The 72,089-nt window shown below is 37.6% G+C and overlaps 1 long non-coding RNA gene across 1 annotated transcript; it reads right to left on the reverse strand.

The window, feature by feature from the left end:
* Positions 1-17,261: 17,261 nt before the first annotated feature.
* LOC114676153 (uncharacterized) lies at positions 17,262-60,134 on the reverse strand. Its single transcript, XR_003727004.2, has 3 exons — positions 60,102-60,134; positions 18,357-18,420; positions 17,262-17,315 (listed from the first exon to the last, which is right to left on the reverse strand). It is a non-coding gene; the product is annotated as an uncharacterized LOC114676153 (long non-coding RNA).
* Between the last annotated feature and the right edge of the window lie 11,955 nt (positions 60,135-72,089).

The raw sequence follows: 72,089 nt of genomic DNA on the forward strand, positions 1-72,089 counted from the left end.
TGTAGTATTTATAACATGAAAATAAATGATATAAATTAAAATATATGACAATAGCACAAAAGATGGGAGAGAAATAATAAAAGTATACTATTGTAAAGCTTTTATAATATTCATGAAGATATATATGGTAGACAAATATGGACTATAATACGTTGATGTGTACTATGGAATCTAAAGGAACACTCCCCACTGAAAAACAGAAATATTATTAATTGCCAATCATGAAAATAAAATAGAATCATTAAAATAATAATTCAAAAGAAAATGGGAAAAGAAGAAAATAATACAGTTAGGGGAAACAAAACATAGAGCAAGATGGTAGAGTTAAACCCAACCATATAAACAATCAAATTAACTATGCATTCTAATTAAAGGTCTGTATTAGTCAGGCTTCCCTGACTAATATAGGACATATATATCCTATTATATATCCTATATACATATTATCTATACATATCCTATATATATCCTATTAGTTCTGCTATATTAGATAAATAGATAGATAGATAGACAGATAGATAGATAGATATTAGTTCTGTCCCTCTAGGGGCAGTTAATATATATACATATGTAATATAATATATGTATATATACATATGTAATGTAATATAATATATATATGTGTGTGTTATATATATTATAAAGGGGAGTTTATTAAATATTAACTTACGTGATCACGAGGCCCCACAATAGGCTGTCTGCAAGCTTGAGGAGCAAGGAGAGCCAGTCTGAGTTCCAAAATTGAACAACTTGGAGTCTGATGTTTGAGGGCAGGAAGCATCCAGCACAGAAGAAAGATGTAGGCTGGGATGCTAGGCCAGTCTTGATTTTTCACGTTTTTCTGCCTGCTTTATATTTGCTGGCAGCTGATTGGATTGCACCCACCAGATTAAGGGTGGGTCTGCCTTCCTCAGCCCATTGGGTCAAATGTTAATCTCCTTTGGCAACACTCTCACAGACACACTCAGGAACAATGTTTTGCATCCTTCAATCCAATCAAGTTGACACTCAGTATTAACCATCACAAGGTCTGAACATTCTAATTAAAAGGCAGAAATTGTCAGACTTGTTGCCAAAGAAAAGCCATTTATATTCTGTCTACAAAAAAGACACTGATCAATTAAAATAAAATGATGAGAAAATATATAGCATTAGAATACCCATCAAAGGAAAACTGAAGTGGCTATGTTAATGTCAGACTAAGCAGACTTTAGAATTTAAAATATTTCCGGGAATAAAGAAGAATAATAATAAAGTGTCATTTTCTAAAGAAGATATAGCAAACTCAAATGAACATGCACTTAAAAGCAGAGCTTGAGCATACATGAAGCAGAAATTAATAAAGCCTAAAAGGAAAAGATAGACAAATCTGTAATTATAGTTGAAGAGTTCAAGACTGTTTTTTTCAGAAGTTAGTAGAACAAATTGAATTTAAAATGTTTTATACTTCATTTTGGATAGTTAATATTGTTGTGCTTTCCAAAAATTGACAAGTGGTAACTAATTAAATTTAAGATACTCTGTATAGCAAAAGAAAAAATCAGTGGCATAAACACACAACATACTGAGTAAGAGAAAATATTTGTGAACTATACATCCAATAAAAGCCTAGTGTCCAGAATCTATTAGGAACTTAATTCATCAAGCAAAAAACCCAAATAATCCCGTTAAGAAATAGGCAAAAAACATGAGCAGACACTTTTCAAAAGAATACATACAAGTGGCCAACAAGCACATTAAAAAATGCTCAACATCACTAATCATCAGAGAAATGCAAATAAAAATCACAATGAGATACCATCTTACAATTATAATGGCTTTTGTTTAAAAGTCAAAACATAACGGACATTAGCAGGGCTGTGGAGAAAAAGGAATGCATATCACTGTTGCTAGAAATGTAAATTAGTTCATCCACTGTGGAGAGCAGTTTGAAGATATCTCAAAGAGCTAAGAGTCGAACTACCATTCAACCCAGCAATCTCACTACTGGCTATATACCCAAAGGAAAATCATTTCACAAAAAGGACATATGCAAGCTTATGTTCATCGTAGTACTATTCACAATAGCAAAGACATAGAATCAAGCCAGGTGCCTATCAGTTGTGAATTGGATAATGAAAATGTGGTACAGATACACCATGTAATGCTATGCAGTCATAAAGACAAATGAAATTATATCCTTTGCAGCAACATAGTTGCAACTGCAGGCCATTATCCTAAGTGAGGTAACAGAAACAGAAAACAAATATCATATGTCCTTATTTATAAATGAGAACTAAACATTGGGTACACATGACATAAAGATGCAAACAATAGATACTGGGGAATAAAAGATGGGGGAGAGAAGGAGTGGAACAAGGGTTGAAAAACTGCCTGTTGGGTACTGTGCTCACTTCCTGGATGAGGGATCAATCATACTCCAAACATCAGGCAATATACCTTTGTAACAAACCTGCACATGGACCCCTGCTACCAGGAAGTGGGAGAATCCTTGGTCTTTAGTCATCTTGGGTGAAAGATTTCAGCCAAGAGACAATTTAGCCAAAACGAATGTATTGAAGAGAAAAGGAGAGCAGAAAGGTTATTTAGAGAGACATTACCCTCTGAAAGATGAGGCAGAGCAGGCTACTGAAACAGAATAACCCAGCAGCCCCCGAGGGTTCTGCATTGGGTTTTCATGATAGTGGATTTTTTTCTTGAAGTTCCCAACTCTGTCTTAAGTCTTCAACTTTGTTTTTGGTCTAGTTTTCGCACTTCTGCCTTAAGTCCCCTCCTTTTTCTCACCTAGTTCCCACGCCAAGCTTGTGCGATCCTCCCTTACTATTAGTTGGTACACATGCATGGTTCCAGTGTTAGATGTGAATTCTACCTAATGGCTGCATTGCTCATTACCGCCACCACAGGATGATTGTATAGAGGTCAAATCTATACTTATTTCACCTGTGTATCTCTTAGGAATTTCTCCTTTGTCCTCTTTCTTTATCAGCATGCAGCTACATTCTGACAGATCGACTACAGAGTGAGCAATTACTGGGCATCTTAAGGGGTGTTCCTTCCTGCATAGGTATTTCGTCTGCTCTCTGCTCAAAGCTAGCATGCATGTTTCTGGTGATCTCTGAGGCGTGAGATTTTCCAGACCCCGTTTTTCTCAGGGGCTCATGTCTAGGTATCCAATCCACCTACTCTAACACCCCCAGAATTTAAAATGAAAGTTGAAAAAGAAAAAAGAATTAACTTACAAATTACAAAACAATTATGGTTATAGAAAATAAATGATATTACCCTTGAAAATGTGAAAGTAAAAATGACAAAAACTGAAGGTGAAAGGAGAAGAGGAGAAACTGTGGGACACTAGCTATCCGACTGCATTTGCCATTACCCCTTCATTTATGCCCCATGTTTCATTCATACTGAATTCTCTGAATGGCCTCTTTGCACAAGCACTGATTGGAATGTACTCTCTCATTAGTCTTCATTCTCTTCAGAAGCAACTAAAGACAGTGCCCATCCAAATACTAACAAATGGGAAAATCTATAGATAAAGGATTTCAAGTATACCAGGACCATTAAACATGATTAAATCCTTCATTGTGAGATAGAGAATCAAGGTATGTTTACCTAAAACCATTAAATATTTACAAAACTTCCCTTGTTCAAATTCCTTGTCTAGTATTTCAAAATTTGGGCCGGGCGCGGTGGCTCACGCCTGTAATCCCAGCACTTTGGGAGGCCGAGACGGGCAGATCACGAGGTCAGGAGATCGAGACCATCCTGGCTAACACGGTGAAACGCCGTCTCTACTAAAAAATGCAAAAAAAAATCTAGCCAGGCGAGGTGGTGGGCACCTGTAGTCCCAGTTACTCAAGAGACTGGGGCAGGAGAATGGCGTGAACCCGGGAGGCGGAGCTTGCAGTGAGCTGAGATCCGGCCACTGCACTCCAGCCTGGGAGACAGAGCGAGACTGTCTCAAAAAAAAAAAAAAAATTTGTCCCCAAATTATTTGATACTTCTCTCTTCAAAGTTGAATCTACTTCTTCTGTGAATGTAGGCTGGACTTGGTGGCTAGTCAACAAAGTATTTTGGAAGTAATGCTAAGTAACTTCCAAGGATAGTCATAGGATGTGACTTCCAAAATCAATTCTTCATAGAAAGACCCAAAGTCACAAAAGGCTTCAAAGTATACCTCAGTGTGATGGTTAATATTGAGTGTCAGCTTGATTGGATTGAAGAATGCAAAGTATTGTTCCTGGGTGTGTCTGTGACCGTGTTACCAAAGGTGGTTAACATTTGAGTCAGTGGACTGGGAAAGGTAGACCCACTCTCAATTTGGGTGGAAACAATCTAATCAACTGCCAGCGTGGCCACAATAAAAGCAGGCAGAAGAACGTGAAAAGACTAGAGTGCTTTAGTTTTCCAGCCTACATCTTTCTCCTATGCTAGATGCTTCCTGCCCTCAAACATTGGACTCCAAGTTCTTCAGCTCTGGGACTCGGATTGGCTTGCAGACAGCCTATTGTGGGAGGTTGCCTTGTGATTCTGAGAATCAATACTCCTTAATAAACTCCCGTTCATATATACAACTATCCTATTAGTTCTGTGCCTCTAGAGAACCCTGACTAATACACTCGGCGATATTGTGGGTCTGGCTCCAGACTACTGCAATGAAACAAATTACTGCAATCAAGTGAGTCACATGAATTGTTTGGTTTCCCAGTGCATAAAGTTATATTTACACTATACTGTAGTATATTAAAAGTGCAATAGCATTATGTCTAAAACAGCAATGTACATACCCTAAATGAAAACACTTTATTGCTAAAAAAAAAAGCTAAAAATAATCTAAAAATATTAGTTTTCAATTTCACTTGAATTCTTACTACACAGTAAGAATATTAAAGACTTGAACAATACTATCAACTAGCTGTACCCAATTAATATTTATAGGATATTTCACTCAACTATAAGATAATTCACATTTTTAAAAATCGGCTTTTCTTAGTTCCACTTTGATGTTAATAGAATCACCCAGCTTTCTTATGCTTACTGTTCAAATGGCTTAACTTTTTTTATCCTTTGACTTTCAGCTATCTAGTTCTTTATATTTAAAGTGCAACTATTTTAGACGGCACATAGCTCTCACTTTTTAATATAATCTTATGATCTTCACCTCTTTGAAGGTGTGTGTATCTTATTTTTGTTTAATATAATTAATATTATGATTGGCATTTGCCTAATTTTTTTCTCTTTGTTTCCTATTTGTCCCATCTGTTCTTAATTCATCTTTCTATTTTCCTTCTTTCTTTTTGAGTTAACTATTTTTAAGTATTCTACTTAATCCATTTATTAGCATTTTAGCTCTAGAAGTTTGTATTTTGTTAGAGGTTTCTGCTGTGATTACAATATAAATCTATAACATTTAACAGTTCACTTAAATGTAACATATATGTATACACTTAAATGTAATACATATACACACACACATATACATAGGTGAGTACATAGGTTCTATCTTTTTTGTACATATGGGGATGGGTCTTATGGGAGAACAAACATTGAGTTAACTCTTTTCTCACCCAAGTTTTCTTTGAGAAACCAAACTTAAAAGTATTAAGCCATACAAATAATTACTTGGCTCTCATAACTGAAGAGTTCATTCAGTCATGGCTGGATTCAAGCGTTTGTATGATGTCATCACATCCTGAACTTGGTCACTCCTTCTATGTCTTAGCTTTGATTTTCATTTGTCTGCTTCAGACTCAGGCATATGTACAGCTGCATCACCATCATATATATATGATAAATAATAAAACCTATGTACTCACCCAATAGGTTCATCTTGGTCGCTACCCAGAAAAGTTGATGCACTGATAGCAGCAGGTTTTTGCAATAAGAAATTTAAAAAATGCAGAGCCAGCTAAGTGCAAGAACAGGAGTTTTATTATTACTCAAATCAGCCTCCCTGAAAATTCAGAGGCTAGAGTTTTTGAAGGATAGTTTGGCAAGCAGGGGGCTAGGGAATGGAGAATGCTGATCGTTTGTGCTGGAGAAGAAATCATGGGAAGTCAGAGCCTGTTTTCTTGTGCTGAGTCACTTCCTGAGTGGGTGCTACAAGACCAGATGAGCCAGTTCAACTGTCTGGGTGCTGTCAGCTGGTCCATCAGAAAGTAGGGTCTGAAAAATACTTCAAATACCAATCTTAGGTTATACAATTGTGATATTATCTATAGGAGCAATTGGGGAGTTTAGGAATCTTGTGACCTCTGGCTGCATGACTCCCTGTGCCATTTATAATCTTGTGGCTAATTTGCTAGTTTTACAAAGGTGGTCATGTCTACAAGCAAGGAAGGGGTTTGTTTCAGAAAGGGGCTGTTATCATCTTTGTTTCTTTTGCTTGTTTAAAATAATGTCAACTTTTATTTTACATTCGTGGGTACATGTGGAGGCTTGTTACATAGGTATATTGTATGATGCTGAAGTTTGGGATACAATTGCACCTGTCATCCAGGAAGTGAACATAGTACCTAATAGTTAGCTTTTCAATCCTTCCGCACTTCCTCTTCTAGTTGTCTTCAGTGTCTGTTGTTGCCATCTTTATGTACATGAGTACCTAGTGTTTAGCTCCCACTTATAAGTGAGAACATGCAGTATTTTGTTTTCTGTTCCTGTGTTAATTAACAGGATAATGGCCTTCAGCTACATCCATATTGCTGCTAAGGACATTATTTCTTTCTGTTTATGGCTGTTTAGTATTCCACCATGTATATGTACAACATTTTATTTTTCTTATCTACCATTGATGGGCACCTAGATTGATTCCATGCCTTTGCTATTGTGAATAGTGCTATGATGAACATACAAGTGCTAGTGTCTTTTGGGTAGAGTGATTTATTTTCTTTTGGATATGCACTCAGAAATGGGATTGGTAAGTCAAATGGTATTTCTGTTTTAAGTTCTTTGAGAAATTTCCAAACTGCTCTCCACAGTGGCTGAACTAATTTATATTCCCACCAACAGGGTTTAAGCATTCCTTTTTCTCCGCATCCTCATCAGCATCTGTTGTTTTTTCTACTTTTTAATGATAGCCATTCTGACAGGTACGAGATGGTATTTCATTTTGGTTTTGACTTGCATTTGTCTGGTGATTAGAGATGTTGAGCATTTCCTCATGTTTGTTGGTCACTTGTATGTCTTCTTTTGAGAAGTGTCTGTTCTTGTCCTTTGCCCACTTTTTAATGCGGTTGTTTTTTGCTTTTTCAATTGATTAAGATTCTTATAGATTCTGGATATTATGCATTTATCAGATGCTTAGTTTGTGAATATTTTCTCTCTTTCTGTAGCTTGTCTATTTATTCTGTTGATCTTTTCTTTTGTTCTGCAGAAATTCTTTAGTTTAATTAGTTCCCATTTGTCAATTTTGGGGTTTATTACCATTTTTTTGAAGACTTACCATAAATTCTTTCCCAAGGCTGACATCCAGAATGGTATTTCCTGTGTTTTCTTTCAGGATTCTTACAGTTTGAGGTTTTACGTTTAAATCTTTAATTCATCATGAGTTAATTTTAGCTAGCAAAGATGGTCTTATGTAGATGAAATCTCACAAGTAGCAGCCCTTAGAGAGAATGGATGGTAAATTTTCTTTCAGACTTTTAAAGGCGTCAGACTCTTATTTAATGTTTCCTAGATCTGGACAAGAGGACTGGCTACATTAAGGAAAATTCTCTACAGATGCAAATCTCCTCCACAAAAGACAGCTTTGCAAGGCAACTTCTGTTTGCTGGCCCCTTGATAGCCATCTCAAAATATGTCAAAGAATTATATTTTGGAGTGAAATATGTTTATTTCCTTCACATCTACTTATTAATTTTGTGGTACTATTCTCCAAGTTTCTCTTTTACTATTAGGAAGCAGGTTTTTCTCATTTTACAGAGAGGGGCAGGACCTAGTCACCCTTAGATGCATGGGTAAATCATGATACAATCCTGTTTGGTCAATATGTTCTATTTCTATTGTTTTTGGTTCAGGGTTGGGGATGTGACACAAATCAGACAAAGCGGAGGTCATCTCCGTACATTTTTGACATGCCTGTGAAACAGAAGCTCTTCTGTGACTGGCAATGCAGCTGTACATGTACCTGAGCCTGAAGCAGAAAAATGAAAATCAAAGCCAGGACTTAGAAGGGGTGACCAAGTTCAGGTCCCAATGACATCATACAAGGTCTTGAATCCAGCCACGACTTAATGAATTTTTCAGTTACAAAAGCCAAGAAATTAGTTGTATGTCTTCATAATTTTAAGTTCAGTTTCTCAAAGAAAACTTGGTGAGAAAAAACTAGCACAATGCCTGTTCTCCCATACCACCTGTCCCCAACCCTGTTATTTCTAGTTCATAAGCTCTGGCCCTTTGAGAGCTTAGCATGGCCATTGCTGAATGATGGCTCAGTCAGCAGCAGGAGAGACAGTTCTCTAAAGAGTACTTGGCCTGTGGGCAACAGATTAAAATAAAAAATAAATTGTGATGTGAACAGTTCTCATGAGAACTCTTCAAAAATAGCAGGAAAGATGCTGAGAGGGGGCTGATATCTAATGGTCACATAGGCAGAGCTAAATACTCTGGTATTCTGAGCATTGGTGTTATATGACCTCATTTGTATTGAATAACAGCTCACCTGGAATATTTGAGTTACCTAAGCCATAGAGTTTAGTCAACAAGATGCAAAGATAGAATCGTCATTCTAAAGAGTGAGAATAGTGTTGACAGACAAAAGCATGAGAAAACATGGTGTATGCGGGTAATAGCGTATAGTTGGGTATGAACAGAGCAATGAGATTATACTTTTAGGGGAAGAGGGCATAACATTAGAGATAGATGGAGCTAGCTCATTTTTTGTTTATTAAATATTAATGCGTACACTGCACTCTTTAGCCTGACCTCCAAGATCCATTTTCATATCAAGTCTCCCATCTGAACTTTTTAATATCCAAACTCTTCTCCTTTCTCCACTGAGCTGATGTATTTCTTCCTTCCAGTTTTTGCTCAAAACTGTTCTGCCCACCTGGACTATCCTCCTCTGGCAGTTGCACCCATTCCATTTGCCAGATGCTGATGATGAATTGCTTTGCATAATGATTTATCTATTTAAAGTGCCTCCACATTATCTTACCAAAATAAGCTGTTAAGTTCACTGAAGGGCAAAAGAGAGAACATTATGCTCCTCACTTTCTACCTCCCAATGGAGATGATGTAGTCCAGAGCATGTAGTTTCCAATGGCAAAAGTTTGAGGATTTGTGGATAAGATCCGAGCATATCAGCTTGTGGCTTTCCTTCAGCTTTTTATGTTCTTAGGGAATCCTGGGATCAGGCCATACACCTGGATATCATACCTTCTTAAAAGGGATTTGGAAGGTATCTCTCTGATCACCTTCTGGAAACAGACATCTTTGCTCTCAACACCTCAGTAGGTCCTGGAAAGATCTCAAAGCCTCCCTGTCTCTGTTAAGTGGCACCAGCTGCAAGCCTTTCAGAGACTAGCAGCTGTGGAAAGGGAATGTTCCATGGTGGGAAGTTTGTGGCACCTGGTACTGATTATATTGGGTCATAGGATTTCCCAGGAGTAGTTGTTTTGTTTATTTTCTTCCCCAACCTACAAAAGCGTTACATTCCTCCTAGCAGCTTTGCAGTTGACTCAGCTGTGTGACCTGCTAACAATCCCCAGAGCTATCTTCCCCTGGGGAAGTTGAACCTTAGCGCACAACTGAACACCCAGAGAAAGGGCAGTTAGTGAGATGAAGTGCCGCTGACTGGACACTCATAAGCTCTCATCACAAAGAGCGGGGGTCTTGCTTTTCTAGCTTCTGAAATTTATAGATCCATTTTAGAAATTGCATGTTTTCTTTTTATGAAAGAGTTTACCCCCTCATATTTAAATACTAGAAAGACTATCTAATAGCCCCCCTCATATTTAAATACTAGAAAGACTAATAGCCTAATCACATGAAGTATCAAAAGGGAACGGACTGGCACCTTGATGGATAAGAATTATGTAGAAGATTGTTGCCCAAATTATGTACTTTGGATAACTAGTTCTGCAGAAGGCTAATAGGTGTTACAGGAGAATGGGCTTCTGTGATCCAATAGGTTAGAGGATTTCTGAGTTTTCATTTTTTTTTAACCATACAATTTCTTGGAGCCTGTAATTTACTTATGTGCCTGGCAAATCTCTAAAAGATGGCTATAGAGTACAGCATTTGCCAACTTACTTGACCACACAAAACTTTCCATAAAGAAATACAAGTTCTCACCTTCCTGGAATGGACATTTCTGGGAAAAGCTATTTTAGATCTTCTCATGGGCAGGAAAAGGGGAGATAATTATAGTTCCCTTCTAATGAAGTCATCCTAATTGTTCTTAGGCTGGTTCCACCGACTTTAAACAAACTGACCATTTCCATTTCAATGTATGTATCTACATATGTATTCATTTATTCATTCAATAAAAATTCATGATGGTAGACACTTACTATATTGGGCCTCACCTTTCTTCTAGGTCCATTATAAGTCCTGTATATGATATATACTGTGACTCTGTTCCCTCTAGTTATGTAGTTCTCCTCCATGTCTTAGAGGAAGATCTATAGCAGAGCCTTATAACTTTCTTTAAATAACAAATTTCATTGATCTCTCTACATGATGAGTTTTATTTTTATGATATGTTAGTTGAGTACTATATAAGAACAAGATTTTATAAATTTATTAAAATACTACATTTGTATTTATTCTTAACAGCATGCTAAAATTCTGTTTCATATCTGTAGGAAACATAGCAGCACTTCAGTTTGCAGACAGCACTTTCTGCACATGTAGATTAAACAGCCGGTTGTAATAACTCCAGTGTCCCTAAAAGCTCTTCAACCCACCTAATGAAAAACATTGCTCTAGAGAATCATTTTCTAAATGAGAGAGAACTGGGTTTGAATCTGACCTCGGCCACTGACAAGCTGTGTGACTCTAAATAAGTTAATTTCTCTAAGCCTCATTTATGAAGATGATTTGAGGATTAGACAAGTTCACACAAACAGGGGCACTGCCTGATAGGTGGCAGATCCCCTAGCCTTCCCTTTCATTAAACTAAGACATAAAGCTGTAGTTGGAAAATACATTTTGAGAGAAAAAATGCCATTATTGTGTAGTTGTCTATTCATGTTGTAGTTCCAAAACAAATGTAAAAAGGGGTAATCTCATAATTATATTCTGAATTTTAAAATGACATGAAGTTAGATAAATTATATTAAGGGCTGTGTGTCAGACATTGTTCTAAGTGCTTTACATTGCTTAATTCATTCGGTCCTCACAAGCATCTTATGGAAAATTAAGGCAAATGGCTTGCAAAATTTGCCCAAGGTTCTATATCTGGAAGCTGGTGGAGTTAGCTTTCAAAAGCAAAGTTTGATTCCAGCAGCCATGTTCTTCTTTTTTTGGACACAAAGAAACAGAACCATGTGAAGGGTTTCTGTGCTTTCAGGCCCTGTGGCAAGTGAACATTTAAAAACCCCGTTATTTACTTAAGAATAATTATCCTATCATTAGGAAATTAATATATATATTTAATTTTGCCAACCCATTGCTGTACCAACATATGAAAACTGCTGAGTCATGCTGAGAAATGGTCATTTTCAGCTATATTAAAGCTGACTAATTAACTTTCCTAAACATCTGAATGTATTACTCTAGCAAGACATTTCAGTGTTTTAAATAGCTGTTAGGAACAGTAAGTTTTCTATGAAGACCTGTGTTAAGAAATAACAAAGTTGGGAGATACTCAAAGGCCATCTTGTTTATTCTTCTGAGTGTAAGTAGCAAAATTTATTCAGCAACAATTATTTCACTGCATTTAAGACTTTAGGACTATGCTTCCAAGACTGTGACAATTACTGGAGACACAAGAAGAAAAATTTATTTGACCTTGCATAGTTCAAGATCGAGAAGGAACAGGTCACCTGGCCTTGCTAATGGAAACATGTGCAAGGAGCCTATCAAGATTGGGGAAGACAGGTATATCATAAAGTAGTTCAAAATATAATAGACTTCACAATTTCATTTGATAACTGGTAAAGGCATATGATGACTGTACAGGTTGAGAATCCCTAACCCAAAAATCTGAAACCTGAAATGCTCTAAAATCTGAAACTTTTTGAATCCTGGCATGATGCCACAAATGGAAAGTTCTACCCCTGACCTCACAGTCAAAATGCAGGCAACACACAGTTTATTCGGTATCACCAAGAGAAAGAAATATTCCTTCATCTGTAATATCTCTATGCCACATCAGCCCAGAATTCCCCATGGAAATACATCCACAAAGGATATTAAAATGGCATGTGTATAGGCCAGACACACTAGTGGTAGATTCCCCATAATGCCCTACATGGAGCCATGATCTGTGTGTATTACTCATTTTGTTTTGCTTGTTCTTTGTGGTAAAAGATATTATTGAAAATATCAACAAGCCTGAAGACACCCCTATGAGTAACAGTGATTTTGAAAAGCGGAAGTATTTATGTCTATCTATAGAACAGAAAGTGAAGCTGTTGGAGAACAACTGGACAGCAGAGTCAATGTGAAATGCCTTACAGTAGAGTATGGTGTTGGAGTGGCTATTGTACATGACCTGAAGAAAGAGAAGAACAAACTGTTGAAATTTTACGCTGAAAGTGATGAATGTAAGTTAAAAAACATTTTTTAAAACACTGTATAGGGCTAAAAATGAAGATTTCAATTGTGTATTGAAATGTGGATCTTTCAGAGTCACAGTGAACACATGTCACTTAAGAGTACGCTGATCATGAAACAGGCAAAGATATATTACAATAAACTGAAAATTGAAAGAAACGAAATATTCAACAGGCTGATTGCAGAAATTTAGGAAAATACATGGCATTATTTTTTAAAGATTTTTGCTGATAAAGCATCTGCTGATCATAAATCAGTAAAGAATTTCATTGACAAGTTTACCAAAGTCATTGTTGATGAAATTTGATGCCAGAACAACTCTATAATGCTGATGAAACATCACTGTTTTGTCGTATTGCTTCAGAAAGATACCAAGTTTAGCTGATGAGAGAGTCCCAATAAAAATTATGGATATCAAGGAGAGAATAACTATGCTGGGATGTGCTAATGCAGCAGACAGACATAAACATAAACTTGCTGTGATAGACAAAAGCTTGCATCCTCACTGTTTTCAAATAGTGAGCATCTTGCCAGTCCACATTTTATGCAAACAAATAGACAAATATTATCAGGGATATCTTTTCTGATTGGTTTCACAAACATTTTGTAGCAGTGGCTCATGTTCATTGCAGGGAAGGTGGACTGAATGATGACTGCAATATTTTGTTCTCCCTTGACAACTATTCTCCTCTTCCAGCTGAAATTCTCATTAAAAGAAATATTTACATCATATACATTTCCTCAAACATGACTATTAAGTCCTGTGACCAGGATCTCCTTAGATCAATGAAAAGTAAATATAAAAGTATTTTCTTGAATACCATGCTAGCAGCAGTGAATAGAGAGGCATGGGTCTGGAAGATTTTCAAAAGGACTTTAGCATGATGGATGCCACATATATCATTGCCAATGCCTGGAACACAGTGACTGAGGACACAGTTGTGTATGCCTGGCACAACCTCTGCCTTGTGACTATGTTCAGTGATGATGATGAACAAGGTAGTAACTTTGAAGAATTGTATATATCACGTGTGGAAAAGAAATGATGTCTAACCTCCTTACAAAAGCACAAAATACACCTTCAGCATCCATCAGTAAGCTGAAAGAAGTGAATATTGAAGAACTTGTTTAACATTGATAATGATGCTCCAGTTGTTCATTCATTGACTGATGGTGAAATAGCCAAAATGCTTTTGAATCTAGGTGATCATAATAATAGCAATGATAAAAATGACTTTATTAACACTGCAGAAAAAGTGCCAATAGACAACGTAGGAAAAATGTGTGATGGACCTGTTGAAGGATTAGAGCAGCACAGAGTTGTAACAGAACAAGAAGTCATGTCAGTTTATAAAATCAGAGAGTCTTCTAAGACAAAACTGTTGTTACTAAGGCAGATGACTCTGGAAGAAGCATTTTAAAAAACGATTCAGCAGAACACCTCCTCATCCCTATGGGATTCACGTTATGGTCCCTCGGCTGTTTCTGATATTCCTTCCTAGCTAAAAAATAAAATAAAATAATAAAGTGTACAGTAAGCTTTTGAATTAAAAAAAACACCATAAGTCTGTAAGTGGAGACAAAAGCCTGCCATCATTTACTGTTGCTATTGTTTAACAGCTGATACAGGTATTCTGGTGATGCTAATGTGCTGCTTAGTTACCTTGAACACATTTTTTTACCATAATAACAATATGTTATATTTTTACTGTTAAGTACTTATATGTGAATAAATGTAGGAAAGTGATTGCTCATCAGTAGCATACAAATTGAAAGCCAGAAATGATGGTGATGCTAAACAACCAATTGTCCACGTTGGCGGCTTAGCAACACCTTTGCTTTCTGATGATTTAATGTATACAATCTTTGTTTCATGCACAAAATTACTTAAAATATTGTATAAAATTACCTTCATGTTGTGGGTATAAGGTAGATATGAAACATAAATGAATTCACGTTTGAGTTTCATCCCCAAGATACCTCATTATGTACATGAAAATATTCCAAAACCAGAAAACGTCCAAAACCTAAAACACTTCTAGTCCCAAGCTTTTTGGATAATGAATGCTTAACCTGTAATTATTTAATATAAATTAATAAAATTTATTCTTGAGCATAGTCACACTCCTTTTTGATATTATTATTGGTGTTTTCAGGTCTCTATTCTCATGAACCTACTAATACAGCAGTTAAGCACACTTGCTGTGGAGCTGGATGACATGAACTTGAATTCAGTTGCATCAGTTAGTAGCTCTCTAACCTTGCACAAGTTACTTAGCCCCTCCAAGCCTAGGTACCCTTTTCTAAAAAATGAAGGTAACAGGAGGGATAAACCATGTAAACATTCAATACATATTACTTGCAGCTCCTGGTATTACTGTTGTCGAGAGTGAAATAATGAAGTGTGAAATAATGAAGTGTGAAACTGACAAAAACATATTTTTACATTCAAATTTAAGCTTTTAAAAAATGCTGTAACAAAGGAAGCAGAGATTTTTGATGATCAGTTCAAGCATGCATTTGAGAATGTCTGGGCACTTCTCCCACTGATACTGGTCAGATCAATGTGGTTAATACATCATGTAATTGCAAATTGCATTGTTCAGTGTTCACTAGTCAGAATCACTGTGTGAAATAAGGCATACAATGGGCAGAGAAAGAGATTCATTCTTCTGATGTACTGTGTGAGCTGGCCTGGGATTAAAGCAATCATGAAGCAAGCCTGTTGCCTAGGTCGCTCTCCTCGCCCTTACCATGATCCAGTCCATCTGCTTTGAGAGATCAGAACAGAGTCAACAATTTTTAGCAACATGTTTTCTTGTCCTTGTTGGCTTTGTTTTAGTTTGAAGTACACAAATTTGGGGTACCATTTCTATTTAGATAATTGAACTTGAATACTTATGCTGGTTACTAAGTCTACCAAACATTCTCACCAAAAGAGGAAAGGGAGTAATTCAAACCATTTAGGAATTTGGGGCCGTAACGATGCAAGTGTGGCTATCAGTTTTCTTTCTTTAAAATAAAATTGGCAGCTTAAATAATAGAGTCAAATTGACCAGATGTTTTGCACTTGGTTAAATGCATTCTAATTAACCAATCAGTATGAACAACTGATTAGATCTTTTGCTAAAGAATTTCCATTAAACAAATAACAACAATGGCAACAACAGCAATAAAAAAACAGTTCAAACAAGTTTCTTTTGCTTTCTACTTGCTGAAATGAGAGAACTTGCAAAGGGAGAAACCATGTTAGATGAATCTCTACCCTGAGTTTTTATGTAGCTTCCAGCTGACCTAAACATTATCCTAGAATAACTTTGAAATTTTTGTTTCAAAAAAAATTTCAAATGGATGAACACAATATTCTAATAGCTTTGGTAATAATGGCATGTGCATTTTTTATATTATACGCTATAGATATGAAAATTAGAGGCACTACATCTTAAATATGCATATAATGTTTTCATTTTTGTACAAATTCTCATTTATATAAGGGAGTTTATTAAGAAGAATTGGCTCACCTGATTACAAGGCAAAGTCCCACAATAAGCCATCTGCAAGCTTGGGAAAGAAAGAAGCTGATAGCATAGCTCAGTCCGAGTCCAAAAGTTTCAGAACTAGGGAAGCTGACAGTGCAGTTCTTACTCTGAAACTGAAGACCTGAGAGCCCCTGGGAGGTCGCTGATGCTAGTCCAGCGTCCCAGAGTCCCAGAGTCCAAAGGCCGAAGAACTTGGAGTCTAATGTCCAAGGGCAGGAGGAAAGGGAGCCAAGCATCTGGCATGGCACGGGAAGAGAGAAAGCAAGTGGACTCAACAGGCAATTTACTTACTCTCCTTCTTCGGCCTGCTTTGTTCCAGTCATACTGGCAATTTACTTACTCTCCTTCTTCTGCCTGCTTTGTTCCAGTCACACTGGAAGCTGATTGGATGGTGTCCACCCACATTGAGGGTGGGTCTTTCTCTTCTAGTCCATTGTTTCAAAAGTCAGTGTCCACTGGGAATGTCCTCAGAGACACCCCCAGAAACTACTTCACCAGTCATCCAGGCATCCCTTAATCCAGTCAAATTGGACACCTAATATTAATCATCACATATAGCTATGACTTTTGCGTAAGGTAAGTGTTTAACATGAACAAAAGTAAAATTAAATCAAAATTGAAAAATGTTGCCACGATTGTAGGATACAAGTTGGTAGACCACTGCCAGAATTCCAGAATTACTGGCTAAGTCTGTCATAATCATAAACACCAAACTTGGAATCTGGTTAATGGGAGTTTTCCTCTTAGAGAATCCATATATTATGGCCAGGCACAGTGACTCATGCCTGTAATCCCAGCACTTCAGGAGACCAAGGGGGATGGATCGCTTGAGTCCAGGAGTTCAAGACCAGGCTGGATAACATTTGAGACCAGGCTGGGCTACATAGTGAGAACCCCTATCTACAATAATAAAAATATAAAATTAGCCAGGCTTGGTGGCGCATGCCTGCAGTCCCAGCTACTCAGGAGGACAAGGCAAGAAGAGGCCTTGGGGCTTGACCCATGCATGATCAGACCACTGCACTCCAGCCTGGGCAACAGAGCAAGACCCTGTCTCAAAAAAAAAAAAAAAAAGAGAGAGAGACAATACATTTAATAAGGTATGCTCATCACATTATGTAAATAAATATGCACACATTACATGTTCATAGAAAATTGTAACTTATCTTTTGGTGGTGGTAATATATATGGTTTTTGTTTAGCTACTTTCTATTGGCCTGCATTGCCCATGTTTCTATAAAAATTGTCTGCTCTATTAATATATATTTAATGAAGGTTTTTTTGGGAGGTAGTGGCTCCTAATGTAGTGGCTAATCTATTATTTGGTCATAAATGTACACACCTGTACATTTAGTATTTATTTATTCCCGCCTGGAAGTCTTAGTACCAGGACACATGGTTCCCTTTGCCACGAATAATGCTTTCCAATACCTTCTTATTTCCCTCGTGACCATTTAGGCCCCATCTTGTCATTAGAACTCATCCTTATGAGGACTCACTGAAACACTCTATAGTAGCTCTCCAATCAATCACATCACCATTTTATGTACATCAAAATTATCTTTGCTATTTGACATTTTCTTTTTGTTAGCATATTAGATTTTCATCTAATAGAATTTAAACTCCATAATAATGGTGACTCATTATAAAGTCTTATTTATTACCACATCCCATCACATGATTACAAGGCAAAGTCCCACAATAAGCTGCCTGCAAGCTGGGGAAAGAGAGAAGCTAGTAGCATGGCTTAGTCCAAGTCTGAAAGCCTCAAAACCAGAGAATATATATATAGGATATATATATATATATCCTATCAATCCTACAATTCCTTATATAGTGGATTGGCACATAGTAGATGCACAAAAAATTTTAGTAGAGGAATTGAGTTGAAATGAATTCAGTAAGTGAATTAATCAATTGTACTAAAATAGCAATCTTGTAAACTCTTGGGCTGGGCTGTGTCTCTTGTCCATCCACTGAAATGGTGTTCAGAGATTAATTATTTCAATGAACACCATCATACCACAGATCTATAGAAGATGCTGTTTTGTATCATTTGATTCTTCCTGTGATAGTGAGAGCTTTACTTACCTGATTTTTTCAAAGGCGACCTGGACCATCCCAAGCAGATGCATGATCAATAATCCATTTTTTCCTGGGGAAAAATGGAACATTTTATAGCTTAGACTTATGTTGGATTAGACATAGTGAATGAGAATTAAAAGGCTGTAAACTACTCTGTAAGCCAAGTCAACCTAATAGAACATATTCAGTGTAACCATAAGGGATTTCTCCCAAACTCGACTCACAAGAAGGAAAATATGCAAGGCAGCCAATTTTCCACTTCAGGTCCCATAACAAAAGCTTTCAGAACTGACAGCTTATACTTTATTAAACAGAATATAAATTAATAAATATGCACACACAACCTTGTGACTAATTGTATTTACTAGCATTTCAGGGTCAGACAAGAAAGGATGTCTTTTTGAGAAAACCATCTTATTCTCTCTCCTCCATCATTTTTTATGCCTGCTGACTTTTGCAGTCTTTAAATAATGTTAATGCATTTTTTTATTTAAGAACTATGGCATGAAAGCTTTCTACAAGCCAGAGACTATTCCAAGTGCAGGAGATAATGCACTAAAAAAAAATGACAAAAACAAAATATTAAAATTCTTATTTTATAAAGTTTACATTCTAGTGGGTGGAGGGAGAAAAATATATTGTTAAAACAACTACACCAGAATGTGTTAAATATAAGAAGAAAAATAAAGCAGAAATACCAGTTATGAAGTGTCAGTAGGATATAGGAAAGAGAAATAAGTACCATGGCCCTGAGGTCAAAACATTCCTAGAAGTTCAAATCAAGAGCTATAGAATTGGGACAAATAGAGCAAGTGAAAAATAGTTAGAGGTAAGTTACAGAGGGGATGAGAGTCGAATCCTAGAACCTTGCAGGACACTGTAAGGACTTAGCTTCTGCCATAAAAAAGAATAAGAAATAAAAGGACCCAGATGAATGAAGTCTTTCTGGCCATAGAAACCAGGTGGGAGGAGATGCCACTGTCTAGGATGGGTAAGATTCTTGGCAAAATCACATTTTGGTGGGAGATGGGTGTCACAGGTTTGATTTTGGACATGCAACATTTAAAGTTCCTTTAAACCTTTAAATAGTTGATTGTCTCTATCTGGACCTCAGATGAAAGGTCTGGGAGTCATCAGGTAGAGATGGTACCAAAAGCTATGAGAATGGATAAGGTGACCAAAAGAGAGAGTATGGAGCTCTATGAAGTATGTCTGACTCACATTAAAGTGGTGCAGTCAGGGAGAGGAAGAGAAGTGGCTGGTCAAGTGGGAAGAAAATCATCAGAGAGTATGGTGTTCTAGAAGCCTGCTCAAGAAAGAGTTTGCAGAAAAATGGAGGAACTCACTCTTTTGTATTCTGCTAGTAGATTATGTATAAGAAAAACTTAAAATTGGCCACTGGGTTTAACAGATAGAGGTCCTGAGTAATCCCGATAAGAAAACTTTCAATTTTCAGTCTCACTCAGTTGAGTTCCCATTGAATGAGAATGGGAAAAGCCTGAGACAAATAAGCTCAAGAAGAGAATATAGAGATAGTGACAGCCCTTTTGAGAAGGTTTTCTGTAACGAGGACTGGAAAGCAGGTTACTAGCTGAAAGTCAGATGAAGACATTTTGAACATGAAATAATTTGCAGCGTGTTTGTATGCTAAAGAGAATAATCCAGTAAAGATGGGAAAATGGATAACTCAGTAGAGTAAATAATTTGCTAGAGTGACAATCTTGAGTACACTACAGGAAAGTGGATTTAGAGCAAATGCCAGCATGCATGTTTCTCTGTAATAACAAACAGAAAATTGTCAATTGAAACAAAAAGTGTCCATTAAACTAACATACATAACAGTAGGCAGAAAGAGAAATGGTGGTAAGGTAGATCTTCCGTGTTTACTGCTTCTTTTTTACTGAATAAAATTGAATCAAAAGCATCAGTTGAAAGTGAGAATTCAGAAAGTATTGTTGGAAAGTTAAGAAGATAAACAAGGCTAAAAATGGTCCATCAGGAGAATGAGAGAGTGAATAAGTAAGAAAAGAGGTCAGCAAACTTTCTATGAAGGATCAGATAATAAATATAGATATTTTATGTTTTATGGCCCATCTGGTTTTTTTCACAACTACTCAGCCCTGCATAACAGCAAAAGCAGCCATAGATACATATGTAAATGGGTGTGACTATATTTTAATAAAACTTTAAAAGAAAATCAGACAATGGATTAGATTTGGCTCTTGGGGCCATAGTGTGCTTACTTTGGGAAAGCAGTAAGGGACTATCTGAGACTATTTGTTGCTATGGTCTAAATGCTTATGTCCCCCCAAACTTATATGTTGCAATTCTAAACCCCAAGGTAATGGTATTAAGACAAAGGGCAGTAATTCGGTTATGAAGGTAGAGCCTTCACAAATAGAATGAGTGTCTGAGGTAAAAGATACCCCAGAGAGCTAGCTAGACCCATCCACCATGTGAGGACACAGCAAGGAAGCATTGTCTATGAGCCAGAAAGGAGTTCCTCATCAGACTCTGAGTTGGCCTTGATCTTGGACTTTCCAGTCTTCAGAACTGTAAGACATATATTTTTGTTGATTTTAAGCCACCCAGTTTGTAGTATTTTGTTAGAACAGCTTAACCAGACTAAGATAGTGGTCATGAAAATGTAAGACCATGTAATACATTGTGTGTTCTTCTTCAAACAATTTCTCTATGCCAAATAAGTACAAAATCTGATTTATCAGGATTGAGGCTGTACAAGCTAAGAGTAACAAGTAGAGTGAGGTAGAAGGAAACTGAGCATGTATACAAAGGAAATATTGTAATAATTAACCACAGAATGTAATGAAGCTCATTAAAGGAGGGAGAAGGACATGAAGAGAATGAAAAAGGGTAAAAAGTTGGTAGGCTCAAAGGACTGCAGTTGTAGTTAAAGAAATCCTGTGTTAGGCATATTACAAAGATAGATGTTACTTGTTGAATGGGGTGGCTAAATTATATTATGGAGGGATACAATTATTAGTATTAAGACCCCAGAAACATCAGTGACAGTGAATTACTATGTATTGGAAGAAGATCTTGGAACAAGATTTCTGGAGCAAAGCAAGTAAAAAAATTGAGAGGCCAAGGAATTATAAGAGTCATTCACAGATATATTTAATTTACCAAGAATTTAGATAAGTAATTTTAGAGAATTTAGAAGTAATTTTAATTTTATCAGGTGATAAAATCTCCAGGGAGTTAAAATATGAAATAACCCAGAAAAGGTTGGGTAATGTTTAATGTAGTCTAATGGTTAAAACTTCCAATCTGAGGAATTTTTAGGAAAAAAGGAAGGAGATATCTGAAAACAATCATAAATACAAGGGAGAAACCTCACACACCTCTAGGTATGCATAAGAATATGGGGAAAAAAGTCACCAACTGAGAGAACTGTAAGGAAGCAGCATTCTCAAAGGGAAATCAGGTGCCAGCAAGAAGGTAAAATTAACACTCAGCACAGAGACTGAGAATGTAGGAGGTTTTGCTCATACGTGACCCTCAGTTCCAGCACGCTGATAAAGTTTTTGGGAGTTGGACATTGGCAGTAGAAGTACATAGAAAAGAGAATGCATGGAAACAAATTGAAAATGAAACTGAAGGATTATATGGGATTCCCAGTGCTCGATGAAAACAAGAATAAAAGGCACAAGGTTAGTCATTATGGCACAAGGCAGGTGGTGGTGAGGTGTTGCTTGTTGGAGAGAAAGGAGGAATGGTAGTCCTGCCCACATGTTCCTAAGGAAGAACAGGACCACGATCCTTAATCTTTTTCAGCATTTATCTCCAGTTCTGATTTGCAGCCTTGTGTCATATGATTTTTGCCTTCCACCCAAGATCTTCAAGAAATGTTTAAAGTGCTAAGTTACTTTAATTCTCAAATGCAATCTAATACTTAAAAGTCCTACCCTTCTCCAAGACCATGGCTGGTCTCATTTCTTGCTCTTGGGCTAGGATCTTGCTGTCCCCATGGAGTCACTGGATTTTCTTAATTTTTAGTAGGCAGGTAATCTTCAATTTGAAAGCCACTGCAACTCTAAGATGACAATGTAACTCTGAAAGCCATGTTTTTCAAGAATAAAGATTGTGCTGAGCTGCTTTATTGTCCTGTCTTTATTTTCAAAGGCTTTGTAGAGTTTGTCTGCATTCACTTTCAAAACATAAAAAGACATGACTCTCTGCCCTTCAGGGTGTTCACATGTGGGAATGCTTCTTATAACAAATAGCATAGTTGAATAATAATGCTTATGGAGCAAAATATTTCTCAAAGTTGGAGAATGAGTGTATGATATAGTAATAACCACTTGTGTGTTTACAGCTATAGTGATTTTGTCATTTGTTGTCTAATCCAGGACACTTCCAAGCATGAAATGGGGGACTGATAATAATTAATCTGGGGAAGCAGGTATTGTGTTAGTGTGCTGCAAATCTGCTTTAACAAAGACATTTCCAAAGACAGACACTTAAATAAGATGGAAGTTTATTTGTCTCACATGATGCAGAGGTGAGAGGTTGGTGGATGCCAAGTGGCCCTGAATCTTGTTATCTCTTTAGGTCTAAGGACTGCTCCGTCTATAACCATTTTGAAAAAGGAGGAAAAGAAAAGAGAGTGGGTTGGAGGTGAGCAGCAGGATTTTAGGAACTCAGTGCAAAAATTGCTCACATGTCACTCATGTGCCACTGGACAAAGCATTGCCACCTGGCACACCTAGTTGCAAAGGAAACTGGTCTCTAACTGTTCGCCACAGACCCTGGCAAAATTCAGGAAGTAGATATCCAGGAATAATTAGCAGTATCTGCCAAAGGAATGTTAATGGTATCATAAATGTGTGAGATTAATAAATGCCAGAATTAGAAATACTTTGAATTTCCTGAACAGCTCAGTTCCTAATTTTCTTACGTTTGTTCTTTTATTGCTTTATATTTTTATTGCTCTTTCAACATTTAATGTATCAGGTGTTTTATATATTTGTTGTAGTTTCTCTTTCTTGCAGCTGAAGCCTCCATGAAGGTAGTGAATCTCATCTGCTTGGTTTAGTGACAGAACTTTGGTTTCTAGAGAAGATCCAGTGTTGAGTTGATGCTCAAAATATTTTTTTGTTGCCAATGCAATAATAACCAAAAGCATATTTTCAGTGGTCTGTGTGTTTACAGAGATTCATATGTTAGGTTTTTTACCTATGGTAATAAATACCAATGTAAAACATAAGATAAAAATAAGTCCTTTTGCAGTGATATTGTTATGATCATTAGTTGTTTATATGACATTAAAAGTCCAATCATATTCTCCCCTTGGAATACACATATGTGACTGGAGAATGCATTAATACATCAATTATTTATTTTGCCCTATATCTTTTCTTCTTTTTTCCACAAAGGCATTCATGCCTTCTTGACTCTTGAAACCTCAGAGATTTGAATTACAGGCCAGATTCAGGACAAGATGGCTGACTAGATGCAGCCAGGAAGCACCTCTTCCACTGAGAGAGACAAAAATATTGAGTAAACTAATACATCGTGAACAGATGTTTTAAGAGAACATACTGAGAGCCAACAGAGAAGTGACAGAGACTCTGAGGCTGAAGATGGAGGAAGCTGGGAGCGCTGCACAGGGTTGCTGAGCACCAGAACTGACTCCCGATCCTGAATAGCTCTTAAGGAAGAATGAGTGAAACAACTGCAGGGCAACTTACTCTCTTCTTAGACCTCTGGGATCTTCACTGCAGGAGATCCCATGACCTCCATAGAAATTTGAATTGGCAGCAGGATCTACCCAGATAGTAGGCAGAGATCGAGCTGGAGCCTGCATGTAGCCCAGGGGGTTTTGCACCTGGGGCTGCTGTAGCAAAATGTGGCCATGAGTGCCCATCACCTAAGGCTCTCCATCTTCTTCGGACTGACTCTAACCACTACAAACTCTCGGCCAGGAGAGAGCAGGGCTCTCTTTCCTGCAGGACTGGGACACATTGGCTCTGTGTACCCACCTGTCTATCAGCCCCTCCCAAGGCTCCTACCTGAACACTCCTGCAAGAACATATTTACAACACAGCATCTCCTGCTTAGCCTGAGTACTTTGCTGGTATCCTGGGAGCACATCAGCCCCCATAGCACAGATTGACTCTGAGGATCCAGGGGACAAAAGCTGACAGCCCAGTCCTAATAACAAGGGTTAGAGTTCAGGAGTGCTGAGCTGAGATCTGTGTCTGGCACTTGAGAGGAGGAAGAGTCCCTACTCTCAGAACACTGAGAAGAGTGAGATGCAAGTTTATGGGATGGTGAGGGAGCTGGGTATGCCTCCCTCTACAAGGCCAATCTAGGAAGAATGTGACCTGTCTGCTAGCCACAACCTCTGCCTAAGGGAGCACCAGAGCCCGGAACACCTAATAACTCAACAATCTGGATACAGAAGGCTTGGAAAAAACTAGCGGGTCAGACGAGATTCTGGGGCAGCCACCAGAAGGAGACCTGGTCAAGGGGGAGTGAGCTAAGTAGTCCCCACAGCTGTTTGCTCAGAAAAAAAAAAAAAAATGGGATGTGGGTGCCACACCAGGTACATGCCCATGGCAACACCACCCCTCCTGGAGATTCTCTCCCCTTGAATTACTGCATCAACAAACGGCCTGCAGACATACCACAATCTGCTCTAACTCTGCTAAGCACAGACGACCAGCAGACCTCTGTAGTGCTGCAGGTTTCCTGGCAGCCTACATTTCAGCTTGGGCTGGTCTCAGGAAGGGAAACACAGATGGCTAGTGTACCCTTGGGGCTAAGGAAACACAGAGGTAGTGCCAGCAATTGGAGGGGGATCCCATAAGGCCTGGGAATGGACCTGGCAAAGGGGTCATTGCACCCTATTATCTCCCCAAATACAGAGCAATGATGAGTATGCACTGAAATGCAGAACTTTGGAGCTGAGTGAGAATCTATCTGCCAGCCATTACTTTCAAGCACCATCCACTGGATCACAGCCTGAATCACATCACCAACAAGATCTTTCCTGTATATATTGCCTGAGAAACCTAATGCAGGAATATAGCCACAAATGAAGATTCCAAACAGCCTTAGCTCACTGACAACACTCAGAAATGAAGCCAATCAACTATACTCAATTTAATATAAAAACAAAAATTTGCATCCAAATAACAGCAAATTCAAAAAGATAAACACCCCAGCCCTTTCAGATGAGAAAGAGTCAGCGCAAGAGAACTCTGGCAATTCAAAAACTGGGGTGTCTCCTTACTTTCAAATGATCACACTAGCTCCCAGCAATGATTCTTAAATAAATTGGAACAGCTCAAATGACAGACATAGTATACAGAACCTGGATGGCAACGAAGCTCAGTAAGATCCCGGAGACAGTTGAAACCCAATTCAAGGAAGCCTGTAAAACAACCCAAGAGTTGAAAAATGACACAGCCATGTTAAGAAAGAACTGAACTGAACTTTTTTTTTTTTTTTTTTTTTTTTTTTTTGAGACGGAGTCTCGCTCTGTTGCGCAGGCTGGAGTGGTGCAGTGGCGGGATCTTGGCTCACTGCAAGCTCCGCCTCCTGGGTTCACGCCATTCTCCTGCCTCAGTCTCCCGAGTAGCTGGGACTACAGGCGCCCACCACCATGCCTGGCTAATTTTTTGTATTTTTAGTAGAGACGGGGTTTCACCATGTTAGCCAGGATGGTCTCAATCTCCTGACCTCATGATCCGCCTGCCTAGGCCTCCCAAAGTGCCGGGATTACAGGCATGAGCCACCACGCCCAACTTAAACTTCTTACATTGAAAAATCCACTATAGAAATTTCAAGTCATAGTTGGAAACATTAACAACAGAATAGATCAAGCCGAGCAAAGAATCTTGGAGCTCAAAGACAAGTCCTTCTAATCAACTCAGTCAGGCAAAAATAAATAAATAAAAATTTTTATTGAACAAAACCTCTGAGAGATACAGAATTATGTAGAGGCCAAACCTATGACTCTTTGGCAGACCTGAGAGAGAAGGAGAGAGTAAGCACTTTGCAAAATATATTTGAGGATATAGTCCACAAAAATTTTCTCAATCTCATTAGAGAGGTAGACATGTAAATTTAACAAATTTAGAGAACCTCTGCTGGATACTATACAATACAACCATTCCCAAGATTTATAATCATCAGATTTTCCCAAGGTCAACATGAAAAAAAAAGCAAAGGCAAGTAAAGAGAAGGGTCAGGTCACTTACAAAGGGAATCCCATCAGGCTAGCAGTAGACCTCTCAGCAGAAACTTTACAAGCCAGAGAGATAGGACCTATTTTCAGCCTACTTTAAAAATTCCAACCAGGAATTTCATATCTGACCAATATTTCTCATAGGTTTCATAAGCAAAGAAGAAATAAAATCCTTTTTGGAGAAGGAATGACTAAGAGAACTCATTACCACTAGAACACCATTGCAAGAGACCCTTAAGGGAGTGCTTAAACATGGAAATGAAAGAACAATACCTACCACCACAAAAACACACGTAAGTACATAGCCCACAGACACTATAAAGTAACTACACAATCAAGTCTACAAGATAACCAGAAAGCAACATGACAACAAGATCAGAATTTCACATGTCAACGTTAACCTTCAACATAAATGGTCTAAATGCCCCACTAAAAAGGCATAGAGTGGCAAGTTGAAAGAAAATTTCAGACCCAACTGTCAGCTGTCTTAAAAAGACCCAGCTCATATGTAACAAAACACACAGGCACAAAGTTAAAGGATGAAGAAAGATCCATCTTGCAAATGGAAAACAAAAAAGAGAAGGGGTGGCTATTCTTATATCAGATAAAATAGACATTAAAGCAATAAAAGTAAAAAAGGACAAATAAGGACATTACATAACGTTAATGGGTTCAATTCAACAAGACAATTTAATTCTCCTAAATATGTACACACCCAACCCTGGAGCACCTAGATTCAAAAACAAATTCTAGACCTGCAAAAAGATTTAGCTACACAATAATAATGGGAGAGCTCAGTACCCCACTAACAGTTTTAGACAGATCATTAAGGCAGAAAACTAACAAAAAAAAATTCTGAACTTAAACTTGATACTTGATCCAATTGGACCTAATAAACATCTACAGAATACTTCAACTAACAACCACAGAATATACATTCTTCTCATCTGCACATAGAAAATAATCTAAATTGACCACATGCTTGGCTATAAACAAGTCATAATAAATTTTTAAAAATCAAAATCATACCAAGCACCTTCTTGGACCAGAGTTCAATAAAATAGAAATCAATACCAGGAATACCTCCAGGGTTCACATAGTTACATGGAAATTAAATGACACACTTCTGAATGACTTGGGTAAATAATAAAATTAAGGCAAAAATTTAAAAATTCTTTGAAATTAATGAAAATTGTGACACAACGTACCAAAATCTTTGGAATGTAGCTAAAGCAATGTTAAGAGGGAAATTTATAGCACCCAACATTTGCATCAGGAAGTTAGAAAGATCTCAAATTAACAATCTAACATTGCACCTGGAGGAACTAGAGAAACAAGAACAAACTAACCCAAAGCTAGCAGAAGAAAAGAATTAACCAAAATCAGAGTAGAAGTGAACAAAATTGAGACTCAAAAATCTACACAAAAGATCAACTAAACCAAAAGTTGTTTCCTTGTAACTATAAACAAGATTGTTAGGCTTCTAGCTAGATTAACCAAAAAAGAGAGATCCGAACAAGCACAATCTGAAATGAAAAAAATGACACTACGACTAATCCCACATGGATACAAAGGATCCTTAGAGACTATTATGAACATCTCTTTACACACAGATTAGGAAATCTAGAGGAAATAGATAAATTCCTGGAATGACACAACCTTCCAAGATTTAACTGGGAGAAAATTGAAAACCAAAACAGACCAATAACAAGTTCAGAAATTGAACCAATAACAAAAACCTACCAACCATAAGTGCCCCAGACTACATGAATTCACAGCCAAGTTCTACCAGACTGTATAAAAAAGAGCTGCTTCTAATCCTACTGAAACTATTCCAAAAAATTGAGGAGGAGGGACTCCTCCCTGACTCATGCTATGAAGCAAGCATTATCCTCATTCCAAAGTCTGGCAGAGACACAGCAGAAAAGAAAAGTTCAAACCAATATCCTTGATGAGCCCAGATGCAAAAATTCTTAACAAAATACTAGCAAACCAAATTCAGGAGCACATGAAAAGCTAATTTACCATGATCAATTCTGCTTTATCCTGGGATACAATGTTGGCTCAATATGTGCAAATCAATAAACATGATTCATGACATAAACAGAATTAAAAACAAACCTACATCATCATCTCAATAGATGCAGAAAAAGATTCTATAAAATCCAACATTTCTTCCTGTTAAAACCCCTCAAGAAACTCTCAAGGCATTGAAGGCACAAATCTCAAAATAACAAATGCCATCTGTGTCAAGCCCACAGACAACAATATATTGAATGGGTAAAAGCTGGAACCATTCCCCTTGAGAAGTAGAAAAAGACAAGAATGCAAGAATGCCCACTCTCACCACTCCTATTTAACACAGTACTGGAAGTCCCAGACAAGTAGTTGAGCAAGAGAAATAAATAAAAGGCATCCAAATAGAAAAATAAATCAGGCCGGGCGCGGTGGCTGAAGCCTGTAATCCCAGCACTTTGGGAGGCCGAGACGGGCGGATCACGAGGTCAGGAGATCGAGACCATCCTGGCTAACACGGTGAAACCCCGTCTCTACTAAAAAATACAAAAAACTAGCCGGGCGCGGTTGTGGGCGCCTGTAGTCCCAGCTACTCGGGAGGCTGAGGCAGAAGAATGGCGTAAACCCGGGAGGCGGAGCTTGCAGTGAGCCGAGATCGCGCCACTGCACTCCAGCCTGGGCGACAGAGCCAGACTCCGTCTCAAAAAAAAATAAATAAATAAATAAAAAATAAAAAATAAAAAAAAATAAATCAAAGTATCTCTCTTTTCTGACAATATGATTCTGCATAAAGAAAACTCTAAAAACTGCCAGAAGCTTTCTATTAATAGAACTGATAATCAGCTTCAATAAAGTTTGAGGATACAAAAATTAATGCACAAAAATCAGTAGCATTTTTACACACCAATATATTCAAGCTGAGAGCCAAATGAAGAATGCAATCACATTAACTGTAGCTAGAAAAAGAATAAAATACCAAGAAATACATGTAACCATGGAGGTGAAAGATTTCTAAAAGGAGTATTACAAAACTGCTGAAAACAATTGTAGATGACTCAAAGAAATGAAAAGCAAAACAAAACAAAACACATTTCTTTCATGATTTAATACTTTATGCTAATGGATTGGAAGAATCCATATTATTAAAATGACCATACTGCCAAAGCAATCTACAGATTCGATCCTATTTCTATCAACCTACCAATGTCACTTTTCACAAAACTAGAAAAAACTATCAAAAAATTAATAGAGAACCAAAAAAGAGCCCAAATAGCCAAAGAAAACATAAGCCAAAAAGAACAAAGCTAGAGACATCACATTAGCTGACTTCAAACTATACTATAAGACTACAAAAACCTAAATAGCATAGTACTGGTACACAAACAGATACATAGGCCAATACAACAGAATAGGAAACCCAGAAATAAAGCCACGCACCTCCAATTTTCTGAACTTTGACAAAGTTGATAAAAATAGGCAATGTGGAAAAGACTACCTGTTCAATAAATGATACTGGGTAACTGGGTAGCCATATGCAGAAAATTGAAACTGGACTCCTTCTTTATACCATATACAAAAATTAACTCAAGATGGGTTAAAGACTTAAATGTAAGATGTTAAACTATAACAATTATAGAGGAAAATCTAGAAAATACCCTTCTCAATATCAACCGTGGCAAATAATTCACGGCTAAGTTCTCAAAAACAATGGCAACAAAAACAAAAATTGACAAGTGGGAACTAATTAAACTAAAGGGATTCATCACAGCAAGAGAAACGTTCAAGGACTTAAACAGACAACCTACAGAAGGGAGAAAATATTCACAAACTGCATCCAACAAAGGTCTAATATCCAGAATCTCTAAGGAACTTCAACAAATCAACAAGCAAAATGACACCCCATTAATAATGGGTTAAGGACAAGAAGAGATACTTCTCAAAAGAAGACATACAAGTGGCCAAAAAACATGAAAAATGTTCATCATCACTAATCATCAAAGAAATGCAAATCAAAACCATAATACCATCTCACACCAGTCAAAATGGCTTCTGTTAAAAAGTTTAAAAAGTAACAGATTTTGACAAGGCCGTGGAGAAAAGGAACACTTATACCCTGTTGGTTGAAATGTAAATTAGTTCCGCCACTGTGGATAGTAGTTCAGACATTTCTGTTGAACTAAGAACTAAGAGTTGACCTGCCATTCCACCCAGCCATTCTATTAGTGGTTAGATACTGAAATGAAAATAAATCATTCTACCAAAAGGACACATGCATGCTTATGTTCATCACAGTGTTATTTACAAGAACAAAGACGTGTAATCAACATAGGTGTCCATCAGGAGAGGATTGGATCAAGAAAATGTGGTACATATATATCATTGAATACTATGCAGCCATAAAAAGGAAGCAAATCATGTCCTTTTGCAGCAACATGAATGCTGCTGGAAATCACTAAACCAAGCAAACTAAAACAAAAACAGACAACCAAATACTGCATGTTCTCACTGAACATTGGGTACACATGGACATAAATATGGGAACAATAGAAATGGGAATACAAAAGCAGGAGGGAGGGAGGGCAATAAGAGTTCAAAAACTATCTCTTGGGTGTTATGCTTACTACTTGAGTGACAGATTTATTTGTACATCAAATTTCAGCATCACTTAATAGACCTTTGTAACAAACTTGCACATGTCCTTTCTGAATCTAAAATAAAAGTTGAAAGAATAAATAAATAAATTACAGGCCAAATGGAGACATTCACAGCAAGAAGCTATCTCCTTTTCTAAATATATTTCCTGAAGTGTGAACTATTAAAATATAGTTGTAGGTAGGCAATGGGACTTTACATAAATGTTTTGTTCTCTCTTTCTGGAAACATTGGTGAGATTGTTTTTCTCTATTGCATTTTATTCAGTCATACTTTTATGATTTCTTCGACAATGAAATGTGAGCACTGGAGATAGTTTTCATTTGCAGGCAGAAGGTGGAAATTTTAAAAGTCAGTGCTTATTTTCCACATTTTCTTTTGTTTTTCCATCCATTGTTACTTACAGTGTTCCAGGGAGTTACTGTGTTGACATCCTAGATCCCAAAATGAGGATAGTAAGGATGCAGAGCAGTGCCCAGCCTCCCAAAATAGACATATCGTGAGCAAAAAATAAACCACTGAGATTTGGGGGTTTGTAATGCCACAGCACAACTTCATCTCTCTCTAGGGAGACAATTATCCAGCTGGGAACACAGAAGAATTCCCTTAAGATTCATCAGGATCAATTAGTAATATTATCTTGATTATGGAGATGGTTTAATGGGTTTATACATATGTCAAAGCTTATTAAGTTGTATACTTTAAATATGCAGTTTATTGCATTTCAATAATAGGTTACTAGAACTGTTTTTAAAAAAAGGATTAATAAAGAGACATGCTCTGAGACTGGAGAAGGAGCAGTCAATTGTATTTTTTATCGAATTCAGCCTTACATTTGCTCCACAGCAATGCCCAGGCTAATATCATGATCTTTGATGACAGTAAGCATGTAGGCTGACTGCAATCCAAGCTTGGCATTGAAACTGGGTCTGAAGTACCTACAAGAGTTGAGACAGTGGGAATTTTAAAGATGACTAAACTGAACATATTACCTCTAACTCAAGAAACTGTTCAATTCAAGAAACTGCTCAATGCCTTGGAATAACAATGTTGTACAGATATAAGACTTATGCAAATTAAATATAAAACTAGGTAAAGAGTTTTATGTAATGGAGTGAGGTATATGTCAGTAGTCAGAATAATACACACACTAAACACATATACTTCCTTAGTACTTTAATACTTTATCCCATTACATTATGTAAGGAGTGTATTAATCCATTTTCACACTGCTAATAAAGACATACCTGAGATGTGAAGAAAAATATGTTTAATGGACTCACAGTTCCATGTGCCTGGAGTGGCGTCACAATCATGGTGGAAGGTGAAAGGCATTTCTTACATGGTGGGGGCACTAGAGAAGAAGAAAGTGTAAGTAGAAACCTCTCATAAAACCATCAGATCTTGTGAGACTTATTCACTACCACAAGAACAGTATGAGTAAAATCCTCCCCACGATTCAATTAATTCCCACAAGGTACCTCCAACAACACGTGGGAATTATGAGAGTACAATTCAAGATGAGATTTGGGTGGGGATACAGAGCTAAACCATATCATTCTGCCCCTGGCCCCGGCCAAATCTCATGCTCTCACTTTTTTTTTTTTTTTTTTGATAAGTTTTAAATTTTCTTTTTTTTTTCTTTTTTCTTTTTTAAATTATTATTATACTTTAAGTTCTAGGGTACATGTGCATAACGTGCAGGTTTGTTACATATGTATACTTGTGCCATGTTGCTGTGCTGCACCCATCAACTCGTCAGCACCCATCAACACGTCAGCACCCATCAACTCATCATTTACATCAGGTATAACTCCCAATGCAATCCCTCCCCCCTCCCCCTTACCCCTCCCCTCTCCCCATGATAGGCCCCGATGTGTGATGTTCCCCTTCCTGAGTCCAAGTGATCTCATTGTTCAGTTCCCACCTATGAGTGAGAACATGCGTTGTTTAGTTTTCTGTTCTTGTGATAGTTTGCTAAGAATGATGGTTTCCAGCTGCATCCATGTCCCTACAAAGGACACAAACTCATCCTTTTTTATGGCTGCATAGTATTCCATGGTGTATATGTGCCACATTTTCTTAATCCAGTCTGTCACTGATGGACATTTGGGTTGATTCCAAGTCTTTGCTATTGTGAATAGTGCCACAATAAACATATGTGTGCATGTGTCTTTATAGCAGCATGATTTATAATCCTTTGGGTATATGACCAGTAATGGGATGGCTGGGTCATATGGTACATCTAGTTCTAGATCCTTGAGGAATCGCCATACTGTTTTCCATAATGGTTGAACTAGTTTACAATCCCACCAACAGTGTAAAAGCATTCCTATTTCTCCACATCCTCTCCAGCACCTGTTGTTTCCTGACTTTTTAATGATCGCCATTCTAACTGGTGTGAGATGGTATCTCATTGTGGTTTTGATTTGCATTTCTCTGATGGCCAGTGATGATGAGCATTTTTTCAGGTGTCTGTTGGCTGTATGAATGTCTTCTTTTGAGAAATGTCTGTTCATATGCTTTGCCCACTTTTTGATGGGGTTGTTTGTTTTTTTCTTGTAAATTTGTTTGAGTTCTTTGTAGGTTCTGGATATTAGCCCTTTGTCAGATGAGTAGATTGCAAAAATTTTCTCCCATTCTGTAGGTTGCCTGTTCACTCTGATGGTAGTTTCTTTTGCTGTGCAGAAGCTCTTTAGTTTAATGAGATCCCATTTGTCAATTTTGGCTTTTGCTGCCGTTGCTTTTGGTGTTTTAGACATGAAGTCTTTGCCCATGCCTATGTCCTGAATGGTACTACCTAGGTTTTCCTCTAGGGTTTTTATGGTATTAGGTCTAACATTTAAGTATCTAATCCATCTTGAATTAATTTTCGTATAAGGAGTAAGGAAAGGATCCAATTTCAGCTTTCTACTTATGGCTAGCCAATTTTCCCAGCACCATTTATTAAATAGGGAATCCTTTCCCCATTTCTTGTTTCTCTCCGGTTTGTCAAAGATCTGATGGCTGTAGATGTGTGGTATTATTTCTGAGGACTCTGTTCTGTTCCATTGGTCTATATCTCTGTTTTGGTACCAGTACCATGCTGTTTTGGTTACTGTAGCCTTGTAGTATAATTTGAAGTCAGGTAGCGTGATGCCTCCAGCTTTGTTCTTTTGACTTAGGATTGTCTTGGAGATGCGGGCTCTTTTTTGGTTCCATATGAACTTTAAAGCAGTTTTTTCCAATTCTGTGAAGAAACTCATTGGTAGCTTGATGGGGATGGCATTGAATCTATAAATTATCTTGGGCAGTATGGCCATTTTCACAATATTGATTCTTCCTATCCATGAGCATGGTGTGTTCTTCCATTTGTTTGTGTCCTCTTTTATTTCACTGAGCAGTGGTTTGTAGTTCTCCTTGAAAAGGTCCTTTACATCCCTTGCAAGTTGGATTCCTAGGTAATTTATTCTCTTTGAAGCATTTGTGAATGGGAGTTCACTCATGATCTGGCTCTCTGTTTGTCTGTTATTGGTGTATAAGAATGCTAGTGACTTTTGCACATTGATTTTGTATCCTGAGACTTTGCTGAAGTTGCTTATCAGCTTAAGGAGATTTTGGCCTGAGACAATGGGATTTTCTAAATATACAATCATGTCATCTGCAAAGAGGGACAATTTGACTTCTTCTTTTCCTAACTGAATACCCTTGATTTCTTTCTCTTGCCTCATTGCCCTAGCCAGAACTTCCAACACTATGTTGAATAGGAGTGGTGAGAGAGGGCATCCCTGTCTTGTGCCAGTTTTCAAAGGGAATGCTTCCAGTTTTTGCCCATTCAGTATGATATTGGCTGTGGGTTTGTCATAAATAGCTCTTATTATATTGAGGTACGTTCCATCAATACCGAATTTATTGAGCGTTTTTAGCATGAAGGGCTGTTGAATTTTGTCAAAAGCCTTTTCTGCATCTATTGAGAAAATCATGTGGTTCTTGTCTTTGGTTCTATTTATATGCTGGATTATGTTTATTGATTTGCGAATGTTGAACCAGCCTTGCATCCCAGGGATGAAGCCCACTTGATCATGGTGGATAAGCTTTTTGATGTGCTGCTGAATCCGGTTTGCCAGTATTTTATTGAGGATTTTTGCATCGATGTTCATCAGGGATATTGATCTAAAATTCTCTTTTTTTGTTGTGTCTCTGCCAGGCTTTGGTATCAGGATGATGTTGGCCTCATAAAATGAGTTAGGGAGGATTCCCTCTTTTTCTATTGATTGGAATAGTTTCAGAAGGAATGGTACCAGCTCCTCCTTGTACCTCTGGTAGAATTCAGCTGTGAATCCATCTGGTCCTGGACTTTTTTTGGTTGGTAGGCTATTACTTATTGCCTCAATTTCAGAGCCTGCTATTCGTCTATTCAGGGATTCAACTTCTTCCTGGTTTAGTCTTGGAAGAGTGTAAGTGTCCAGGAAATTATCCATTTCTTCTAGATTTTCTAGTTTATTTGCATAGAGGTGTTTATAGTATTCTCTGATGGTAGTTTGTATTTCTGTGGGGTCGGTGGTGATATCCCCTTTATCATTTTTTATTGTTTCTATTTGATTCTTCTCTCTTTTCTTCTTTATTAGTCTTGCTAGCGGTCTATCAATTTTGTTGATCTTTTCAAAAAACCAACTCCTGGATTCATTGATTTTTTGGAGGGTTTTTTGTGTCTCTACCTCCTTCAGTTCTGCTCTGATCTTAGTTATTTCTTGCCTTCTGCTAGCTTTTGAATGCGTTTGCTCTTGCTTCTCTAGTTCTTTTAATTGTGATGTTAGAGTGTCAATTTTAGATCTTTCCTGCTTTCTCTTGTGTGCATTTAGTGCTGTAAATTTCCCTCTACACACTGCTTTGTGTCCCAGAGATTCTGGTATGTTGTATCTTTGTTCTCATTGGTTTCAAAGAACATCTTTATTTCTGCCTTCATTTCATTATGTACCCAGTAGTCATTCAGGAGCAGGTTGTTCAGTTTCCATGTAGTTGAGCGGTTTTGATTGAGTTCCTTAGTCCTGAGTTCTAGTTTGATTGCACTGTGGTCTGAGAGACAGTTTGTTATAAATTCTGTTCTTGTACATTTGCTGAGGAGTGCTTTACTTCCAATTATGTGGTCAATTTTGGAATAAGTGCAATGTGGTGCTGAGAAGAATGTATATTCTGTTGATTTGGGGTGGAGAGTTCCGTAGATGTCTATTAGGTCTGCTTGGTGCAGAGATGAGTTCAATTCCTGGATATCCTTGTTAACTTTCTGTCTCGTTGATCTGTCTAATGTTGACAGTGGAGTGTTGAAGTCTCCCATTATTATTGTATGGGAGTCTAAGTCTCTTTGTAAGTCTCTAAGGACTTGCTTTATGAATCTGGGTGCTCCTGTATTGGGTGCATATATATTTAGGATAGTTAGCTCTTCCTGTTGAATTGATCCTTTTACCATTATGTAATGGCCTTCTTTGTCTCTTTTGATCTTTGATGGTTTAAAGTCTGTTTTATCAGAGACTAGTATTGCAACCCCTGCTTTTTTTTGTTCTCCATTTGCTTGGTAGATCTTCCTGCATCCCTTTATTTTGAGCCTATGTATGTCTCTGCGTGTGAGATGGGTCTCCGGAATACAGCAGACTGATGGGTCTTGACTCTTTATCCAGTTTGCCAGTCTGTGTCTTTTAATTGGAGCATTTAGTCCATTTACATTTAAGGTTAATATTGTTATGTGTGAACTTGATCCTGCCATTATGATATTATCTGGTTATTTTGCTCGTTAGTTGATGCAGTTTCCTCGTAGCCTAAATGGTCTTTACATTTTGGCATGTTTTTGCAATGTCTGGTACCGGTTGTTCCTTTCCATGGTTAGTGCTTCCTTCAGGGTCTCTTGTAAGGCAGGCCTAGTGGTGACAAAATCTCTAAGTATTTGCTTATCTGTAAAGGATTGTATTTCTCCTTCACTGATGAAACTTAGTTTGGCTGGATATGAAATTCTGGGTTTAAAATTCTTTTCTTTAAGAATGTTGAATATTGGCCCCCACTCTCTTCTGGCTTGTAGAGTTTCTGCCGAGAGATCTGCTGTTAGTCTGATGGGCTTCCCTTTGTGGGTAACCCGACCTTTCTCTCTGGCTGCCCTTAACATTTTTTCCTTCATTTCAACTTTGGTGAATCTGGCAATTATGTGTCTTGGAGTTGCTCTTCTCGAGGAGTATCTTTGTGGCGTTCTCTGTATTTCCTGGATTTGAATGTTGGCCTGGCCTACTAGGTTGGGGAAGTTCTCCTGGATGATATCCTGAAGAGTGTTTTCCAACTTGGTTCCATTTTCCCCCTCACTTTCAGGCACCCCAATCAGACATAGATTTGGTCTTTTTACATCATCCCATACTTCTTGCAGGCTTTGTTCATTTCTTTTTCTTCTTTTTTCTTTTGGTTTCTCTTCACGCTTCATTTCGTTCATTTGATCCTCAATCGCTGATACTCTTTCTTCCAGTTGATCGAGTCGGTTACTGAAGCTTGTGCATTTGTCACGTATTTCTCGTGTCATGGTTTTCATCTCTTTCATTTCGTTTATGACCTTCTCTGCATTAATTACTCTAGCCATCAATTCTTCCACTTTTTTTTCAAGATTTTTAATTTCTTTGCGCTGGGTAAGTAATTCCTCCTTTAGCTCTGAGAAGTTTGATGGACTGAAGCCTTCTTCTCTCATGTCGTCAATGTCATTCTCCGTCCAGCTTTGATCCGTTGCTGGCGATGAGCTGCACTCCTTTGCCGGGGGAGATGCGCTCTTATTTTTGAATTTCCAGCTTTTCTGCCCTGCTTTTTCCCCATCTTTGTGGTTTTATCTGCCTCTGGTCTTTGATGATGATGGTGACATACTGATGGAGTTTTGGTGTAGGTGTCCTTTCTGTTTGATAGTTTTCCTTGTAACAGTCAGGACCCTCGGCTGTAGGTCTGTTGGAGATCACTTGAGGTCCACTCTAGACCCTGTTTGCCTGGGTGTCAGCAGCAGAGGCTGCAGAAGATAGAATATTGCTGAACAGTGAGTGTACCTGTCTGATTCTTGCTTTGGAGGCTTCCTCTCTGGGGTGTACTCCACCCTGTGAAGTGTGGGGTGTCAGACTGCCACTAGTGGGGATGTCTCCCAGTTAGGCTACTCAGGGGTCAGGGACCCACTTGAGCAGGCAGTCTGTCCATTCTCAGATCTCAACCTCCGTGTTGGGAGATCCACTGCACTCTTCAAAGCTGTCAGACAGAGTTGTTTGCATCTGCAGAGGTTTCTGCTGCTTTTGTTGTTTACTGTGCCCTGTCCCCAGAGGTGGTTTCTACAGAGACAGGCAGGTTTCCCTGAGCTGCTGTGAGCTCCACCCAGTTCGAGCTTCCCAGCGGCTTTGTTTACCTACCTGAGCCTCAGCAATGGTGGGCGCCCCTCCCCCAGCCTCGCTGCTGCCTTGCCGCGAGATCGCAGACTGCTGTGCTAGCAATGAGGGAGGCTCCGTGAGCGTGGGACCCTCCCGGCCAGGTGTGGGGTATAATCTCCTGGTGTGCCTGTTTGCTTAAAGCGCAGCATTGTGGTGGGAGTTACCCAATTTTCCAGGTGTTGTGTGTCTCAGTTCCCCTGGCTAGGAAAAGGGATTCCCTTTCCCCTTGCGCTTCCCAGGTGAGGCGATGCCTCGCCCTGCTTCAACTCTCGCTGGTCAGGCTGCAGCAGCTGACCAGCACCGATTGTCTGGCACTTCCTAGTGAGATGAACCCGGTATCTCAGTTGAAAATGCAGAAATCACTGGTCTTCTGTGTCGCTCGCACTGGGAGTTGGAGACTGGAGCTGTTCCTAATCAGCCATCTTGCTCCTCCCTCATGCTCTCACATTTTAAAACCAATCATGCCTTCCCAACTGTCCCCCAAAGTCTTAACTCATTTCAGCATTAATGTAAAAGTTCACAGTCCAAAGTTTATCTGAGACAAGGCAAATCCTTTCTGCCTATGAGTCTGTAATATCAAAAGCAAGTTATTTACTTCCTAGTTACAAAGAAGGTACAGGTATTAGATAAATACAGCCAATAAATTTATGCAAATGGGAGAAATTGGCCAAAACAACAAGGATACAGGCTCCATGCAATTCCGAAATCCAGCAGGGCAGTCAAATCTTAAAGCTCTAAAATGATCCCTTTTGACTCCATGTCTCACATCCAGGTCACACTAATGCAAGAAGTGGGTTCCCATGGCCTTGAGCAGCTCTGTCCCTGTGGCATTGGGGGTATAGCCCCCTTCCTGGCTGCTTTCATGGGCTGGTACCAAGTGTCTGTGGCTTTTCTAGGCACATGGTACAAGCTATAAGTGGATCTATCATTTTGGGGTCTGGAGGATGGTGGCCCTCTTCTCATAGCTCCACTAGGTGGTGTCCTAGTAGGGAGCGTATGGGGGGGCTCTGACCCCACATTTCCCTTCCACACTGCCCTAGCAGAGGTTCTCCATGAGGGCCCCACCCCTGCAGCAAACTTCTGCCTGAGCATCCAGGCATTTCCATACATCCTCTGAAATCTAGGCAGCGGTTCCTAAACCTCAATTCTTGACTTCTATGTACCCACAGGCTCAATGCCATTTGGAAGCTGCCAAGGCTGGGGCTTCCACCATCTGAAGCAACAGCCCAAGCTGTACCTTTGCCCTTTTAGTCATGACTGCAGCAGCTAGGACACAGGGAACCAAGTTTCTAGACTGCATACAGCAGAAAGACCATTTTTTTCCTCCTAATCCTCCAGGCTTGTGAAAGGAGAGAATGCTGCAAAAATCTCTGGCATGCCCTGGAGACATTTTCCCCATTGTATTGGTGATTGACATTTGGCTCCTTGTTACTTATGTAAATTTCTGCAGCAGGCTTGAATTTCACCTCAGAAAATGGGATTTTCTTTTCTATCACATTGTCAGGCTGCAAATATTCCACACTTTTATGGTCTGCTTCTTTTTTAAAACTGAATGCCTTCAATGGCACCCAGGTCACACCTTGAATGCTTTGCTGCTTAGAAATTTCATCTGCCAGATACTCTAAATCATTATTCTCAAGTTCAAAGTTCCACAAATCTCTAGGGCAGGGGCAAAATGCCACCAGTCTCTTTACTAAAATGTAACAAAAGTGACCCTTGCTCCAGTTTCCAACAAGTTTCTTCTCTCCATCTGAGACCACCACAGCCTGGATTGTATTGTTCATATAATTATCAGCATTTTGGTCAAAGCCATTCAACAAGTCTCGAGGGAGTTACAAACCTTCCCACATATTCTTGTCTTCTTCTGAGCCCTCCAAACTGTTCCAACTTCTGCCTGTTACCCAGTTCCAAAGTTGTTTCCACATTTTCAAGTACTTCTTCAGCAGCACCCCACTCTTCTGGTACAAATGTAGTATACTAGTCCATTTTCACACTGCTGATAACGACATACCCAAGACTGGGAAGAAAAATAGGTTTAGTGGGCTCACAGTTCCATGTGGCTGGGAAAGCCTCATAATCATGGTGGAAGGTGAAAGGCACTTCTTACATGACCATGGCAAGAGAAAATGAGAAAGAGGCAAAAGCGGAAGCCTCTTATAAGACCATCAGATCTCATGAGACTTATTCATTACCACAAGAACAGTATGGGGGAAACCACCCCCACGATTCAATTATCTCCCACCAGGTCCCTCCCACAACATGTGGGAATTATGGAAGCACAATTCAAGATGGGATTTGGGTGGGGACACAGAGCCAAACCATATCAAGTAGTATGTCAAGGGAAGACAAATATGTGTGTTTGTGTTGTATTTAAAATTAGCAGTGTCTTTACACCTATTTTCTCTCAGTGGAAAACTGTAAAAACACTCTGAGGTTGGTGGGACCCATTAAATTATTACTGTTTCACCTCTGAAGGCACAGACACTTGAAGGAACTGTCTTAGTTTACCCCAGGCCATATAGTTTCCATGGAGCAAAAGAGCCTCATACCCCATAAAACCTTTTGTTCTAGCTGAAATTAAAGTATATAATAATCAATTGTTTGCTTTGTTTCCTGGATAATAGAAACAAAAACACAGATTCATAGAGTTCTAAGGCTGGAAGGGTATTTGGAGATCACTTGGTCAATCTCACTCATTATATAATAGGAGAAGCTGACAGCAATGCTGAAACTCAACCAAATTTTTCACCAGATTAATACTAGAACCAGTGCAGAAATCATTCAAATTTCCCTAATCCTTTGCCTATTTAATTCATTCTGAGATGATAACATTGAATGAAAATCCCACAGTGACTTCCAAGTGGCTGGCTTTAACTGTTGTTCTGCTTTTACCCATGGCTTCCCAAATTGGCTTCATCAAAGAGACCAAAAGACACTTGCAGCATTACAAATGAATAAAAATGTCTTTTACAATGCTTTGCAGACCTAAATAGCACAATTTTTTTCAAAACTTCAAAAATTGAATTAACGTATACTGCCTCTTTTTTTCTTCTTTTTCTTTTTTATTATACTTTAAGTTCCAGGGTACATGTACACAACCTGCAGGTTTGTTACATATGTATACATGTGCCATTTTGGTGTGCTGCACCCATTAACTCGTCATTTACATTAGGTATATCTCCTAATGCTATCCCTCCCCCCTTCCCCCACCCCACAGCAGGCCCCGGTGTGTGATGGTCCCCTTTCTGTGTTCAAGTGTTCTCAATGTTCAATTCCCACCCATGAGTGAGAACATGTGGTGATTGGTTTCCTGTTCTTGAGATAGTTTGCTGAGAATGATGGTTTCCAGCTGCATCCATGTCTCTACAAAGGACACGAACTCATCCATTTTTATGGCTGCATAGTACATTCCATAGTGTACATGTGCCACATTTTCTTAATCCAGGCTGTCATTGATGGACATTTGGGTTGGTGTCAAGTTTTGTTATTGTGAATAGTGCCCCAAATAACAGCATGATTTATAATCCTTTGGGTATATACCCAGTAATCAGGTGGCTGGGTCAAATGGTATTTTTAGTTCTAGATCCTTGAGGAATCACCACACTGTCTTCCACAATGGTTAAACTAGTTTACAGTCCCACAAACAGTGTAAAAGTGTTCCTATTTCTCCACATCCTCTCCAGCACCTGTTGTTTTCTGACTTTTTAATGATCGCCATTCTAACAGGTGTGAGATGGTATCTCATTGTGGTTTTGATTTGCATTTCTCTGATGGCTAGTGATGATGAGCATTTTTTCATATGTCTGTTGGCTGCATAAATGTCTTCTTTTGAGAACTGTCTGTTCATATCCTTTGCCCACGTTTTAATGGGGTTGTTTTTTTCTTGCAAATTTGTTTGAGTTCTTTGCAGGTTCTGGATATTAGCCCTTTGTCAGATGAGTAGATTGCAAAAATTTTCTCCCATTCTGTAGGTTGCCTGTTCACTCTGATGGTAGTTTCTTTTGCTGTGCAGAAGCTCTTTAGTTTAATTAGATCCCATTTGTCAATTTTGGCTTTTGTTGCCATTGCTTTTGGTGTTTTAGACATGAAGTCCTTGCCCACGCCTATGTCCTGAAATGTATTGCCCAGATTTTCTTCTAGGGTTTTTATGGTTTTAAGTCTAACATTTAAGTCTCTAATCCATCTTGAATTAATTTTTGTATAAGGTTTAAGGAAGGGATCCAGTTTCAGCTTTCTACTTATGGCTAGCCAGGTTTTCCCAGCACCATTTATTAGATAGGGAATCCTTTCCCTATTTCTTGTTTTTGTCAGGTTTCTCAAAGATCAGATGGTTGTAGATGTGTGGCATTATTTCTGAGGGCTCTGTTCTGTTCCACTGGTCTATATCTCTGTTTTGGTACCAGTACCATGCTGTTTTGGTACCAGTACCATGCTGTTTTGGTTACTGTAGCCTTGTAGTATAGTTTGAAGTCAAGTAGCGTGATGCCTCCAGCTTTGTTCTTTTGGCTGAGGACTGTCTTGGCAATGCAGGCTCTTTTTTGGTTCCACATGAACTTTAAAGTAATTTTTTCCAGTTCTGTGAAGAAAGTCATTAGTAGCTTAATGGAGATGGCACTGAATCTATAAATTACCTTGGGCAGTATGGCCATTTTCACAATATTGATTCTTCCTATCCATGAGCATGGAATGTTCTTCCATTTGTTTGTGTCCTCTTTTATTTCGTTGAGCAGTGGTTTGTAGTTCTGCTTGAAGAGGTCCTTCACATCCCTTGCAAGTTGGATTCCTAGGTAATTTATTCTCTTTGAAGCAATTGTGAATGGGAGTTCACTCATGATCTGGCTCTCTGTTTGTCTGTTATTGGTGTATAAGAATGCTAGTGACTTTTGCACATTGATTTTGTATCCTGAGACTTTGCTGAAGTTGCTTATCAGCTTAAGGAGATTTTTCATTGAGACAATGGGGTTTTCTAAATATACAATCATGTCATCTGCAAACAGAGACAATTTGACTTCCTCTTTTCTTAACTGAATACCCTTTATTTCTTTCTCATGCGTGATTACCCTGGCCAGAACTTCCAACACTATGTTGAATAGGAGTGGTGAGAGAGGGCATCCCTGTCTTGTGCCAGTTTTCAAAGGGAATGCTTCCAGTTTTTGCCCATTCAGTATGATATTGGCTGTGGGTTTGTCATAAATAGCGCTTATTATTTTGAGATATGTTCCATCAATACCGAATTTATTGAGCGTTTTTAGCATGAAGGACTCTTGAATTTTGTTAAAGGCCTTTTCTGCATCTATTGAGATAATCATGTGGTTTTTGTCTTTGGTTCTGTTTATATGCTGGATTATGTTTATTGATTTGCATATGTTGAACCAGCCCTGCATCTCAGCACTGAAACCCACTTGATCATAGTGAATAAGGTTTTGCATGTGCTGCTGGATTCACTTTGCGAGTATTTTATAGAGGATTTTTGCATTGATGTTCATCAGGGATGTTGGTCTAAAATTCTCTTTTTTTGTTATGTCTCTGCCAGGCTTTGGTATTAGGATAATTTTGGCCTCATAAAATGAGTTAGAGAGGATTCCCTCTTTTTCTATTGATTGGAATAATTTCAGAAGGAATGGTACCAGCTCCTCCTTGTACCTCTGGTAAAATTCAACTGTGAATCCGTCTGGTCCTGGACTTCTTTTGGTTGGTAGACTATTAATTATTGCCTCAATTTCAGAGTCTGTTATTGGTCTATTCAGGGATTCAACTTCTTCCTGGTTTAGTCTTAGAAGAGTGTTATGTGTCCAGGAATTTATCAATTTCTTCTAGATTTTCTAGTTTATTTGCATATAGGTGTTTATAGTATTCTTTGATGGTAGTTTGTATTTCTGTTGGGTTGATGATAATATCCCCTTTATAATTTTTTATTGCATCTATTTGATTATTCTCTTTCTTCTTCTTTATTAGTCTTGCTAGTGGTCTATCAATTTTGTTGATCTTTTCAAAAATCCAGCTCCTGGATTCATTGAGTTTTTGAAGGGTTTTGTGTGTCTCTATCTCCTTCAGTTCTGCTCTGATCTTAGTTATTTCTTGCCTTCTGCTAGCTTTTGAATGCGTTTGCTCTTGCTTCTCTAGTTCTTTTAATTGTGATGTCACAGTGTCAATTTTAGATCTTTCCTGCTTTCTCTTGTGGGCATTGAGTGCTATAAATTTCCCTCTGCACACTGCTTTAAATGTGTCCCAGAGATTCTGCTATGTTGTGTCTTGGGTCTAATTGGTTTCACAGAGCATCTTTATTTCTGCCTTCTTTTCATTATGTACCCAGTAGTCCATTCAGGAGCAGGTTGTTCAGTTTCCATGTAGCTGAGTGGTTTTGATTGAGTTTCTTAGTCCTGAGTACTAGTTTGATTGCACCGTGCTCTGAGAGACAGTTTGTTATAATTTCTGTTCTTGTACATTTGCTGAGGAGTGCTTTACTACCACCTATGTGGTCAATTTTGGAATAATTGTGATGTGGTGCTGAGAATAATATATATTCTGTTGATATGGGGTGGAGAGTTCTGTAGATGTTTATTAGGTCCACTTGGTGCAGACATGGGTTCAATTCCTGGATATCCTTGTTAACTTTCTGTCTCATTGATCTGTCTAATGTTGACAGTGGGGTGTTAATGTCTCCCATTTTTATTATGTGGGAGTCTAAGTCTCTTTGTACGTCTCTAAGGATTGCTATATGAATCTAGGTGCTCCTGTGTTGGGTGCATATATATTTAACATAGTTAGCTCTTCTTGTTGAATTGATCCCTTTACCATTATGTAATGGCCTTCTTTGTCTCCTTTGATCTTTGATGGTTTAAAGTCTGTTTTATCAGAGACTAGGATTGCAACCCCTGTCTTTTTTTGTTCTCCATTTGCTTGGTAGATCTTCCTCCATCCCTTTATTTTGAGCCTATGTGTGTCTCTGCATGTGAGATGGGTCTCCTGGACACAGCAAACTGATGATTCTTGACTCTTTATCCAATTTATCACCCTGTGTCTTTTGATTGGAGCATTTAGCCTATTTACATTTAAGGTTAATATTGTTATGTGTGAATTTGATCCTGTCATTATGATGTTAGCTGGTTATTTTGCTCGTTAGTTGATGCAGTTTCTTCCTAGCATTGATGGTGTTTACATTGTGGCATGTTTTTGCAGTGGTTGGTACTGGTTGTTCCTTTCCATGTTTGGCGCTTCCTTCAGGAGCTCTTGTAGGGCAGGTCTGGTGGTGACAAAATCTCTCAGCCTTTGCTTGTCTGTAAAGGATTTTATTTCTCCTTCACTTATGAAACTTAGTTTGGCTGGATATGAAATTCTGGGTTTAAAATTCTTTTCTTTAAGAATGTTGAATATTGGCCCCCACTCTCTTCTGGCTTGTAGAGTTTCTGCCGAGAGATCTGCTCTTAGTCTGATGGGCTTCCCTTTGTTTGTAACCCGACCTTTCTCTCTGGCTGCCCTTAACATTTTTTCCTTCATTTCAGCTTTGGTGAATCTGACAATTATGTGTCTTGGAGTTGCTCTTCTCAAGGAGTATCTTTGTGGCATTCTCTGTATTTCCTGAATTTGAATGTTGGCCTGCCTTGCTAGGTTGGAGAAGTTCTCCTGGATTATATCCTGCAGAGTGTTTTCCAACTTGGTTCCATTCTCCGCATCACTTTCAGGTACACCAATCAGACATAGATTTGGTCTTTTAACATAGTCCTATATTTCTTGGAAGCTTTGTTCATTTCTTTTTCTCTAAACTTCTCTTCTCGCTTCATTTCATTCATTTGATCTTCAATCACTGATACCCTTTCTTCCAGTTGATCAAGTTGGTGTCTGAACCTTGTGCATTTGTCACGTAGTTCTCATGTCATGGTTTTCATCTCTGTCAGTTCATTTATGGACTTCTCTGCATTGGTTATTCTAGTCAGCCATTCATCAAATCTTTTTTCAACGTTTTTAGTTTCTTTGCGCTGGGTTCGTAATTCCTCTTTTAGCTTGGAGAAATTTTATTGTCTGAAGTCTTCTTCTCTCAACACGTCAAAGTCATTCTCCCTCCAGCTTTGTTCCATTGCTGGCGAGGAGCTGCATTCCTTTGGAGGGCAGAGGCACTCTGATTTTTAGAATTTCCAGCTTTTCTGTATTGCTTTTTCCCCATCTTTGTGGTTTTATCTACCTTTGGTGTTTGATGATGATGACGTACAGATGGGGTTTTGGTGTGGATGTCCTTTCTGTTTGTTAGTTTTCCTTCTAACAGTCAGGACCCTCAGCTGCAGGTCTGTTGCAGTTTGGTTGAGGTCCACTCCAGACCCTGTTTGCCTGGGTATCAGCAGTGGAGGCTGCAGAAGAGTGAATATTGCTGAACAGGAAATGTTGCTGTCTGATCGTTCCTCTGAAAACTTCGTCTCAGAGGTGTACCCGGCCATGTGAGGTGTGAGGTGTCAGTGTGCCCCTAGTGGGGGATGTCTCCCAGTTAGGCTACTCAGGGGTCAGGGACTCACTTGAGCAGACAATCTGTCCATTCTCAGATCTGAAAATCTGTGCTGGGAAAACAACTACTCTCCTCAAAGCTGTCAGACAGGGACATTTACATCTACAGAGGTTTCTGCTGCCTTTTGTTTGGTTATGCCCTGTCCCCAGAGATGGCGTCTATAGAGGCAGGCAGGCCTCCTTGAGCTTCAGTGGGCTCCACCCAGTTCGAGCTTACCAGCCGCTTTGTTTCCCTACTTAAGCCTCAGCAATGGCAGGCGCCCCTCCCCCAGCCTCTCTGCCGCCTTGCAGTTAGATCTCAGACTGCTGTTATAGCAATGAGGGAAGCTCCATGGGTGTGGGACCCTCCAAGCCAGGTGCAGGATATAATCTCCTGGTGTGCCATTTGCTAAGACCCTTGGTAAAGCACAGTAATAGGGTGGGAGTGACCTGATTTTCCAGGTGTTGTGTGTCACGGTTTCCCTTGGCTAGGAAAGGGAATTCCCTTCCCCCTTGTGCTTCCTGGGTGAGGCGATGCCTCACCCTGCTTTGGCTCTCTCTCATTGGGCTGCACCCACTGTCCTGCCCCTACTTTCCGACACACCCCAGTGAGATGAACCCGGTACCTCAGTTGGAAATGCAGAAATCACCCGTCTTCTGTGTTGCTCACACTGAGAGCTGGAAGCTGGAGCTGTTCCTATTTGGCCATCTTGGCACAGATCCACTGCCTCTTCTTAACTTGAGACTTCTACCATAAGATTTCCAATGAAAGAAAAATCACTTAATGTGTAATTTACATGTTTTAAAGTAAATACACACACATATTAATGGCTTTTATGAGATTCTGGAATAAATGACTGTGTTTATGTTTTTGAAGAGTATATAATCTTTATGTCTGATTTTGTGTTCTTTGCAACATGGGTTATAAAACACTCACCATTTAAAACTTTGAATGCTACCAACTAATCAATAACAGTGCTTTGCACCAGAGAGTGCATGCAGAGAATCAGCATGGGTCTTTTAAGGAAAAGTGCTATTCAAGGACTGAAGAACAGCACTACAACTTGCCAGGATAATGCTGAGGTTAATCTCAGGGAGTAGTGAAAATCACTTAATGTATGTGGCAGTGAGAAGTCTTTGTCCTCCAGTGGAGGCCAGGTTTCTATAATCAAAGCCAAGTTGAACATTGAGAGTGAAATGAGAGTCTGTATTTCAAGTTCCATGAAAATCGTTTCTATCCAAGTGAAGTGTACGCAGAATGGCTTCATAGAAAATGGACTGGAGTTGGTTTTAAGACAAGATTCCTCTGCTTATTATGGGAAACAGGCTCAGAAAAGTGAAAGGTCTTCAGCCTTTTAGGAAGAGTGAAAAATGTACATTGCCTGTTGAAGACCAGCTCAAGGACATAAGAGCAGGAGGATTAAATAAATAGAGTTGAGTGACAAAAATCACATTGGCCGATAAAAGACAAGTAGAATGGAGCCAACATCAACCACAGGGACAGTGGGAAATAAAAGAAGGTCAAAATTAAGTGCTTAAGAGTTTAAGGAAACTGAACCAAGACTAAAATACTCTGTGGGTGATGACATTACAACTGATTATTATTCTCCTTTGTTTCAGGAGATTATCTGTATTTTCTAACACTCAAATAATGTATATTGTACCTATTAAGTAATTTTTTATCATCCTCCCCCATTTCTACAAAACAAATGAAGGTCTCCATAATATGAAAAATAAAATAAAATTTATTATACAAATAATATGCTACAGTAATGTAAGAATTTTAATTGTAATTGGAAATCTTACTAACATGAGAGGTTCTTGCAATGATTATACATTGTAAACCAAAAATTATGATGTGTAGGTTAAAATACATGTATATGCACAAACATTTTTCCCTTAATTTGTCAGGTATTTCTTTGAAAGAGCTTCATATGTTTAAAAAATTAAAATAATTTAGTATTATATTCAGTGCATTGCAGATAATTATATGAAATCATGGCATTTGTCCTGGAAAATTTGGTACAAGGGGTAACTATATAAACTGTCTTCATTTGGCTCACAGATATCAATGAATGTAAAGTCTAGAGTTCAACAATGCTCAAGATATGTGGTAGACATTATGAAATATTGGAGTAGAATGGTAATATTCAGAAGACCAGAGGAAGCTTATGACTTTGCTGGAAAGATAATACTGTGCACAATTGAAAGTGTTGTTAATAAACACCTTAAGAGTAAAAATATATATTGTCATTGTTTTTTCAAAGATACTGAATTTTTTAAGCTAAAAATCATCTTTAGAGGACATTTTATAGAAATGTCATACTTTAGGATAATTTTTAAATTACTATTATATGACTAAAATTTATAGAAAGTTCAGTTGGCATTTATACATTGAAAATGATTACACAAATTAAATGGGGAAGATGTAAGACTTTTCATTTCAAGCATTTCCATTCATGGAATTCAACTTTTTACAGGGAGAAACAACTACTACCCATTATTTCTTTGAATTAAAAAATTTCATTGGTTTTACTCATGATTTTAAATACATGAGTATGCCTTTGTTTTTCTAAGACCAGAGCCACCACCCTACCTTTCAAAAAAACATTATTAAGTCATCACAAAGTATTTTGATCCAATACCTTAGGGGAATTGAATATTTTATTAATTCACTCAAATACAAGAACTGAATGTATCTGCTTTTATTGAATAGTAATGTTATGTTGTTCACTGTGTTTTTGTAAGAAAGTATGCTTACTTTTGTCTTTTTTTCTCTCTGTCTATTCACAATTTGTTTTTTTAATTTTAGTTTTTAAATTATTTGTATAAGTGCATAGGATGCCCGTGTAATTTTATTACATGCATAAATTGCGAAGTTAAAGTTTAGGACATCCACCTCTCAAATAATGTATGTTGTACCCATTAAGTAATTTTTTATCATCCTCCCCCAAACTTTGTAATTGTGCAAATACTTAACTAGTTACTAAAGCCATGCAAACAGTATTTGAGTATGTTATAAATATCTTAGGCCCCTCTCCCCACTTCGTCCCTCAATGTGGCATATAACATAGGTAGATGAAAAGTGTTGACACAGGTAGATAAAAAATGTTATTGTGAATAACATTACCTAGAAAATGGGATTCTTTCTGTTTATGAGGTTGCAATACATTTTATTATTTGCAGCTTTTGAAATATAATTCTCTAAGAATTATATTTCTTAATATTGCAGTTCACAAAATACATAGTTTTAAGAGCTAATATAAAGGAGACACACATATTCCTATTTATCGGTAAAGATGATAATACACAAATACTTTGGCCATGATAAAACTGACATGCCAATAAATAATTAAAATCAGGAATCTATATTATATTATGAAACTCAGGACATTTAATTGGTTGAGATATTGCATTTGTTCATCGAAAATGAGTTAGGGATATTTGGCACGGACAATTTTTAGTGAACATGTAAGATTTGGTCTTGAAACATAACTACAAAACAACTAGAAAAAAATGAGTTGTAAATAAATTTTTAATAGCTATATTAAGATATAAATGATATACAAAGAATTGCACATATTTAGTGTGTACAATTTGATGAACTTAGACATATGCAAATACCTATGATACCTTCACCACAATCAAGACAATCGACATATTCAACAATTTCCTAAGTTTTTCTGTGTACCTTTGTTGTTTTTTGTTTGTTTTATACTTTATGATAAGAACATTTAACAGAAGTTTATACTTATTGAACAAAAATTTCTCATTTCTCCTACCCCCAGCCCCTGGTAACCACAATGATATTCTCTGACTTTATAAGTTTAACTATTTTAGATATCTTATGTAAACGGAGTTATGTAGCGTTTGTTCTTCTGTAACTGGCTTATTTCACTTAGAATGTCCTGCAAATTAATCTGTGTTGCCTCAAACGTTAGAATTTTCTTCTTTTCTGAGGCTGAATTATATTCCATTGTGTATATATATATATATCACACTTTTTAATCCATATATCTGTTAATGAACATATGTTGTTTCCATATCTTGCCTATTATGAATAACACTGCAATGAACATGAGGGTGCAGATATATCTCTTTGAGATCCTGATTTCAATTCTTTCGGATGTATAACAAGAAGTGGAATAGCTGTATCATATGGTAGTTCTATTTTTAATTTTTTGAGGAAACTCTGTACTGTTTTCCATGGCTGCTGCACTCTTTTACATTCCCACCAACGGTGCTTAAGAATTCTAAATTCTCCATATTCTCACTAACACTTGTCTTTTGTTTTTCTGACAATAGACATCCTAACAGCTATGAAGTAAACTCTCACAGTTTTTCATTTGCATTTACCCCATAATTAATGATGTTGAGCATCTCTTCATGTACCTGTTGGCAATTTGTGTGTCTTCTTTGAATAAATGTTTCAGTCCCTTGCCCATTTTTTTTATTAATCAGTTCATTTGTGTTTTGCAACTGAGTTGTATAAGTTCCTTATATGTTTTAAAAATTAATCCCTTATCAGATATATGGCTTCTAAATTGTATCTCTTATTTCATAGGTTGTCTTTTCCAATTCTGTTTATTGTTTCCCTTGGTGTGCAGAAGTTTTATAATTTGATGTAGTTTTTCTTGTCTATTTTGCTTTTTTCCTGTGCCTGGTACCAAATCCAGGAAATCTTTGCCAAGACCAATCTCAAGGAGTTTTTGTCCTATGTTTTCTTCTAGGAGATTTACAGTTTCAGGTCTTATGTTTAGACTTTCATCCATCTTAAGTTTATTTTTCTGTATGGTGTAGGTTAAGGATCCAACATCATTCCTTTGTGTGTGACTATCCAGTTTTTACCAACACCATTTGCTGAGGAGATTATTGTATCCCCATTGTGTATTCTTGGCAATCTCTTCAAAGATCAGTTGACTCTTCTGGGCTCTCTATTCTGTTGCAATAGTTTGTGTTTGTCTTTATGTCAGCACTATACTGTTTAATTACTGTAGCTTTGTAATACACTTTGAAATCAGGAACTATGATGCCTCTAGCTTTGCTCTTCTTTCTCAAGATTGCTTTGTATATTTTTTATCTTTTGTAGTTTCACATAATTTTCAGGATTTTTTTCTATCTCTCTTACAAATGCCATTGGGATTGAATGAGGATAACATGAAATCTGTAGAAAGCTTTGGGTAGTATGGACATTTTAACAGTATTAAGTCTTTCAATGTATAAACAAGAGATATCTTCCATTTATATGTGTCTCCTTTCATTTTTTTCATCAATAATTTGTAGTTTTCAGTGTACAAGACTTTCACCTCCTTGGTTACATTTATTTCTAACTAATTCTTTTAGATACTTTTTAAAATAAAATTGTTTCTTATTTTTTAGATTATTCATTGTTAATGTATAGAAACACAATCTAATTTTTAAGTTACATATTCTGGTTAATTTCTTTCCATAAGGTTTACTGATATTATAAACTATACCTGTCCTTGGGATCATTTTGTTTAAATGGAAATATTCTCTCAGACGTGACCAGAAATAGGCAAAGTTTTCAAGTAGGTCATTGGTATCTGCCCTCCTCCACCTCTCCTGACAGACTGACAGAGAGGCAAAGAAAGAGGGAGAGAGACACACACATACACACACACCCAGTCTAAAAATGTAGAGAAAGTATTAGCACTATAATATGAGTATTCCTTTTTTGTCATTCTGTATCCTTAACCATCAAAAACATTGTCATGATGTGCAAAATATATTTTATTGAACATAAACAATTTTAAAAGCTCTGTTTTAATATGTCTCTTTAAAATATGCTTTTTTTCAAGTAAAAAATTTAAAAGAGCACATTTTCATTTTTAAAAAGTCAACAATTGTTGCAAGTTTCAATCAGCTAATTATTGTTTGCTTATATCTATGTCTTATTCAGCAGAGTAAAACTAGAATATATATTCAAAAAAAATTCTTTCTCAATCTCATTTCTCCTTTACAATGTCAAATATGAGGTCAACAAAAGACAGACGCCTATTACACTAGAGATGTAAAATTTTCCATAAACTTTAAAACAAATTACACTGTAGTTTATTATTAGTATAGAGTACACTATAGTATATTATTAGTACATAATATACTATAATATCTGATTAGTGTGTGGTCAGCTACATTAAACATACTGTACATATTTCCCTTGAATAATAACCAATAGAAAAATAAGATAATTTGTCAAACATTTTTGGAAAGAAGTAAAACTTTATAGCCTATTTTATACTTATATGTTGAATTCTTTGTTTCTCTATGTCTATTTATAACCAGTGGGAATCAGCTCTTCAAAATGTTCTGTTTATTAAATTGTTAGCATTTTTTGTATATATAAAATTATTTCTGTACACCACCAAACAGTAAATATTGCTGGTTTAGAAAAGTTAAAACAGTAAATGATTACAAGTAATAATTACATTGTTGCCTGAAATGTTAATATAATATGGTCCATATCAAAGGTCTATACTGTTTGAAATCATTAACCAATTGAGCTATTATGCAGTTGCTATACATGAGTTTATAGAGTGTCTATCTACCTACCATACACCTACCGACTTGGGCACTAAGCGCTCAGAGACAGACCACAGCAGGAAAGAGGTTGGGAAATTAAGTGATGCTTTACACAAGACATAGACCACAAGAAGCAGGTTTTGTTTTATTTAGTATTTACCATACAAAAAAATGCCCAAATGCACCTGGCATAAATTTTTTAGAACTTGATGGCATAAGTATGGGATTAATATACTCATTGGCATAAGATTAAATATGCCTATTATCAAAATAAACATTTTTGTATCGGGAGAACCTGCTCCCGATGTTTAACGTGGGTTCTTTTCTATTTCCTAAGTGTCTCAGCTGGGTTGAGAAATAAAGGGAAAGAGCACAAGAGAGAGAAATTTAAAGCTGAGTGTCTGGGGGAGACATCACACGTTGACAGGATCTGTGATGTTCGCCGAGCCATAAAACCAGCAAGTTTTTACTAGCGATTCTCAAAAAGGAAGGGAGTGCACGAATAGGGTGTGGGTCACGGAGATCACATACTTCACAAGGTAATACAATATCACAAAGCAAATGGAGGCAGGGTGAGATCACAGGACCATCGGATGAGGTGAAATTAAAATTGCTAATGAAATTTTGGGCACGCATTGTCATTGATAACATCTTATCAGGAAACAGCGTTTGATAGCAGATAACCTGTCTGACCAAAATTTATTAGGTGGGAATTTTTGTACACCTGATAAGCCTGGGAGCACTATAGGAGACCAGGGCTTATTTCATCCCTTGGGCTTTGACCATAAAAGACTGGACGCCTTAGAAAGGGGTCGTCTATAAGCCTACCTTCAGGGCGCATTCTCTTTCTCAGGGATGTTCCTTGCTGAGAAAAAGAATTCAGCGATATTTCTCCTATTTGCTTATGAAAGATGAGGAATATAGCTCTGTTTCGTCCGGCTCACCAGCGGCCAGTTCAAAGTTACCTCTCTTGTTCCCTGAACATCGCTGTTATCCTGTTCTTTTTTTAAGATGCCCAGATTTCATATTGTTCAAACACACATGCTCTACAAACAATTGGTGCAGTTGATACAATCACAGGGTCCTGAGGTGACATTCATCCTCCTTAGTTTACAAAGAAGATGACGGGATTAAGAGATTAAAGTAAAGACAGGCATAGGAAATCGCAAGGATATTCATTGGGGAAGTGATAAATGTCCATGAAATCTTCACAATTTATGTTCAGGGATTACAATAAAGACAGGCATAAGAAATTATAAAAGTATTAATTTGGGGAACTAATAAATGTCCATGAAATCTTCACAATTTATGTTCTTCTGCCGTGGCTTCAGCCAGTCCCTCCGTTCGGGGTCCCTGACTTCCCACAACATTTTTGGCTTCCTTATCATTCTTTACTACATTTTTTCCCCAACATATCTTCTGTTGTCAAAATTGTTTCTTGCTTTGACATTTCACATAATGTATGTTATCTGACTACTGTGTACTTAGGTTTTATGTAATAAATATTAAAGTAGTCATAAATATCTATTAGTTAATTGTATAGTTTCTAATGTTCTGCAATATTTTTATATATGTCTGGTAATGAACATTTTACCAATTTAAATAAACATGTTCAGCAATTCACAGCCTCAGTTCATGGTTGCATTTCAAGAGACTTTACAAAGGGCATTTAATATTGTTTTCTTTTCATTTGCCCAACACTAAATGGTGTCAAACTTAATTGACAAGATCTTTCATTTATTTAGTTTTTGCAATGTCATAGTTGCATATCAAAACCAGAATGGATTTCTCTCTGGCTTTTTATGTAACATTATACAACATGCTTTATTACTTGAAGTTTTGTCCCCAACCCCAAATCTATTGTTATATTTTATACTTTCAATTTGAATTAAATTGGAGAATTCTATAACTCAGTTTTGTTTTTAATTTCTTTAAACCTTTTTCACATATTTTTAGGTGAAATAATAAATATAGTTGTTAATTCCTCTTTATCTGACTTTTCATTTAATCATTTATTTGTTTTCCCAGGTTTTATAATGATGACTTTTTTCTAGGGAAAAAGAAAACTATCTTTTATAAAGTGACATGAAACCCCTCCTTGTTTTTATGAAAAAGCTGATACATACATTCCTTCTCCTGTGTTAAGATTTTGAACAAGGGAAAGTTATAAGTGTCTTTGACATTCCCTTTTATTGAAAGTCATATCGAAATTTTTTGCTGGTAGACAGTTATAATTTTTTTTCTCTGATTACCTTTTCAAACCACAGCTTGGTCTCTAGAAAGAGTAATAATAGAGGAGTTAGAAAGCTAATTTACTGTACTTGATAATGTTAGACAAGTAAGAGACTTTGTCAGGTAAAAGAGGGTGCTTTATTTTGTAGAAGCTTTTTTTTTTTTTTTGCAAAGACTATTAAGCAATATTTATTTCTTACTTTCCACCAAAGCTTTCCAATTGTTGTATGTTTCTCTGTGGATGATGTTAAAGTTTATTTTTCTGATCAAATTCAAGAAATTTTCTTGACGCTGCTCCTTTATAGGTACCCTTGTGTAGCAGTGCTGACCATCTACATACAGGATACCTCTGGGCAGCTCATACCTTATCTTGGCTATGTTTTAGTACTGTGGTATAAGAAATTTTGTTTTTAAAGCTGTTTTCTTATACAATGAAATCACACAAAATTACTGTGTCTAAAAAATAACATTTTCTTAACTGAGCACAAAAACATCTCTGCACATGTCTTTGATGTTTTTGTTCATTTATTTGAAGGAGAACTAGTGCTGATGACTTCTAGTATTTTAGTATCTGATAGCTTCTATGGTTTTGGGGGTTGTCACTTTTTAAAATATCTTGTTTTGTTTTTGTTTTGTTTTGTGTTTTTGTTTTTCCCCATGATGTTTCTAATTCTTATGCATAGAACTGATGTTTCCCATTTAATTTGCAAGGCTGCAGATGTTGCATACTCTTTGGCATAGTGGCTAGAAAAACTCTCAGCAGCCCTAGAGATGTTGAGTTAACCTATGACAATTCTAGCAACATGCTTTCTTTCCTCCCTGTCTTATCTGTTAATTAATAATTATTCATTAGTGAAAATTATCTACTGTGTATCATGAAAGAGATGCAGATTGTCCATTTCCTTGAAGAAATGCATAATTAAGTTTAAAAGATAAGGTACCATCTGATTTAAACAAATTTTTGACAAAACATCAAGGAAGATTCTCTTTTCTTTGTCTGACCAATAATATATCCTTTAGATGACTCGTTGAGTGGTAGTTAAGAATACTCAAACATTCAGAAAGGCTTTTTAGCAAATGTTAGGCAAATCACTCCATGATCAGACATTATCCTTGTTTTGGTGAGGTTGCACTGTTTCTATTCTTCAGATGTTTACATATACAACATTGTGGGAGGTAAGGGACCCCAAATGGAGGGACAGGCTGAAGCCATGGCAGAAGAACATAAATTGTGAAGATTTCATGGACATTTATTAGTTCCCCAAATTAATACTTTTATCATTTCTTATGCCTGTCTCTACTGCAATTTCTGAGCACAAATTGTGAAGATTTCATAGACATTCATCACTTCCCCAGTCAATACTCTTATAATTTCCTATACCTGTCGTTACTTTAATCTCTTTATCCCATCATCTTCATAAGCTGAGGATATATGTCGCCTCTGGACCCTATGATGATTGTGTTATCTGTACAAATTGTTTGTAAAACATGTGTGTTTGAACAATATGAAATCTGGGCATCCTAAAAGAACAGGATAACAGCGATTTTCAGGGAACAAGGGAGATAACCATAAGGCCTGACTGCCTGTGGGTCCAGACAGAACAGAGTCATATTTCTCTTCTTGCAAACATGAATAGGAGAAATATTGCTGAATTCTTTTTCTCAGCAAGGAATAGCCCTGGGAAAAGAATGCATTCCCAGGGTGAGGTCTCTAAAATGGCTGGTCTGGGAGTGTCTGTCTTATACAGTTGAAGATGAGGGATGAAATACACCCTGGTCTCCTGTAGCACCCTCAGGCTTGCTAGGATTTGGAAATACCAGCCTGGCGAATTCTAGTCACACCGGTTGTCTGCTCTCAAACCCTGTTTCCTGTTAAGATGTTTATCAATGACAATGCATGCACAGTGGGACATGGAACCTCATTAGTAATTCTAATTTCACCCTGGCCCTGTGATCTCACTCTGCCCTTCTGCCTTGTGATCTTTTATTGCCCTATGAAGCATGTGATCTCTGTGACCCACTCCCTGTTTATACACACCTCCCCTTTTGAAATCTCTAATAAAAACTTGTTGGTTTTGTGACTCAGGTAGGCATCACGGAAGCTGCCAATAGGTAATGTCACCCCCAGAGACCCAGCTGTGAAATTTCTCTCTTTTGTACTCTTTCTCTATTTCTCAGATCAGCCGACACTTAGGGAAAATCGAAAAGAACCTATGTTGAAACATTGGGGGCTGGTTCCCCCGAAAACACAATACAAAGTTGGAATCCTTCCCTCTCTCATTCTTGGTAAAAAAACAAAAACAAATAGCATATGAACCTAACCTAAAAATAGTATGTTTTATTTATATATACAATATATAAAATATACCTTTTTCTAATTTATATTAATAATATACATGTAGTTTATTGCCCAAAGCATTATTTGCACACCAAATATATATGCATTTTATTTGTATGTAGTCTATAATATATAGCAATATATTTTAATGTTGCATATTTATATATAGAATCATGAATATAATTTTTATTTATAGAATACATGAATATTCTAATTTGTTTATAGACTATGCACACATACATTCTTATATAATTCTTACATTCTATAAAAATAATATTTTATAAATAAAATAGATTTTATATATGTATAAGATACATATATATTTGAAATCTAATGTTTTTAACATTTTTTCTGAAGATAAAAATCTTCAAAATACTTTTGCAAAACACATTCCTGGGCTCAAATCCAGACCTAAAAAAATCACAATTTATAGGAATAAATTCTAGTTATCTACATACTTAATAATTAGCCCAGATGATTTTTATCAGGAATTATGACAGTTACTGTACTCTAGTCAACACAGCTTGGCGTGTCATACAAGGGATTTACAAGATGGCTACCACCCAACTTTACAAGTTTATCTCCTATGACTACCTTCATCTATGTTCTAGCCACAAAGCACAAGACCCCTATGGTATTCATGCTTCTAAGCTTTACACTTGGTATTTCCTATTCTTAGAACACCCTTTCCTTTCCCTTTATTCACTAGTTGAATTCCTTGCAATCCTTTAGACTCAGCTAAAATATCAGCCCCTCTGGAAGACCTAAAATACAAAGTTTATATTAATAATGAAAATTAATAACTTTTTAAGTTGTTTTCATGGACTATGGTATCTTGCTAAGTACTTTATTTACATTTCCTCATTAAGCTGTATACCATCACCCTCTATGCCTAGGTATTATTGATGTCCCCATTTTATAAAGGAGGTAGATACCAAAGCTTAGAGTAGTTAGTTTGTTGGCCAAGTTCATAGGGCTGTAATGGTGGACAAAAGATTCAAACCTAGATTTACTAGACCCTAGCATCTGTGCTCTTAGATTCCCATTTTGAGATATCGTTAAGAGTTGACTTCAAATCTGGAAGAACAAGACTCATGTTAATGTCATTATCAGCCATGACTCAATAGCTAGTAAAATTTATGTTATCAGACAAATACTATTCTGATATCAATATACTGTTTATGCATTATCTAGAGAGAAACTGAATTTCTTCATTACATATCTACTGTGATACTCATATCAGTGACATGATATGAGAATTCTGGAGGTGAAAACTGTCTCTAGTTTGAATGTCCAGCTTTTAGAGGTATTATTGCTGCTATAACGTTAAGATTGTTCATCTGAAACGAGTAATTCTGGTATCTAAATTCTATTGCTATCATTAATTGTTTGTTTCTGACTTTGATCAAGACATTTAAAGTCTACAAACTTCAATTTATTCATCAGTACAATAGCATTATATTAACTATATATAACAAATATTGATTTTTTATCTTAATGTTTTTATCTTTGGAAAATTTTGAACATATACAAAATTAAAGAGAAAGGCCTAATATACCTACATCTGTTTATCACCCTGTTCAAACAGTTGTGAGAATTAGATTAAATAATTCTATTGATTTTTTTTCCAAGATGGTGAATTAGAGACATTTAACATGCCTCAGCCACTTGGGAATAGCAAGATAATACATAAATATCACCTCTATTAGCTTTAATTCAAGAAGTAAAAAGGAAATCCCTTGAAATCATGAAGGACTCTCCAGATTTCAGAGAGGAGAATATACGCAAACAGCTCCTGTGATGGTGTCTGGCTGATAAAAGTGAGTTAAGCCCCAGTACCTGAGAGAGGCAGAGAGCCTCCTTCTGTGACTCACCTTTCCACTGGGGATTCAAGCAACCTGGGGTAAGTGAGAGCACATTGTTTCTCCCAAGCCTTTGAGCTAACTTGAGGCGAGGCTTGGAGATGCTGAGAGGGAAAGACACCAGGAAAAGCAGTGACATTTTCCCAGACCTAGGACCAAGAAAAGGACAACATTTTTAATCCAGGTGCATACAAAGTCAGCCATTCTTTGGCAACACAGCAAAAGGGCCACATAGGCATTGTAGTCTTGGGACAGAGATTAGAGGATCTGCTCTGCAGCAGGATAGGTGCTTCTACACCCAGCCAAAACTGTGGGAAATGCCTCAACCATAGGCACTGAAATTGCACTCTCTACTGCACAGGCCTGGGGCAGGTGGAAAGCTGCTACAACTGCAGTTTCTTCTGGGTGATGAGACTTGCATCCAGAACCAGCTGGGTGACCTTGAACTGGTCTGCATGTGTCATTTCTGGCTGCCTCAGTCTGCTCCTCTGAGATCTTGGTGCAGCAGGGCTCTCTCGAGTCCATGCACAGGCAAGTCTCTAGGCATTGCAAGCACCTCCCTGCTTGGATCAGCTATCTGAGCTGTCCCACCCTTCCTGTGCATAGATCATGGTGTAATGGGGCCTTTTTTGCTCCACCACACAGGCAGATTTTCTGGCATTTGGAGCACCTACCTGCATGGACTAGCAGCCTGAGTTGCCCACCCTTCTTGTGCATAGATCATTTTGGAGCAGGGCCCTCTCCACTCCATGCCCAGGCATATCTTCAAGCATTCAGAGCAACTACTTGCCCTGATTGGCAGTCTGAGCCATCCCACCCTTCTTGTGCAGAGATTTTGGTGAAGCAGGGCCACCTCCACTCCATGCCAAGGCAGATATCCAGGCATTCAGAGCACGTCCTTCCCTGGATTGACAGCAGAAGCTAACCCATCCTTCCCGCACAGAGATTATAATGAAGCAGCATCCTCTCTGCTCCACATCCAGGCAAATCTCTAGGCATTTAATGTGACCACTTGCTTGAATCAGCAGCCTGAGCTGGCCCATCCTTCCTTTGCATACTGTGGTAAAGTGGCGCCTTACCTGCCCCAAGTTCAGGTGTATTTACATGCATTCAAAGCACACATTTGAATGGATTTGCAGATGGAACAACCTCACCCTCCTTGTGTGGAGATCGTGGTGCATCAGGGCCCTCTACACTCCACACCCAGACTGATTTCCAGACATGTGGAGCACTCCCCCCAGTGACTTAGGAGTCTGGGTTTCCTCCACTCCCCAGGCAGAGAACTTGAGGTCAAGAGATTCCCCCGCTCTATGGTTAGGCACACTACCAGGTGCTTGATGGCCACCTGCCAGATTCTGCCTTGGTGCTGATGCTTGCATCTGGCATTAGGGGACCTCTATGCGGGCCTGCTCAATCTGGCCCTGCCCATCTTGCTCCCTGAACTGCCCCACCCCCCTCAGCAGGGCTGAACAGGAAACTAAAATCACTGTGAAATCTATGGATCGGCCTGTTGTCCAAGGCACCAAAGAGTTTCTCCCAGTAAACTAGGATGAAGTATATATCCAGCCACATTGGCTGAAGCCAGCTATTACTCATAAGTGTCAACTACTGGCATATAGGTTGAACCATGCAGCCCAACATAAAACCTGCCAACAGAAATGCACAGGGCTATAGAAGGGAAGGCAAGAGACTCTACCCAACATTCTGTACAGTCACATACCCTAAGGAGTGGGGAAAAGAAAGGGAAAGAAAATAAGTAATATCGTAGGGAAAGAAAAAATCCTACCTGTATAAAAATAATTACAAAAATTAAAAGTACCATCATCTCTAGATGAGAAGAAACCAGTACAAAAATTCTGCCATCATAAAAATTCTGAATATAGTGATGCCACTAAAGAATCACACTAGTTCTCCAGGAGCATTCCCTAACCAAAATGGAAACTAAGAAATGAGAGAAAAAGAATTCAAAACATGAGTTACAAGGAAGCTCAATGAGATCCAACCCAGGATGGAAAATCAGCACAAATATATTAAAGTAATAAAGAAAATAAAGGACGAGATAAACATCTTTAAAAGAAACAAGTCAGAGATTCTGGAATTGAAAAACTCACTTAAAAGTTTCAACATACAATTGAAAGCTTTATCAATAAACTGAACCAAACAGAAGAATATCACAGTCTGAAATAGTCTTTTGAACTAAGTCAGTCAGGGAAAAAACAAACAAACAAACAAAAAAAAAAACAAAAAAAAAAAACCTTTTAAAAAATGAACAAAGCCTTTGAAAGATATAGGATTATGCAACGTGACCAAACTTATGCATCATTGGTGTTTCTGAGCGAGAAAGAAGAAAAGTAAACAACATGAAAAACATATGGCAATAATTCAAGAAAACTTCTCCTAATCCTGCCAGAGAGGTACAAATCTAGAGAGAAGAAATCCAGAGAACACCTGCTAGATACAATAGAAAATGAACATCACCAAGGCATATAGTCTCCAGATTCTCCAAGATGAATGCTAAAGAAAAAAATCTTAAAGGAAGCTGGAGAATAAAATTTTAAAAAAATTAAAAAATGAAAAGGAAGCTAGAGATAAAGGTCAGATCATGTATAAAAGGAACTCCATCAACCTAACAGCAGACTTCTCAACAGAAATGTTACAACACAAGAGACATTAGAGGGCTATTTTCAGTATTTTGAAGAAAAGAAATTCAAACCAAGAATTTTATATTCCCTAAACTAAGGCTCATAAGTGAAGGAGAAATAAAATTTTTTCAGACAAGCAAGCACTAAGGGCATTTGTTACCACTAGATCTCCCTTACAAGAGATCTCTAAAGGTGCTCTGAATGTGGAAATGAAAGAACAATATCTGGAATCACAAAAGCACATTTGAGTACCCAGCCCACAGACCCTATAAAACACCCACACAATAGAAACAACAAAGTAATCAGCTAAGAATTTCATAATAGGATCAAAACCTAACATATCAATATTAACCCTGAATGTCAATGGTCTAAACACTCCACTTAAAAGACACAGAGTGGCAAGTGCTATGAAAAGTTAAGACAAATCCATCTGCCATATTTCAGAGACTCAACTCACACATAACAACACCCATAGGCTCAAAGTAAGGGTTGGGGAAAGGTCTGCCACACAAATGGAAAACAAAAAAAGAGTAGGAGTTGTTATTTTTGTAGCAGATAAAATAGACTTTAAATCAACAACAGTAGAAAAGAACGAAGAAGGGCATTATATAATGATAAAGGGTTCAATTCAAAAAGAAGACTTAACTATGCTCGATGTATACACACCTAACAATGGAGCACCCAGATTCATAAAACAAGTAATTTTCAACCTACAAAAAGACATAGATAGCCACACAATAATATTGAGGAACTCCAACACCCCACTGACAGCATTAGACAGATCATTGAGGCAGAATACTAATAAAAATGTTCTGGATGTAAATTTGACACTTGATCCATTGTATCTAATACACATCTACAGAATACTATACCCCTCAACCATAGGATATGCATCCTTCTCATCTGCACATGGACCATACTCTAAGACTAACCATAAGCTCTGCCATAAAGCAAGTCTCAGTAAGTTCAAAAGTATCAAAATCACATCAGCCATACTATCAGACCACAGGAGAATAAAAATAGAAATTAATATAAAGAAGATCTCTCAAATCAATGAAATCACATGGAAATTATACAACTTACTCCTGAATTATTTGGGGTAAACAATGGAGGAAGAAACTTTTTAAAACTTTGACATAAACATGAACAGAGACACAACATGACACAGTCTTTAAGGAAAAATAAGATTCAAATAAGCACGATCAAAAACAAAGAAGGTGAGATTATAGTGATCCTCCAGAAATACAAAAGACTCTCTGAGACTATTAACATCTCTGTGCACTGAAACTAGAAAATCTAGAGGAAATGGATAAATTCTTGAAAACACACAATCTCCTAAGATAGCATCAGGAAGAAATTGAAACCCTTAACAGGTCAAATATAGAGTTCTGAAATTGAATCAGTAATTAAAAAAAAAAAAAACCTACCAGCCATAAAAAGCCCCAGACTAGAGGGAGTCACAGCTGAATTCTATCAGATGTACAAGAAGAGCTGGTACCAATCCTATTGAAACTATTTTAAAAAATCAAGGAGGATGGACTCCTCCCTAACTCATTCTCTGAAGCCAGCATCACTCTGACACCAAAACCCAGCAAAGACACAATGAAAAAAGAAATCTACAGGTCAATATTCCAGTTGAATACATGAATATAGATGCAAACATCCTGAACAAAATACTAGCAAACTGAATTCAGCATCACATCAAAAATCCATCATGATTAAGTTAGCTTAATTCCTGCGATGTAAGGTTGGTTCAACCATATGTAAATAAATAAATGTGATTCACCACATAGAAAGAATTAAAAACAAAACCAAAAAAAAGATCATCTTAATAGATACAGAGAAACCTTTCAGTAAAATCCAACATCACTTCATAATAACCCTCAAGAAACTAGGCACTGGAGGAATATAACTCAAAAAAATAACCATTTATGTCAAACCCACAGTTAACATCATACTCAATGGGCAAATGTTGGAAGCATTTCCCTTGAAAACTGGCACAAGCTAGGAAGCCTTCTCTTACCACTCCTATTCAACATAGTATTGGAAGCCCTAATATGCACAATCAGGCAAGAGAAAGAAATAAAAGGTATCAAAATGAGAAAAGAAGAAGTCAAACTATCTCTCTTTTTTGACAATGTCATAGTATACCTAGAAAACTCTAAAATTTCTGTCAAAAGTCTCCTGCAACTGATAAATGACTTCAGGACAGTTTCAAGGTACAGAATCAACATACACAATTCAGTAGCATTTCTATATACTAATAACATTCAAGCTGAGAGCCAAATCAAAAATAGAGTCTCATTACAACAGCCACACACACACACACACACATAGAAATACATGTAACCAAGGAGGTGAAATATCTCCACAAGGAGAACTATGAAACATTCCTGAAATAAATCAGAATGATACAAACATATGGAAAAAAATTCCATGCTCATGAATTGGAAGAATCAATACCATTAGAATGTCCATATTGCCCAAAGAAATCTACAGATTCAGTGCTATTCCTATCAATCTACCAATGTCATTTTTCACAGAGTTAGGAAAAAAACTGTTCTAAATTTTATATGGAACAAATAAAAAAACCTGAGCAGTCAAAGAAATCCTAAGCAAAATGAATAAAGCTGGAGGCATCACATTACCTGACTTCAAAGTATAAGGCTACAGTAACCAAAATAGCATGGTACTGGTACACAAGCAGACACATAAAGCAAGAGAACATAATAGAGAACCTACAAATAAAACCACATACATGTAGCTATCTGATCTTCAACAAAGTTGATAAAAATAAGCAATGGAAAAAAGACTCCCTTTTCTATGAATGGTTGCTGGGATAGCAGGTTAGATACCTGCAGAAAACTAAAACTGGTAAAATTGCCTTTTACCATATAAAAAATTAACTCAAGATTGATTAAAGATTTAAATTTAAGACTTTATACTATAAGAACCCTAGAAGAAAACCCAGGAAGCACCATTCTGCATATCAGCCTTGGGAAAAATTTTGCGACTAAGTCCTCAAAAATAATTGCAACAAAACAAAAATTGACAACCAGGACCTAATTAAACTAAAGAGCTTCTGCACAGCGAAAGAAATGATCAACAGAGTAAACAGACAATCTACAGAATAGGAGAAAATATCCACAAACTATGCATCCAACAAAGGTCTAGTATCCAGAATCTATAAGGAACGTAAAGGATTTAACATGCAAACAACAAATAATCCCATTAAAATGTAGGCAAAAGACATGAACAGACATTTCTCAAAAGAGGACATACAAGTGGCCGACAAACATGAAAAAAAATCCTTAACATCGCTAATCATCAGAGGAGTGTAAATCAAAACCACAATGAGATGACATCTCACACTAGTCAGAATGACTATTACTAAAAAGTCAAAAAATAACAGATGCTGGCAAGGCTGTGGAAAAAAGCGAACACTTACACCCTGTTGGTGGGAATGTAAATTAGTTCAGTCACTGTTGAGAACGGTTTGGAGATTTCTCAAAGCACTTAAAACAGAACTACCATTTGACCCAGGAATCCCATTACTGGATGTATATCCAAAAGAAAACAAATCATTGTACCAAAAAGATACATGAACTTTCATGTTCGGCACAACACTATTAACAATAGCAAAGACATGGAATCAATCTAAGTGCCCATTGATGGTGGACTGGATTAAGAAAATTTGACAAACCTGAGAGAAACAAGAAATGGGGAAAGGATTCCCTCTTTAACAAATGGTGCTGGGAAAACTGGCTAGCCATAAGTAGAAAGCTGAAACTGGATCCTTTCCTTACTCCTTATACGAAAATTAATTCAAGATGGATTAGAGACTTAAATGTTAGACCTAATACCATAAAAACCCTAGAAGAAAACCTAGGTAGTACCATTCAGGACATAGGCATGGGCAAAGAATTCATGTGTAAAACACCAAAAGCAACGGCAGCAAAAGCCAAAATTGACAAATGGGATCTCATTAAACTAAAGAGCTTCTGCACAGCAAAAGAAACTACCATCAGAGTGAACAGGCAACCTACAGAATGGGAGAAAAGTTTTGCAATCTACTCATCTGACAAAGGGCTAATATCTAGAACCTACAAAGAACTCAAACAAATATACAAGAAAAAAACAACCCCATCAAAAAGTGGGCAAAGGATATGAACAGACATTTCTCAAAAGAAGACATTCATACAGCCAACAGACACATGAAAAAATGCTCATCATCACTGGCCATCAGAGAAATGCAAATCAAAACCACAATGAGATACCATCTCACACCAGTTAGAATGGCGATCCTTAAAAAGTCAGGAAACAACATGTGCCGGAGAGGATGTGGAGAAATAGGAACACTTTTACACTGTTGGTGGGATTGTAAACTAGTTCAACCATTATGGAAAACAGTATGGCGATTCCTCAAGGATCTAGAACTAGATGTACCATATGACCCAGCCATCCCATTACTGGGTATATACCCAAAGGATTATAAATCACGCTGCTATAAAGACACATGCACACGTATGTTTATTGCGGCACTATTCACAATAGCAAAGACTTGGAATCAACCCAAATGTCCATCAGTGACAGACTGGATTAAGAAAATGTGGCACATATACACCATGGAATACTATGCAGCCATCAAAAAGGATGAGTTTGTGTCCTTTGTAGGGACATGGATGCAGCTGGAAACCATCATTCTTAGCAAACTATCACAAGAACAGAAAACCAAACACGGCATGTTCTCACTCATAGGTGGGAACTGAACAATGAGATCACTTGGACTCGGGAAGGGGAACATCACACACCGGGGCCTATCATGAGGGGGGGCGGGGATTGCATTGGGATTTATACCTGATGTAAATGACAAGTGGATGGGTGTAGCACAGCAACATGGCACAAGTATACATATGTAACAAACCTGCACGTTATGCACATGTACCCTAGAACTTAAAGTATAATAATAAAAAATAAAATAAAATAAAATAAAGAAAATGTAGTACATATATACCATGGAATACTATGCATCCATAAAGAAGAACAAAGTAATGTCTTTTGCAGCAACTTGGATGCAGTTTGAGGACTTTATGCTAAGCAAATTCACACAGGAACAGAACACCAAATAGTTCATGTTCTTACATCTAAGTGCGAGCTAAATACTGTGTACTTATGGATATAAAAATGGCAGCAGTGCCGGGCGCGGTGGCTCAAGCCTGTAATCCCAGCACTTTGGGAGGCCGAGACGGGCGGATCACAAGGTCAGGAGATCGAGACCATCCTGGCTAACACAGTGAAACCCCGTCTCTACTAAAAAATACAAAAAATTAGCCGGGCTAGGTGGCGGGCGCCTGTAGTCCCAGCTACTCGGGAGGCTGAGGCAGGAGAATGGTGGGAACCCGGGAGGCGGAGCTTGCAGTGAGCTGAGATCTGGCCACTGCACTCCAGCCTGGGCGACAGAGCCAGACTCCATCTCAAACAACAACAACAACAACAAAATGGCAGCAGTAGACACTGGGGAGTATTAGAGGAGAAAGGGAGGGAAGGGGACAGGGTTGAAAAACTAAATATTGGGTACTGTGCTCACTACTTTGGTGATGGCATCAATTGGTACGTACTCCAAACCTCAGCATCACACAATAAAGCTGTGTAAAAAGCCTGTGCATGTACCTCCTGAATATAAAATAAAAGTAGAAATTACTTTAAAAATAATTTCATTAAAGCTACTTAAGACAATCTCTGGCACATGGTAGGTACTCCACAGAGAAATTAACTTTATTGTACCAGAAGGAGCATTGGGTAATATCGCATGGCCCCGTTTTCAAACGCATTTTCTGTTCCTAGTCAAAATATTTTCGTTTAAAAATAGAAGATCAAGGAAGTAGAAAGTAAATGTCTGTGGAGTGTCTCCTAATTTTTTTCCTCCCTTTTAGTCAGAGGCCAGAGTCTAAAGCAGGTTCAGGTGCACCACATACACCTGGCTCAAACTAATCAAAGGCAACCCCATCAGAACTACAGGATTTTTCATATGTGTTTCCCGTATCTCCTCTTAACCTGCTTTCATATTTGCATTGTTTCTCCTCCAAGACTCCTGGCTTTGCACACCTGCCTTTTGTCTCTTCCCTTAACACCCTGGCTTTGTGTACCACTGGATCCCTAGTTCTTACTCCTCTTCCTCAAGATCTATGTTGTTGGCTTTCATAATTTTTCTGCCCTTAAATTGTGCTCTGGATGATAATACCTTTTCACAACCCATGATATTTTTTTCTTATCTTCTTAGAATTCAGTCCAGTTTTCCAACAAAACCTGTCTCGTCATTTCTCATTTTATCATCTGTTTTTCTAGAAACCAGTACAGAGAATCATATGTAAGAAACATTGTCCCTTTTCTTTCCTTAAACAAAAATGTTCTTATTGTGGCTTAAATATACTGTTCATGCTCATAATACACCACATGTTACAAGGAACCAAATCAATAGAAGAAGGCTATTTTATGAGTAGATGCCATAAACATTTTCCTTGTACATGATAATAGATGTCCAAAGAGCAGGTTAGAAGTCACTGAATTGGGACACCTGTGAGTTCTAAAAGGAAAAAAAAGTAAGTTGAGAGCACTTGATTTTTTTCCCTGAGTTATTATTTTGCTGTAGTTCATAAAGCTTTGACATACATTGTGTAGATCCACTCTGAGTATTGCGTAAGTCTCAAAGCAGTGCCTCACACAATAGCATGAGGATGTTCTTTTTTGCCCTCACTTTTCGTATGTAATGGTGTCCATTTTCACTGTTTATATAAAGAGATCATGAATTGAAATTCCAGCAAAATTTTGTAATAGACTATTACAAATTTTATTATCAGCATCTGACCACTTTTAGTCACTCTGCATCCCCTTATTTTACCCCATTTGAGACACTGCGCATTCATAGGAACCTCAGTAAGTTTGAGTTCTTTACCTCCTTATCCCGAAACCCATTAAAACCTGAAATGTGGAATAGAGGTGGAATCACAGCATTAGTTTTGGAGTCAGGAACCTCAGTAAGTTAGAGTTCTTTGCCTCCTTATACCAAAACCCATTAAAACCTAAAATCCCGAATAGAGATGGAATTACAGCATTAGTTTTGGAGTCAGATACTTCTGATTTCAACACCAAGCCCTGACAACTGGCATCAATATAACCCATAGCAAGTTATTTAATCAATTTAACATCCCTTATAATTGAGTTTCCTCACTTATAAATGAGGGTAATAACAATTCTTAGTTCTTACAAACTGTTGTGAGGATTGCATGAAATTGCTAGATACTGCTGAGGTTTGGTAGGAACATTAATTCTAAGCCGGGATCTTTCTTCTTTCTCTTTCTCTAAAAAAACTTATATATATATATATATATATATATATATATATATATACACACACACACACACACACATACATATGCACACACACATGCACACACACATATATGCATATACATATAAAACATGTAAATATATACACATGTATATATTCACATATTTGTTTATACTAGAATAAAAGTGTTTGGCATTTCACTTTTTTGATCTTGTTGTTGGAAGTGATCTGTCCTGTTTCCTGTACATATCTCCAAGAGCACAACTTGTAAAGGTGTATTCATTTCTCCCATAAAGGAAGTTATCTCTGCTGCGTTGTTGTCACACTTAATAGGCATCTTCAAGGTAAATGATGTTCTAATGGTGAGCGAGAAAAATTACTGCCTTTACAAGACAAATCATGAAATGGAGAAAGCATTTTAAAACAGATATGTGGAAATATTCCCATTATTATGTGAGTTTGTTTTGAAAAATAGTAAGTGTATCACCTATAAAACCTCTCATATCTGGACACATGCTCAGAAATGGATTTTCTAAAGTGTTTCAGTATCTTTTAAAGGAGAAGTTCCAATGGATTTTGATCACTTTGATTAAACACAAATATATACAGTTTCTGACTGGTTTCAAAATGCAATTCATATAGACAGAAAAGGAGATAAAATTTACTAGCCAATTTTTTCAATCAGAACTTTATATTAGTTGGTAGTTGAGGCTGATAAATGAGTCTTATGATTTAGTGAGAACAGTCAATAAAACTCCTTCCAATAATGGACCCATATATCTCTGTGACATGGTTTTTCAATTCTGACAATCGTTAGCACCATGACCTGAAATACACTGAATTTGAACTGGGGTTTTTCAAAGCTTTAAGACAAAGTGTTAAAGAAAACGTTTGCTAAAAATTATAAAGTATAGGCTCTCTGATTTATCTCACTATAAAGTTATTACTAATAATACATCATATAATATCAGCTTAGAGAGAAAAATGACAATATATTATTAATACATAGTAGTAGCTAAAATATTACTTTATTTTTTCATCTATTATTAATTGCTACTTTTGTTTAATTATAATATCTAATAAATGTTAGTATATTAGTACATTTGTCTACTGTATACATAGATGGCAGATCTTAATGTCAAAAATTGTTTTTCAACATTTTGAAAGGACCAAACTTTTTAGAAACATCTTCTTGATGTGGGCACTACTGATTTTGTTGTAAAGGTGACACTGAGACAATGTATGAATTCCTTTGCAGAAGAGATAGATTGAGGGTTGGTTGAAAGAAAGGAATTTGTGTTTTTATGTTTATAGAGTGAGACTTTCCTCCCTCCCTCTAGCTCCCTTTGTGTTAATTTCTAGGCCTGCCATAACAATGTACCAGAGACAGTGTTGCTTAAAACAATAGAAATTTATTCTCTGACAGTTTGAGAGGCCAGAGGTCTGAAATAAATACGGCAGTAGGGCCATGCTCCCTCTGAAGGCTCTAGGGAAGTGTTCTTCCTTGCCTCTTCCTAGCTCCTAGCTCTCGGCTAACCATTGGCATTCCTTGACTTGTAGCTACATCACTCCACTCACCACCTCTATCATCTAAGGCCTTCTTCCCTCTATGTCTCTGTATCCAAATCTCCCTCTTTTTTCTCTTCTTTGGACACCAGTCATTAGCTTTAGGGCCCACCCAAATCTAGTATGACCTCACCTTAACTTGATTAGATATGCAAAGACCCTATTTCCAAATAAGGTCACATTCACAGGTAATAGTGATTAGGACTTGAACATCTTTTGGGGGGTCACAATTCAACCCACTATACTCTGGCTCTTCAAATTCTTTTCTGCTTCCCTGCTCTCTTCAATCATTGCTTTCTTATTACCTAGTACTACAGGGGCCTTTGAGTTTCCTGGATGTTCTCCATGTTAGAGCCCTTGTACAACATCAAAAGGCCATGGGCTATGTAGGACATGAGACTTCAACTTGCGGGAGGGGTTGGGTTGGGGCAGGGCATGAAGGAT

Source organism: Macaca mulatta, chromosome 2 (genome assembly GCF_049350105.2).
Source record: "Macaca mulatta isolate MMU2019108-1 chromosome 2, T2T-MMU8v2.0, whole genome shotgun sequence".
Lineage (NCBI taxonomy): Eukaryota > Metazoa > Chordata > Mammalia > Primates > Cercopithecidae > Macaca > Macaca mulatta.